The sequence below is a fragment of the Lacerta agilis genome, chromosome 14 (genome assembly GCF_009819535.1).
Source record: "Lacerta agilis isolate rLacAgi1 chromosome 14, rLacAgi1.pri, whole genome shotgun sequence".
In the NCBI taxonomy this organism is placed as follows: Eukaryota; Metazoa; Chordata; class Lepidosauria; order Squamata; family Lacertidae; genus Lacerta; species Lacerta agilis.
Window position 1 is genome coordinate 33,247,004 of NC_046325.1, and position 72,089 is coordinate 33,319,092.

General features: G+C 45.3%; 1 protein-coding gene across 1 annotated transcript; it reads left to right on the plus strand.

The window, feature by feature from the left end:
- Window positions 1-7,840: 7,840 nt before the first annotated feature.
- On the plus strand, window positions 7,841-39,078 carry DLX4 (distal-less homeobox 4). Its single transcript, XM_033170852.1, has 3 exons — window positions 7,841-8,467; window positions 28,415-28,608; window positions 38,066-39,078. The coding sequence occupies exons 1-3, from the start codon at window positions 8,086-8,088 to the stop codon at window positions 38,315-38,317; spliced, it is 828 nt and encodes a 275-aa protein (XP_033026743.1). The 5' UTR covers window positions 7,841-8,085; the 3' UTR covers window positions 38,318-39,078.
- The last annotated feature ends 33,011 nt before the right edge of the window (window positions 39,079-72,089 follow it).

Sequence of the window (72,089 nt, forward strand, 5' to 3'; positions counted from 1 at the left end):
TGGAGTCTGTGTGATGGACAGCACGGCTTTGCAGAGTGGCAGAGAAATGTATCTCCTGCTTTGGCTGCTTCTTATAGCAGGATGATGCTTCTTTTTGAAACAAAATTTCCTTTAAAAAAAATTATTGGTATTTCCACACAAAACAACAAATAAAAACCATACATAAAATACAAACACACTACAAAATACAAATAACAATCAAATAAAACTGATATATACCTAACACAGGAACACAGGAACACACCAATATAATTATTATGACCTTATTTCAAATCTTACTTCAGGGACTTCTCCCATTCTGTCTTCTGCGTTCAATTCAAAATTTACTTTAGTAACTTTGTAACTATTTTAATATTCATTCACCATTATTCTTAATTTTATTCAACTAACATCTTATCTTATCTCTATCAACTTATTCCTAACCATCATATTTATCATAAAAAACAAAATCTTAACTTCTTATATACTATTTTAACCTAACATTGTATAGCTAACACCTATTATATTCACCGATTTCACTTCAAATGTCCAATTTTTCACGTTGTTTCAAATATTCTTTGAATTTCTTCCACTCTTCTTGCACCTTCTCCTCCCTCTGGTCTCGGAGCTTCGCGGTCAGTTCTGCGAGTTCCATATAGTCCATTAACTTCATCTGCCAATCTTCTACTGTCGGGAGCTCTTCACCTTTCCAATTTTTAGCTATCAAAATTCTAGCAGCTGTTGTGGCATACATAAAAAACACTCTGTCTTTCCTGGGTATCACATGGTTGGTTATGCCCAACAGGAAGACCTCTGGTTTCTTAGCAAAAGTGATTTTCAGCACTTTTTTAAGTTTGTTATAAATTTTCTCCCAGAAGTCCTTAACCCTTGGGCACGTTCACCACATGTGATAGAAGGTACCTTCTACTTTTTTGCATTTCCAACATTCATTGCTCAAACCGTGATACATCTTAGCTAATTTCACTGGTGTTAAATACCATCTATATACCATTTTCATAATGTTCTCTCTTAATACATTACATGCAGTGAAACAAAATTTCCTACCCTCCAACATTTCTTTGATGAAAAAAGGGACTTCCCATTCCATAATGATAACTTTACTATTTATACCCCACACATCTTACTGGGTTGCCCCAGGCACTCTAGGCAGCTTCCAACATACAACGGTACCTTGGTTCCCAAACACCGAAAACCTGGAAGTGTTCCAGTTTTCAAACATTTTTTTCAGAAGCTGAGTGTTTGACGCGGCTGTCGGCTATTGTTTCCAGGGTGCCTGCACCAATCAGAAGCCATGCCTTGGATTTTTCCGAACATTTCGGAAGTGAAACCAAGGTACCACTTTATATAAAAACATAATAAAACAATTTTTTTAAAAAACTTCCTTATACAGGATTGCCTTCAGACGGCTCAGGGGTCAGAGAACTCCGTACCCTCCAACATTTCTCCAATGAAAATAGGGACATCCTAAGGGAAAGTGGGACATTCTGGGATCAAATCAGAAACCGGGACGGTTTTACTAAATCAGGGACGTCCCTTGAAAATAGGGACACTTGGAGGGTCTGGATTTTGGGGACCAAGTGAAGTGTTCGAAGGATCTGTGAACTGCCCTGAGATCTTATGATGAAGGGTGATATGTAAATCTAATAAATCATCACCATCATCATCCTGGGAGGTCATCCAGCCTACCCCCTGCTCAATGAAGTGTGAGATACACAACTACAACATCCCTAACAAGTGGCAGTTCACCTCTAGTTAGACACCTCCGGTGAAGGACAGGACACCACCTCCAGAGACAGTTTTTTTTCCACCATCAAACAGCTCTCATTGTTGGGACATTTCTCCATCTGCTTCCTTGCTATTTCCATCTATTCTTTCTAACCCAGGCTTCCTCAAACTTGGCCCCCCAGTTGTTTTGAGACTACAATTCCCATCATCCCTGACCACTGGTCCTGCTAGCTAGGGATCATGGGAGTTGTAGGCCAAAAACATCTGGAGGGCCAAGTCTGAGGAAGCCTGTTCCAAACCTTTACAGAGGGATCTTTGGCCCCCAGGTGTTGCTGAACTACAACTTCCATCATCCCTGATCCTTGGCCATGCTTACTGGGGCTGATGGGAGATGTAGTTCAGAAAGGGCCAAAGGTTCTTCCCACCCGATCTATTTGCTTCCTTGCCATTCCCGCCCATTGATTCTACTCCTTTCCTCTGGAGCAACAAATTCCTTCTTCCGTTGTTCAGATATTGAAGTGGGGAAGTACTTTGGATTTCCAAAGAGCACAGAATTCCATTCCACCCATTTCTCCTCCAGGGGCAAGAGCCAAGTCACTTCCATACTCTGTAATATTAAACCTGCCGCACAGCCTGAGCTGTTTGTCACTTTTTAAAGCAACGGGCTGGACCAAGGGGAGTGGGGGCGGACGGGCTTTGCCATGGGAACCTAATTCATGGGGGTGTCAAAAACATGATTCAAGTTTGTAACAGACATATATCCATTATTTACAGCAAATAAAATTAATTTGTTATTCTTAATTTATTACCCGTCCTTTACCCTAAGGTCCTGGGGTTTTAGCATTGAAACACAATATATTAAAAAAATATATTAAACAACTTTGTTGTTGTTTAGTCGTGTCCGACTCTTCGTGACCCCATGGATCAGAGCACGCCAGGCACTCCTGTCTTCCACTGCCTCCCGCAGTTTCATCAGACTCATGTTGGTAGCTTCGAGAACACTGTCCAACCATCTCATCCTCTGTTGTCCCCCTTCTCCTTGTGCCCTCCATCTTTCCCAACATCAGGGTCTTTTCCGGGGAGTCTTGATTTAGGGAAGGCAGCCACCCCCCTTAACCACACCCATGAATGAAATCCTTTTTTAAAAAGGTTGGCAATCCTAATTGTGATATGGAATATTTTTAACAGGGCCAAAACTTAGATACCTTGTAGCCAGGGCAAATAACACAAAGTGTGCTGCAAACACAACCTCATATTTTATGACATACAAAATTAGCAACGGTTGTTATATAAAACCATGAAAGAGTACATATCATTTGCACATTCATTTGCAGTAACATCACAATCGCAGTTAAATCGGGAGCATGAAAATAAATCGTCGTCGTTCTAATGATTTATTACATCAGTGACTTTGCATGTTGTTATTTTTGCTGCAACTGCAAACTTCATCCCCAGCAACCCTCCAAATACATTCAGAACCGCCCATCACCAGAAAGCTCACCTAACTTGTTCGAAGGGACTTAGTTCTGAGGGAAAACATGGTTAGGATTGCCCTTTAGGCTTCTATATGGCAGGCTGCTATTTGAGACCAAGGAGCAGGATTGGTAAAACGAACTGGGACCTGTGTTTTATATCCACAACGCAGAGTTCAGCTGGTTTAACAGTCCCTCTCAGAGGAACTGTAGTTCTGCAGAGGGTGTCCCTGCTGGAAACACGCTAAACTAACTACAATCCTAAAATGATTTAGTTTAGAGGAAACCAAAACTGGTATAAAATTTTAATCTGCCTAGGACACCCGGAGACAAACAGAACCAAAGCACTTTTATATTAATAATAATAATAATAATAATAATAATAATAATAATAATAATAATAATATTTAAAAATCCTTCCAGTAGCACCTTAGAGACTAACTAAGTTTGTTCTTGGTATGAGCTTTCGTGTGCATGCACACTTCTTCAGATACAGAAGCTCATACCAAGAACAAACTTAGTTGGTCTCTAAGGTGCTACTGGAAGGATTTTTTTTTTTACCTATGGCAGACCAACACGGCTACCTACCTGTAATAATAATATTTGTTATTATAATGAAACATGGATAATACACAAGACATAAACCGAATAATGTTCAGCCAGCCGAGGATTTTAGAATTAGTGTCGTCATTGGAAATTAAAAATAGAATAGGATAAAAGAGTATTTTCCCCCCAGAATCTTCTCAGTTTTGGAAGGGTCATTCTATACATGCTTTAAGGTACCCTTGTCCCTTAATTACTCTTGGTACAAATTATGATTTGACTGTCTTCCTCATTTCATCATATACTCTTCAGTATTTTGAGCGGTGGACTGGGTAACTGAATAAGCCTATGACTGTTTCCTCAGAAGTATGAGGCTGGGGGTGGGGTGGGGGGTGGGAATGCTGTTCAGCTACATTTAAAGATAAATGCATCAGATTCACACTTTCCAAATCAATACGAGAATCAAAATATAGCTTTCCTTCAAAATTCATGCTTATTTGAATTTTGCATTGCAGTTCTCTTAATATACCAGTCCATCTGTATATTAGGACACTGTGTGCATACATATCCTACAAAATACTCGAAAACAAATGTGTACATTGGAAAAATGATATAGATCTATTATTTTCCATATATTACCCCAAAAGTGGCAGGTGCCCCAGCCTCTTTTCACTAGGAGTCCTGCTTTAAAATTGGGGGGAGGGACCCTCTTGGTTTTTAGAGTTTTCCTGTGCTTAGGCTGCACTTAGATCCATCTCTAAGAAGAGGCTCCACCCCTCTAAAACTCCCCTGCAGTAATGTGAAGAACTGAATTTACGATTGGAAATATGAGAAATGGAGAGAATTGTAACTGACACGCTTGTGTTGAATTTTTCAGCTTTCAGATTCCGAAAATGAGGGGTCCCAAAAAGTTGTAATATTACTTGAGAAATCAAAATATTTTTTTTGTTAAGTTAATATAATTTAGTTTTGCTTGGTAAATGAAATTTGTGTGAAACTGCATAGAAACCATTAAAACTGACTGACAAGCACTTGGAGTTTGATTAGATTAGATTATAAATTTAACATTATCTGACATCTTCAGAAGGCAAAATTACATCCCTTTGGTTTTCCAAAAGCAGTGTATGTGCTTTTTCACCAAATGTAGACATACTAAGCTAAATGTGGTCCAGTCACAAAAATAACAGCAGATTGGAATTCCTCGCACCCAAAAACATATTTTTAAGACTAAAGAAATTAGCAAAAATTAAGTTTCGCCCCCTAAAAAGACAAGCCCTACAGCGACACAGCCTTCCATCCTTACTCAGAAGCATATCCCACTGTGTGCGGTGTAACTTACTTTCAAATAAATGTGCAAAGCATTTCAGTCCAACTATGAAACCATTAGTGCTGTGTCTCTACAGAGGTATTAATTAAGAGGTATTAAGGCTAATCATGCCTACTTGGATTAATTGCCTATTGCAAGGGGGCCACATGCGAGCAGTGGGCGGGGCCAAAAGTGGGCGGGGCAACAGCTGTAAATCTTACCTTCTTTGTACAGGAGGCTAGTTTCTATGTTCACTCACCTAGGCAATAAGAGAGTTGAAGGACACAGTCCCCCCCCCCCAAAAAAAACCACTCCTCTGCAAAGGAGAGCCAGTGAAAAGTGTAGCCAAGGGAGAATGCCAAGGGCCAAAAAGAAAGGTTTTTTTCTTTTTCTTTTGGAGTGGAACATTCACTCCCAGGTGTGTCCCCCCTCCCTACTTATTGCCTTATTGTTCAACCATAGGTCACAAATAGGGCTGGGCGATATATAGGTATATCATCCAAAACCGGTTTGAAGTCCGTGTTGTGATATCAGTTTCATAATGTTTGACCTGGCAATATATCCTGAATCATGAAGTGTCTTAGAACTGGGCAATATAACACCCAAAACCAATTTGAAGTCCATTTCGTGATATCAGTTTCATAAGTTTTGACCTTGCAATATATCGTGACTCAGGGTGGGTGGGTGCTAATGCAAAAATGACGGTGTGGGGGTAAACTGTGAAGCTAACCAATGCCTCCATCCTTATTTCAGAAACCATGAAATATTCTGGACAACAACCATAAGAGAAATAGGTAAGATAACCAAGCAAGTGCTAGAAATCGCCCCAGAATTGGTCTTACTAAACATCTTCCAAGACAATAATGCCCACTTACAACACAAAGAACTCATAATCCACCTACTCTCAGCAGCCAGAAACATCATAACCAGACACTGGAAAGACTTGTCAGGAGTAAGTGTGGACCAATGGTACCAAGTAGTATGGGAAACAGCCCTACTAGAAAAACTAACCAGTAAGCTGAAACTGACACGGGGACAAACAGAAGAAGACACCTTCACCCCGGTATGGTTCCCCTTCATCACACACCCAGCCCAACAAGACAATGACAAAAATCTACCGACAGCATACAGATCAATATGGCTAGCCTGACCAAAAACACTCACCCACCCCACTCACACAGGAAACCAAAGATCACCACAGCCAACCACAAATGAACTATCACATCCTACACCAACCCCGACCTCTCTCACCACCAAAGGAACACAAGCGAACAACAGAGAACCTGCACAAACTACGCTGACACCAAACCCTATATATTAAGTAAAATAGAAACATCGTCACCCCACCCCACCCATCTCCCCATCCCGCCCACCTCTTTCCCCCTTTTCTTCCTAACGTCTCAACAAACGAAATTGACTTGCAAAAATGTTGCATGGGAAAAATACGAGAGAGACATTGCACTACCTTTGTAAATCAAGGAAATCTTTAATAAGAAGAAGAAGAAGAAGTAGAAGAAGAAGAGGAAGAAGAAGAAGAAGAAGAGGAAGAAGAAGAAGAAGAAGAAGAAGAAACCATGAAATATCTGTAAATAAACAGTGATGTTTAGCTGGTGACATAGCACGCTGTTGAAAACCAGATACCACTTAGTCCAGCCTTCCTCAACCTCGGCCCTCCAGATGTTTTGAGACTACAATTCCCATCATCCCTGACCACTGGTCCTGCTAGCTAGGGATCATGGGAGTTGTAGGCCAAAAACATCTGGAGGGCCGAGCTTGAGGAAGCCTTGCTTAGTCCTAGTCACAAACAGAAAACAGTGAGATAGTATTTTTTTTAAAGAAAACCTTTCAAGCAGTTCCATACTTGACTCAACATAATTATGTTAAAAGGATAGAGAAACCATACCCACCCATAGGGCACCACATCTTTCAATTGTATTATGCTTTCTGCAGCTCTTTTAACTATTAAATCTTAAGGGAATTCTCCCCCCACCTTCCTAAGTGTGTTGACAAACTTTTCTATCTGGATCGCTCTTCATTTCCCCAGAGGGACTTGGAAGGGCGAAGGGGACTTGTCCAAACCTGTCCACACGACGTTTTTCGCCGTCTCAGCCCCGGCCCCCGCCGGACCTAATTATTTACTGTGTCGTTTTTCTCTGAAATTTCAGATACTCCCCAAGCCAGCTCCCTCCCTCCCTGCCAGCCAGCCACGCCCACTCCCAGGGTTGACAAACATTTCAGCCCTGGACTTCCCTTTCCTCTCTTTCCAAGATGGGTGAGGAAAATAAGGACAAGCCCGAACCTGTCCCTGCTGCATCCCTAACTTAGTCTCCCTGTGCGTGTGTGTGTCGCGGGTGCGGGGAGGGGGAGGGGAGGGGGAGAGAGAAGGCGGGAGGTAGGCGGGGCTTCATCCTCCCAACAACAGCAGCCTTTCAAGCCGGCGCTTAATGAGGGGTGTCCCGAGGGGGCTCCGTGACGTCACTGAGCCTCCCGAGCCAACCGGGAGAGGCGGTGGGCGGGGCTCGGCGGGGAGATGAAAGGCGGCGGAATGGAGGCGCGAGGGCGGAAAGGGAGCTACCCCGCCCCCTTAGGCAGCTCTTCGCCCTCGCCGTCTCTTTCGCGGGGAGCTCGCTGGGCGAAAGGGCGCTGGTGCGGGGGGCTTTATTGTTTTTGGAAGAGGCGAGGAGTGGAGCTCGCCGCTTGTACGTGGGCGATCGGGGAGCATCGGCGGCGGCGTGATCAATACCAGTAGCGATAATAGTCATAATAGTCATAATAATAATAATATTAGCAGTGGCGGTGGACTTGGCTTAATTCTTGCTTGATCTGGGCAAGGAGGAAGGAGTCGCTGCCCCAGGCATGAGGTTGTCCGGGCCCCACGCCGCCGCTGCCACCCCCAGAAGCCGCCGATCCTCTGTGGGAACCCGGTAGTCCCCTCCACCTCACCCCGCTCTAGCCCAGCTCTTGGGCCCCTCTCTGGATGCGGCAGCGCCTGGGCGCTGTCCGCTCCGTCCGGCTGCCGCGAGCCCCGCCGAGCTTTGGATGATGACGATGAACTCTCTGGCCGAGAGCTTGCTGGGCCCTCCGGACCCGTCCAAGGCGTCCTTCCTGGACTTCGGACTCGGCCCCCCACCTCCCTCTCCGCCTCTCCATCACCAGCAACAGCAGCAACAGCAACCCGGCTTGGCGCCCCCTTACTCTCTACAAGCGCTGCAGCCGCCGCCGCACGACGGTGGTGGGGGCGGCGCCTTCCCCCCCGGCGCAGCCTCGTACGGCAGACCCCTGGCTTACGCCCCCTACCCCGGGGCAGCCGGCAGCAGCCCCCACCACGCTTTCTACCACCACCACCACCACGGCGCTTCGTACTCGCCTTACCAGCAGACCTCCAGCGCCCTGGGACACGGGACGAGGCTGGAGGAGACGGGTAAGGCGAGGCTGGCTAACTTGGAGAGGGGAGGGGGAGTCTTTAAAGGGTGGGAAGGGGAGAGAAGCCTCCCTCTGGGGCAGCGAAAGCACCCCCGACGCGGAGTCTTTTTCTGGCTTGATCCGGAGTAGCAGGCTAGGCCGTTCACACGGTCGCCGCTCCGGTTTGTCTTGCTTGCCTAGTGTAAGGAGGCTTGGCATAAGCGCCGGTCACAGCCAGGGGTTACAAGGCCCTCGTTTTCCGTGGGCAAGCACAAAAAGTCTGAAAAAAGACACGTAGTAAAGGGGTCGCGAATGTGGATGCCTTGACGTGACTTCGAGGCGAGGGAGAGCGATGCGTTGGGGGAGCTGCGCTTTAGAGTGAGGAGGCAGAACTTGGGGAAAAGACACTGTGTCTCCGGTGGCTTCTGATGCCAAATTTGGCACTGTTGGTCAATTCGTTTCCCCTTTCCATCAAACCCCCATTTAACACGCATTTAATACATACACGCCTATAAATAAAATGTTGTCCCGGCATAGGAACCAACTGCTAGGGGCCGAGGTCCCTTCGTTCCCCCCAATAAAGTATTTGAACTATTTGAAGGTCCGCCCCCCCCTTAATGGGCATTTTCCCATTCAAATACTGTGCGTGCACTGTCTTGTGATCGATTATGTGGGGCGGGATTTACCTGCCCCCTCCCTATATTTTATTCAAGTTGGCACCCCCGTGCCCCGGTATCATCAGCGAGGATGGGGAGGGGTGCCTAGTGAGAACTTGAGGCGGACTTTAAATCGGATTTAGGATTCCTGCGGTGTCAACCCTGCACTGAGTCCAATGTGCCAATGGCTTAACGCCTGGTCTCTCTCACTCTTGATTTCTGGCCTGTATCAGTCAACATTCACAAATGTGGGGATCTCAAACAAGCATGGAGCGCTTGTGGAAAACACTCAGTGATGATTGGGGTTGTTGGAGAGGACTCTACCCTTTGTATACCCTCTAGGAAAACCACCTGGTTTCATCCAACGCCTGCTGTGCTCAGATTAGATCTGTTGGACATAGGTAACTGAGATCCACTAATTTCAATGGACGTGGTTAGTTGCAACCCACCGGCCTACAGTGGTAGAGAAGCAGTTAGGAGCTTCATAAATTCAGTTGTGTTCTTAGGTGCAGACTAAAATGCAAATCAGAAGCCGGCTGGGTGCAGGGACTGTATAAGGACTGTGGTGTGCAGCTCCTTGCACATCCTTTGCAGTTTGCAGGTCTCTTTCCCGTCCACCAAGACTGCATACAGACACTTTACTTGGAATAAACCTCTCTCCCTGGCCACCAGCTGCAGAGAGGCTCATGGGAGGGGCTACTAGAGCATTTGCCCCCGGGGCAACCCACCTGACAGGCACCAAAAACATCACCAGGAGTAGGTTGACATGACTAAATCTCTGTGGACAACGAGCGTTCCTCTTGGGACAACAAACTTTGCAGTTACAGTATCTGAGCATAACTGGGGTCTTGGAGTCACTGGAGATAAGTTCCTCTGCTCCCGACACCCTTTATAAATAGGATAGTATTTGGTTTCTTGGTTGTTGTTTTTTGGGTTTTTAAATCATTACGGTCGTCTTCAAATGTGTTTGAAGCTGCCTGATCGCAGGAGGTTTAACGAAACGACCCCCCTGGGTCCCTTCCAACACTACAATTCTATTATTCTTATACATTTAAGAGTATTTGGGCAGGAGCATCCATGTCTCAGGACTGTTGGAGGTGGGGAGGGAATTTTTTTGAGAGATTGATCCCCCCCCCAGTGTCCTTCCAGGCCCAAGATGCTGCTGCACCTCTCCTGTAACCCGTAGGTTGGTGTGGGGTAAGCCCTGGTCTTTCTGCCTCAGTCTCCCTGTCTGGGAAATGGTCAGAAGGGTCACAAGTGCCGCAGAAAAGGTACATAGGCAAATGTGGATAGGAGGGGTTTAGATGTGTGGTGCGCAGGCTTTTGGCAACCCCTTTAGTCCTCGCCCTCGACCAAAATGAAGCTGGAGCTCTCCTAAGTGCATTTGTTCACAATCACCCTTTGTTAACCCTCTTCTGTTCAGTCCTCTCCTGTTTCCTGCTCTGTTCAGATCGAAAGCGCCTGCAGGCAAGGCCTTGTTGCCTCTTGATTGTATTGCTCTGTAAAACTGCCATGTACCTGGATGGTGCTGTGTAAATCACTTGCCACAGGAGGATGAGGGAGGTTCAGCTACTCAGCAAGCCTAGTGTGGCAGCCCTTAGATTGTTCTGGGGCTGAGCCCTGGCTGTTTTCAGTTTGGTCCACCCTTTGCACATGGGCAGGGTGCCTTTTGATCCAAGACACTTCCTCAGCTCCAAGGCAGGATGCTACACAGACACACACTTTATGTCAGAAATGGGGTACATGATTCTTCTTCTTCACAACAGCCCAAGAAGATAAGTTAAGCTGAGAGGTGGTGATTGGTCCAGCTTTTTGGCTGGGCTTTGAAACCAAACCAGCCGCTGTGCCATGCTGACTCACATTTCTGCATCTCCTTCTAGGGATACCTTTACGCCTCTCCAGTCTAGGGCCCCACCTAGATCCCCAGTACTTTAGGAAAACTTTTCTGTTGTATTTTGGCTGCGGTGTGTGTGTGTGTATATCTCTTCCACTCACAGCTCCTTCTTGACACATTTGATGGGCAATTTTCTTTCTCATTCCTCCCCCCCCCCCTTCCTTCTGACTATCAAGGGATATCATTGGAATGAGTCCCTATCCGTTCTGGGTAGCATTTTAAATAATTTTGACAAAACCCAGATGCCGTCTCAGAGTCGACGAGGCAAACTCTGCAGAATCCTTTAATAGGAAACTGCTTGACTTGGTTTCTTCCAAAGAGTGCATGCAAATATATTAATATTTCTCTGACATGTTTTGCATTGCAAAGGGGCTTCTTTGTTGCATTCCGTCCCCAACCAGCTTGGCTTTAAATTGAGCTCCCAAACCTAATAAAAAAGAATGTTAGATGGATTCATTCCTGGGACACTGAACTGCGAAGGATGATTTGTAGATGTTTTGTTTGTTTTAGGGCCTGCTGCGTTTTGAAAAATTATTATTGGATTTAAAAGAAGCAATTGATCTCTTTCTTTCCTTTTTCTTTTTTCCTAAAAAAAACACATTTAAAAGCCATCCGGTGGTTCATAAATGGAAAACATATGAACGCTGTAACTGAAAACATTGTCTGTTGTTTAGATTTTTTGTTCTAAATCTGAAATGGAAATGCTAGCTTTTATACTTTTATTTATTTTATTTTTAAAAAAATGTGATTTAGAAAGAGGACATTCCAAACCAGCCCTCCTTCCCCATTTCCTATGTTAATGAATTGGGGTGGGGGTGGGTGCTTCAGGGTGCAGTGGTAAAATGATGTCTTGTGCATAAGATTTAAAAAGATGCATAAGAATATTCTTGAATCAGCTAGAGGACTAATTTATTTTTACTTTGAAAAAGGATGCTTTAGAAACAGGATATGCTGAACCATTTTCAGCTAGATAGTCTGGGCTGAAATTAACCCATAAAATCACCCCGTTCCATGGGAGTTTGTGTTCAACTTTTTTTGTGTGAAACTGGGTCCATAATGCTAAACTTGGGGAAAATCCAAGTTAGACTTAACTCATTTCTTGATTATTAAGTGTGTGTGTGTGAACTTGTAAGAATTGGTGCAATCGAAAAATCGCATCTCCAGTCGCCCTTAGCAGAATGTTTGTTATTTATTGCCATTTTCAATACAGCTCTAGGGCCTGAGTGGTAGATAACACGGCTGCGTTTTCCACTGCCCAAGCAAGGAATATGCATTGTTTATATTCAAGGAATATGTATGCTGTTAAATTTACAGACAAAGCAATGGTTCCCATCTTAATAGCTGGAGATGGGGAGGAGTTGGCCGCCTTGACCGCCCAAGCAATAACAGTGCGTCTGAGCATGCACAGAGTGCTTCTCCATCACCCCCGAAGAAACGTAGGCTGCCCTCTTGAAACGAGGAGTCCAGGCAGATCTCAACACCCACCCGTGTCGCTTGTTCAAAAGAAGCCCTGAATTATAGCCAATAATTCGTTTCCTCGCAGCGTGTCTTGTTTATATCTTAGAATCCCCAGCCCTCACCCCCCCCCCCCACACACTCTTTTTAATTGGCACCTGTCAAGATCAGCAAGGGAGATAGAAGATGTCTTTATGGTAATTTGAGGCAGAACTGCAACACCACGGAAATCCATTTGCAAGAGCTGCCCTCATTGCTTGGAAGAAGAACAATTTCGATTTATTAGGCCGGCGTAGATCGCACGCACCGACGGCTTAATTAATGAGCGTTGGAACGCGCCGCGGCGCTGCAGTTCGAGGAGGCGATGATTACTACTTGCCGCGGTGGCAACCCGCTGCCAAAGCGCTTAATCATGCAACCCAAGATCCCAGAATTAAGAGGGATCTTCCTGGCTGGCGCTGCTAGCGGAGAAAGACCGTTTCTATAGATTCCATCCCACCCCACGCGCAAACACACAAAACACGTGGCCTCGGTTTTCTTCTTGTTGCAGCCCCCCAGAGTTACCCAGAACTCTGCCTCAAGACAGAAAGGATCGCCTTATCTGTCGGCGATTCCCAGCTCTCTGCTGGGCCCGTTTACTCGGAAGTAAGCGCCTCTTGAGTCCAGTGGGACTTGGCCCCAAAGCCCTATGTTGGGTAGGTCGCACGCCTCCCCACTCCCCACGCCCATTGAGATCAGTAAGTCTTAGGCCGCCTGGCTGCGTCCTGATTGCACGCGATCCTAAAGTGCTTCCCAGGGAGAAAGCCCCGCTGAAATCCCAGGAACAGATTTATTGAAGAAGCGCGGTCAGCTAAGAGGTGTCAAACGGTCCTGGCTTCTGATGGCACCAGTTGCTATTGGTTGGAAGCAGGAGGCTGTGGCGGCTTTCGAATGATACAGAGCTCTTCGTTAGGCAAGAGGGAAATTAGTTCTCAAGTTGGAGGAGGAGAGGTTCCTTAGTCGTGGCGTTTACTCCTTGGTAAATGGGTTTAGGGTGGCCACGTCAGTCTAGCGAAACAACGTGATCGATTTATTAGAATTGTTTTTTACACCGAGTGTAATCACGTTTGCGGATTACAATGCGCGCGCACATATACAATCCGCTTTGCCCTGCAAATCTGATTGAATAGCAGGTCGAACCTTCCTGTTCTTCTCAGGAGAAAACCCCATGGACTTTAACAGGGTTACTCCTAGGTAAAGTGTGTTGCACAGCAGCTTTAAGGCTGTCAAATCAATTATGTTGGGATACTGAGAATTATTAATATCTCACATCCAATACAACTGATCTGTAGAAAGAACTTTATGATCTGAAAACGGAGACAATGGACGTACTTTTGTAACCCAAGGAAATCGTTAATAAAAACAATTTTAAAAAATGGTTTGGAAGCTTGTGCGTCGGAGCGCAATTTTCCACAAATCGCTTTCCCTTTAAACGGGTGCGCGCTTGTAGAAGAGGAACTTTGCAACCCTATGCGCGTCTACTCGGAAGTAAATCCATTGAGTTCAGCAGATTGCGCAGGAATAGGGCTGCAGACCAGTAGCGCAACGCTTGGGAGAATCCAAGTGACCTGTACATAGGATCGCGTTGTTTTAAAGCTGCAATCCTGTGTGTATTTAGTTGGATTGAATGCAGTGGGACTTGCTTCCGAGTAGCATGTAGTTTGAGCCGGGGAAGCCTGGCTTCAAAAAGCAATCCTAGAAAATAATTCCGTTGTCGTTGTTATTTTAATGATTCGCCTTTCAGCCCGAAGCTTCCCAAGGCGGCCTACAAAGAAATGTGTTAAAACGCCACTCACCAAGAGCCCTTAAAACAAATAAAAGTTGACGCCAATGTTTTCCCCCCCCAAGGGAGGCTGATTTTTTTTATTACAGGCTGCAAAATCCCTTTCAAAACAAATACAATAATAAATGTGGTATTAATACTTTCAATTATATAATAATAAAATTAATTGAAAGTAGTGTCATAAATTGCGGTGTGTCGGCAATGTAAAAAACAACACCACCAAAAACCCACACACAACGTTAGCGCGGAACCCTGGCGAGTCCTGGTTTTCTGGCTTTGAAGAAGAAAATAGGCAACATAGCGGCGCTTTTGATGTTTTTATATTTAAGCTTCAGCAGGTGAGGGCGTTTAAAATCAGCATTAAAACCGAATCCGTCAGTGCAATGAGTTTTGGGGCATGGAAAGGCAAGACAACCCGAATTGAATCGGGTTTTTAAAAATTAATAATAATAATAATAATAATAATAATAATAATAATAATATTAATTATTATTATTATTATTATAAAAGCATGATCCTACGCCTACTGCCGAAGAGCTTGGCAGAAAATAAACACACCGGTCCCTGGAATAAGTAAAAGGCGAGGCCAGGAGTCCGCTTGGCTTCACCCCAGCATCCCCAGAAACGTTCGCGGAGAATAGGGACACCGCATGGAATAATTTCGGCCTATGAGTCCCAGGTAATTTATTTAAACCATTTAATAACCTCTCCGTTTTATTTTTTTCTTCGGAAAGGAGACGTGAGTAGCAGATGGCTTAAAAACAAAACCCTCGTTGCGCGCGCACAGGGGTTTCCTTCCGAGGAAGCGCGCGCAGGAGATCGCCCTGTGGATCATTTTAGTGGAACAGCGGCGATTCCGAGCTAAAGAGCGCTTTTAAGAAAGAAGAAATCGCTCACCTGTCGTTTTTAAAGCCAGCGATCTGGCTTTGTGCGCGCGCGTTTTGGAGTGAATCCGAAACCCCCGCCGTCTCCACCCGCTGCGGATTCCCTCCCCCCGAAGGCTTGCAGTTTAGGCGGTGTTAAATATCAGCTTAATTTCGCTGCTTCGTTTCTGTTCGGTTTCTTGGGCTCGTCTTGCGGTTCCTCCCGGCTGGCAAAGCAAGCTCTTCCTTAAGGAGAAAAGTGTTCTTATGTGGTTAATTTCAAGGGTTCCATTTAATCCGCGCTCCAATTCCTGAGCGTCCTCAAACCTGGCTAATTAAAATCTCGATTCAAAACCTGACATGGTGAAATGAAGATGATTTCACGCAGTGAAATCGTTGCTGCAGGTTTGCGCTTTCGACGGATCGTTAGTTCTATGAATCATCCGAGCGACCTCTCTGGACGTGTTAGTTTCTTGAAGGGCGCTTTCGTTTCCAGACTTTCTCCTCGCCACCCCTCCACCCCCGCCTTTTTAAATTAGAAAATGAATGAATAAGGCCCTGAGATCTCTCTACCAAACGCATCGGAAGCCCCCTTCAATTTCAAGACGGCGTGACAGAATCCAAGTGTATGGCAATCTCTTAGAATAAATGCTTTATTATTATTATTATTATTATTATTATTATTATTATTATTATTATTATTATTATTATTCATCTCTACGCAGGACCGAGAGAATCTCCATGCTGAAATCACCCTGCCAGCCATTGTATTTAATACTGAGCTAGATGAGCCAATGGTCCCACTCAGTCATCTATCCTTAGAGTTGTTGTATAGTAATAATATACAATATACAATAATAACAATATATTAACACGACGGGCACCTGTGGTTGCTGGTATGTTAGTCCCACCTAGCAAAAACAAAACAAAGCCCCCAAACCTTACATGTCCTCTCAGGCAATAATTCATCGCCCTGGTTCTGCTAAACTTCAGATAGCCGGTTTTATTACGGTATTGGTTTTATTTTGTAAACCGCCTTGGTTTTTATGCAGTGAAAGGCGGTCTCTAAAGTCTTTAAAAATCAAGACTTCGGCACCTGTGTTTCAATACTGTGTTTCAATGTATTGCTTTAGAGAACCAAGAGTTTAAGAAGCGGCTAGTCGGGTGTGATTCCCCCCCCCCTATTTACAATCCCAGTGTTACAGACAGCGGGGAAACGGTCAACTTCGCCTGGGGTGGGAGGCACCTGCGTTGTAGGCTCCGGCGGGAAGTTCTCCTGCGCAAGAGCGCGAGGTTGATTTTTGCAGGAGAACCACCGGCGGATTTGTGCCCCGAGACGTCACCTAGACGGTCTCTTAAAATCAATTGTGTGCATGCAAGGTCGGTGTTTAGGTCGGTCGCTTGTGATTCCTCTACTCAAAGGAGTCCATAACTGGCTTTTACCATTCGCGATCAGAGACACTTTTGATCATAAACGTTGTAGGAAACAGTTACAGGTGGGTAGCCGTGTTGGTCTGCCATAGTCAAAACAAAATAACAAATTCCTTCCAGTAGCGCCTTAGAGACCAACTAAGTTTGTTCTTGGTATGAGCATGCACACGAAAGCTCATACAAGAACAAACTTAGTTGGTCTCTAAGGTGCTACTGGAAGGAATTTTTTATTTTGTTTTGGTTGTGGGAAACGTCAGGCTTTTAGGTAAAATTTCCATGATACAGCATAACAAGAACAACAACAATTTGTTGTTGTTTTTTAAAAATATAATAGTATATATATTATTTATTGGAAATTATATATATTATATATTCACGCACACATTCAAATCTCCCCCTTCCCCGGTTTAACTTTCTGAGGGCCTCGATCCTCGTGTATCTATCTACTCCTTACACACGCAGCCAATCCACGTCCTCCACCCAGCAGATCCTTCAGCATAACTGAACACAGCCGTCCAAGCAAAATCTGGCAAACTAAACTAAAATAATCGGTTGGATCCAGACCGATCTGGTCCCCTTGAAATACAGTCTTAATAATTTAAATCGCCCAAGTCATGCCTTAATTCCAATTGATTTCGATGGCAACTTCTCAAACCCCAGCCATTGTATACTCTGAAGCAAGCCTCATTTGACTCCATGGGACTTACTTACTCCCAGGTAAATGTGTGCTTAAATATAGCATTGCAACCTTGGTCTGAATCCAGATTTACGCGTGCTCTAATTGATGCAGAAATATTAAGGCTTTTCTTAGACTGAATGGAGGGGCGGTGTTCCATTTTCTTTTTTCTTCGTGTTTATATTTATTAAACTTTTTTTTTTTAACGTAGACACAGGGTCAGGCGCCTTGATTTTTCTTTTCAACTTAAATTATTCCTTAAGGGCTCGGTACTTTAATCTTTCTGACTAGCTGACATCTCGTACTTCGTGGATTGCGTGTAGGCGGTCATTATTTAGGTCTCTCCTCGTCTATCAAAGACAAGCGGCATCTCCAACCGGTTTATAAAACCACAAGAATTGTGTAATTTTTTTTTTTTAAGGAGGGGAAAGAGAGCTTACTTTTCACTTTGGCGGGGTTTGCGCAGGAGAACTCCGCCGCTGGTTTGCACTGCTCGATTTCAAGCAGATTAGAAGCGCGCTCCTACCCGTGTTTACGCGCAAATAACTCCCATTGAGTCCGACGGGAGTGAGAGCGCAGTTTGCGTACCAAGCGTGCCCTTACTCGGGAGTAAATCCTATAGAAAACAAACGGGTCTTCCTTCTCAGTAGAAAAGCCCTGCGATTTCGGAGTAGATCGCTTTGTCATTTCCTTTTGGTGACCGTTTCCGGTAGAAATGGAGCTGACAGGAGCAGTCTACTCAGAAGTAAGCCCTATTGAATTCAAGGGGATTTGCACGTAGACGGTTGCAGAATGAGCTGGTCAAAAAAGAGAGAAGCGAATTATATTTAATAAAGGCTCATGATGAGCCCAATATTCGCAAGTTAAACTGCAGCCTGCAGTTAAATTAGTGAAATTCGGAGTCCCCATCTCCGCATATTGTGTTGAGATTATTATTATTATTATTAATACATTTGAATCCAGGTATTTTGGTTTAACCATGCAAGGCCGATCGCGTTTATTTGATGACATTAACTGGTTGTGTTGGTATCAACAGAAAAGAAAAAACTGAACAGAGAATCTTCTTGGTGAAACTGTGTGCGTGTGTTTTAACTGAGATCAACAAAGCACAGCCCTAAAAAAAAATTCTTATAAATTTCCTTAGGGGAAGAAGAGGGGTGGGGAGGACCACATGGGCGGGCCCAGGTAACCAAACACCCTGCACTCCATACAATTATTGGCCCTGGAACAAATAACTTTCTTCACCTGCAAAGCTCCCGCTCCCGAAGTGACTGCGGCTTGTTTACTCTGAGATCTGTTGCGACTCCGGGATTGACAGCCAGAACCGACGCTTGTTTACCGGGAAAGAAGGTCTCCCGGGCTTGACAATCCCGAGAAGTCAATGCATCCTTTACTCAGGAGTAAATCTGACCGCCTACGACGGGATTTACTCGTGCGTAAGTGTGGATAGTTTTGTAAGCCTTTCGTCGCGATCCCATCCGGTTCAAGGAGTCCAGAGCAGCTTGCTCTCGAGGAAAACCTTCCTTGGAGGTTTTCAAGCAGAGCTTGGATGGCCGTCTGTTGTGGGTGCTTTAGTTGAGATTCCTGCATTGCAGGGGGTTGGACTAGATGACCCCTGGGTCCCTTCCAACTCTATGATTCTATGAAACAAGCTCTGGCCGAAACCCCCTTCTAATCTAGCTTCCTGGTCTCAGAGCTTGCCAACCATGTGCTTATGGGATGCTCACACAAATAGGACAACCTGCACCATTGCCCTCTCTCCTCCCCAGCATACTGCCTCTGATAGCAGACATAGAACATAGCCATAATGTCTACAAGCCATGGAAAGACTTACCTTCCATTAATTTGTCTCATCCTCTCCTTTTTAAAGCCATCTAAGCTGGTGAACATGGCTACACCATCTTACAGGAGCGGATTTTGCGCTTTAACCACGTGCTGTTAAATTTATTCCCCTTTGCTGGCTGGAAAAACTACCGGTAATCATTATTATCTACTTCCCCCATTCCATGCACAAAATGTGCCCCTTTACTCTAGGGTTCCCCCCAAAAAACTAAAAAAGAAAGCAAAAAACCTAGAATCACAGAATTGTATTAATAACAACAAGAATAATTTTCTTGTTTAAAGGTAAAGGTACCCCTGACAATTAAGTCCAGTTGCTGACGACTTTGGGGTTGCGGCACTCATCTCGCTCTACTGCCCGAGGGAGCCAGCGTACAGCTTCCAGGTCATGTGGCCAGCATGACTAAGCCGCTTCTGGTGAACCAGAGCAGCGCACGGAAACGCCGTTTACCTTCCCGCCGGAACGGTACCTACTTATCTACTTGCACTTTGACGTGCTTTTGAACTGCTAGGTTGGCAGGATCTGGGACCGAACAACGGGAGCTCACCCCATTGCAGGGATTCGAACCGCCGACCTTCTGATCGGCAAGCCCTAGGTTTTGTGGTTTAGACCACAGCGCCACCCGCGTCCCATTTTTATTGTTTATACCCTGCCCAATTCCAGCTGTAGAATTGGAAGGAACCCCTTGGTCATCTAATGCCTAGCTTTGCACTTCTGCTAGCAGTTTTGTTGCTGCTCCTCATAGTGGAGTTTTCTCTATTTTGGTTGTGTTTTTCTGAACCCTTTCCAGCTCTGCGATATCCTTCCTGAGATGAGGCATCCAGAACCGTTCGTGGCCTACCAAATGGGGTCTCACTTTAGATTTGTACAAGGGCATGATGATATTATTGGCAGTTTCATTTCCAGACCCTTTCTAAATAATTCCTACCTTGGGAATTCTGCTAGGATTGCTGCCTTTCCATTTTAAGCTTATTTCTTTGGAAGTCAATGGGCCTTACTCCCAAGTAATGGCAGTTGTGCAGTGTGGTTCTGCCTTAAGTCAGAAATTAGCCCAGACAAGCATGCATAGGATTTTGCAGCTTTCTAATGCAAGACTGTACACGACTACTCAGGAACAAGCTCCCCATTGAGTTCAGTGGAAGTTGCTGCTGAGTATATGCATTGTGCATAAATTTGCAGCCTTAGACTTGAAAGGCAGGTCTGCTTCTTCCTACTTTCTGTAAGTTGCCTGAGTGTCCTCCCCCAGTTGCCATTGTTGTTGTTTTTTCCAAGTCACTGTAGTGCTTGAGTCATTTATTTATTTAATGTTTTAATACTAATATGTTTTAATACCTGTACTAGTATTTTAAAAAGAAGCTCTAAGTGCTGTACAGCATTAAAAATCAACACTATTATTGTATTGTTGTTGTTTTTTAAAAAATAACCAATACAACATAAAAACCAGTCATATAAAAGCATATAAAACCAGAATTTGGGGGATTTCGAAAAATAAAAACAGGATTCAATTTTATGGCCCAGGAGAAACGGAAACCTGTGTTTTTAGAAGACGTCTGACGCAGCTGATAGTTGCTGCTTCACATTTCTGTAAATCCTTTTACTGAGGAATGTGGATCAGGTGAATTCATTCCAAGTTTGATTACTGCAAAAGCGACAGAGACCGCCCCTTTCATAAAGTCAGGTAAAGATGCATAGGATCAGATCCCACACTGTTTCGGGGGTAGGTGGGTGGGATACTTCCCCTTCCTCATTTTAGAAGATTCTCACACCTGTCTTGGCTCAAATATCCTGTCCAGTCCACCTGTTGGTCTGCCAAGATATGAAAATACAACACAACCAAAGGGACTTATTTATTTGCCCAATTCAACAGGTGAAGCTTCTCTGAGACGGAAACTGCGGTGATGGGCTGAAGCTGCATCATTTGAATTTCTGCCTTACCGGTGTTGCTCTGACAGAGAGCTCTTGCATTGTAAAAAATAAAGGAAAGTAACACACCCCGGAAGAATGTGGAGTCTAAGGTGACCAAGATGAGCTCATAAAGACAGAAATCCCAAAGGATTAAAATGTCCAAGCTCTTGTTATGAATTTATGTTCTAGGAAACCAAGATTATGAGAGAGGATGAGCTCTAGCTATGTTACTCTAGTGGAGTGGTTCTGTTAATTGGCAAAGATATGCTGTGAAATGTGATCCAGTAGAAGATTTCTTAAACGTTATTACTGGGTATTATTAAGCAGTGTTGGTATGATCCTCATCTGTATAGCTTGTCATACAGAAATTCAGATGGTAATCATGCTGCGAATAAAATCATAATGCATATACATAATATTGCTTAGTGTTAATAGTAATTACAGACCTAGTAATCCTTGCAGTGGCCCTACAGGGAAGGGCAATATTAGCAGAGCAAACAGGGGAGGTGGCAGGGAACAGTTGCCAGGCATCCTGCACCCACTTACCTGAGAGTAAGCTCCATTGAACTTGAGGGGACTTACTTCCAAGTAGATGTATGTAAGATTGTAGCCCTAGGCACATTTATTTGTATACGCTTGAGGGACGATGGTGGTGAAACAAGATAGGAACCAGAAATAATATGAATTTGGGTGTGGATTTGAGTTTTATTTTAGGAAACTAAATTCTCTGCCTGGTGGATTTTAATATTCTTTCCGCTGTCTCTACCTCTGTATCATTCATGCTAATGAAATGGATCATGCCCTCTTAAGATTAACTAACATGGATCTCTTACCAAGATAGGAAACGTTTCTTGGAAAACATTTGGCTGTGTTTTGCATAACATAAGACGCCAACAGTATTATTAATATGCTTTTACCGTCAACATTTATGTGTCTTGGTGGCTTTTAACCACAACAGGTGCCAAATCTTATGGTCTAACCAGCAACCACGGCAGTTTTCCAGCCCAATTCTATGTACATTTACTTAGGCATGAGTGTGCAGATTTCAGTAGGACTTAACTCCTGTCCGCGTTTCGGATTTAGGATCACAGACTTAGGCTATCGTTTTTGTACCCGCTAACTAGGGAGGAAGCCCCGTGGAACTCAATGAGACTTGTTTCTGAGCAGAGGTCTGTGTTGTCCCTGCAGTGCTATGCACTCTTAACGTGGAAGACAGCAGGGCCTAGCTTCTAACTGGGTGTCGGCACAAAGATGTTTTGAGAGAACGAAGCGGGGAGCGTTGTGAGGAGAAGTTAAATTTCCAACATTTGATTTTTAAAGGATTAAAAGTGTTTGGGGTGGAGAAGCTCTCCTGCCTAAACAGACAAAATAAAATTGGAAAGAGATGGGGGGAAGTTTGTGTGTGTATGGAGGTGGGGAGACACTATTATAATTTTAAAACAAACAAACAAACAAACAAACAAACAGGGGAATTATGTGCCCCAAATGGGATCCTATGGGATCCACACTGAAGTAGGCAGTTGGAGAGACAATAGCAATGGGTCCCAAGATCCCTTGCAATATTGCAGGTAGATGCTCTTCAGTGAACGATGGTAAACACGAATTCTCCAGAATTTTGTCCCATCCCACTTCTCTCTCCTAGACTACCCCTCTTGTTTCTGACAATGCACCCCAGGCTTGTGGTCAAAGCAGTACTGAGCCTCTGGCACAGCACAAACATCTTTGTGCCACGACAGCAAGCTACTTTCTTACAGGCTGTTACTTCGCCATTTTATTTGTTTGCCAGTTGAAAAACGCCATAAAAACATGTGGCTTTATTGTTGTTTCAAAAACCATCTGCACACCAAACGTTTAAAGCACGGCCACCAAAGAATTCTGGGAACTGTAGAATTCGTTAAGGGTGCTGGGAACTGTAGCTTGGTGAGGCCTGAACTACAATTCTCAGAATTCTTTGGGACAGGGCAATGTGCTTTAAAGCCCTGCAGGAACACACAGAAAGAATGTGTGTGTTTTTGTGCATATCCCTAAAAAAATTGTGAATCTAAGTTTGGCCAGTGTGGTGTAGTGGTTAAGAGTGGTAGACTCGTAATCTGGGGAACCGGGTTCCCCGCTCCTCCACATGCAGCTGCTGGGTGACCTTGGGCTAGTCACACTTCTCTGAAGTCTCTCAGCCCCACTCACCTCACAGAGTGTTTGTTGTGGGGGAGGAAGGGAAAGGAGAATGTTAGCCGCTTTGAGACTCCTTCGGGTAGTGATAAAGCGGGATATCAAATCCAAACTCTTCTTCTTCTTCTTCTTCTTCTCATTGAGGGGCAGTATATTTCAATTTGAGTAGGAAAATAAGAGTATCCCCTAAACTTTTTGTTTTTTAAAGAAAAAAAAAAGCACTGTTTGTGTGTATGTGTTTAAAGCCACTTTGGTAAAGATATAACAATTAACTGTGCATATGCACATCTTGATAGTTAAAGGCAGCGACCTTTTTCTTTTTGATTCCCCTTCTCTCAATCTTTCTCTGACTTGCCAAAACTTCTGTCTTCTGCGAGTGTTTGCCTTCTCTATTGTGGCTTCGACTGTAGCACATGGATGTGGTTTATTGAGGCGCCTAGGGAGTGTTCTTCGTTAAGCCTAACAGCTTGTCTTTTGCTTTGCACCTCAATTGAGCTTCTTAATTAAAATTCACCCCGGTGAGAATTAAAAGCTGCACTGTCCAGGGACCTCCCCCCCCTCGCCTCCTTCCCCTGACACAGTTTCAAGCCAGGATGAGGGAAAACAAGGCCTCCGATTGGACAGCGACTCTTTCCTGAAATTGTTTGCATTTTTCGGACTCTGCTTTCTTCTCCTCAATTACTCTCTCCTCCTAGGGGGGAAAGGAGCAGGTTTTTAAAAACAAGGAATATAATGAGGATTTTTTTTTTTGTTTGCATAATACAATCAAGTCTGGAATTTTTATGCAGAGTAATGTTGGGTTGGAAAGAACTGAGAATGCGTGCTAGATTTTCTGTTCCCATTTCGAAAAAAGAGAGAGAGAGACCAGATTTGTTAAAACAGATTAGACTTTCCAACTCCAAAGTACGGAGGAGGGCAAATGATGCTGATCAACCACACATTACAATCTTTAGGTTTTGTACTTGGTAAATGATTTATTTATTTTTTAATTGCCTGTTCTCCATGAGACTGCTATAAAAAAAGGAGAGAGATATGGAAAATGTGAATTTCTAAAGTTGGAAGTTTGGCATAAATGGAGGCTTTTTGTCTAAGTGTACAGGTGAAACTCGAAAAATTAGAATATCGTGGAAAAGTCCATTTATGTAAGCAATTGTTTTCATTAGCTACTGGAGTTTAATATATGAGATAGACTCATGACATGCAAAGCGAGATATGTCAAGCCTTTGTTTGTTATAATTGTGATGATTATGGTGTACAGGTGATGAAAACCCCAAAGTTGAATCTTGCTTTGCATGTCATGAGTCTATCTCATATATTTTATCTTTTAAGTTAAATTACTGAAAGAAATGAACCTTTCCACGATATTCTAATTTTTTGAGTTTCACCTGTAATTGCAGTGCAGGGTGGGTGATTTTCATGGGGCTGTGACTAGGGAGGGAAGGGTTAAATGACCCTTCCTTCCCTAGTCCTTTAATGCACCCTCTATGCATTAAAATAAACCCAATAAAAATTGCTTATCAAAAAAATTGTATTATCATTATTTTTAACGCTGATGACATTGAACACTTTGAATTTAATGTAACACGGCACTGAGCCCTTTAGTGTTATAATGATTTTATTTCCTTCAGAGGTGGTGTGTGTGTGTGTGTGTGTGTGTGTGTGTGTGTAATATTTGCGACACAGACTTGAATTTCACAGGGTTGCATCAAATGGACACATTTTGACGGTGGAGCTTTGTATATGCATGCAAAATGTCCTCCAAACTCCCCCACGCTCATCTCCTCTGCTGTTGTTCGCTGGGTGATTGGCAGCTGTTTCAACATATCATTCCTCCTTCTTGTTGCCTAAACTGGGGCTCCTTCTTCCTGGTCATCATGTGACTGAGATTTAGCCACCGAGAGGATGTCACAGCACTATCATGTAGCCAATCAGATCTGGCCACCGCAAAGCCAATTCATGGCAACGTTTCTTGCCCTCGCTCTGAGCGAAACCCTTTTACCACACCGAAATCGCCAGGCAAGGGAGAGGTGCCTACAGGTTGCCGAAGCTTCCCTGGAAAATTGCCTTTTGTGGTGACTCTGCTCAGTTTCAGCCAAAGAGCTGAAGGTGCTAGTGTGTTATGTGCAAATGGCTTTAGATAACTATTAGGTCCATAAATTACCATATAGCATATATTCAACACAAAAAACAGTGACAGTTTGTTGTTGACGAAAGACAGCTGGACATATAAAGGGCCCCGTTACCTTCACTAGCTTAGGGCTTCATCAAACCTAAATCCGGCCCTGATTTCAGGTCGGGGTTAGATTGCTCTGCTAGTTCATTCCTTCAACTCGTTTTTTTACCATGATTTCTCTTTCTATCTATTTAAGAGGTTTAATCTCCTGCTCAGTTCAGAAACACCTTGATGCAGTACTGCAAGGAGATTTATTTTGCTGTAAAATGTTAATGGAGGTGCCCTTCTGTCACCTCCTCTCTTCTCCCAGCGGCTCATTAGACTTTTGTTTTAAAGGTAAAGGTCCAGTCGCGGACGACTCTGGGGTTGTGGCGCTCATCTCGTGTTAATAGCCGAGGAAGCCAGCGTACAGCTTCCGGGTCATGTGGCCAGCATGACTAAGCTGCTTCTGGCGAACCAGAGCAGCGCACAGAAACGCCGTTTACCTTCCCACCGGAGTGGTACCTATTTATCTACTTGCACTTGACGTGCTTTTGAACTGCTAGGTTGGCAGGAGCTGGGACCGAACAATGGGAGCTCACCCTGTTGCGGGGATTTGAACCACTGACCTTCTGATTGGCAAGCCCTAGGCTCTGTGGTTTAGACCACAGCGCCACCCGCACCACTTTTGTTTTGGCAGGGCTTAAATCCTTGCACTTGCACAGTGTTTAAATGCTCCGAGTCCCTTCAGCAGATTTGGGCATCTTTTTAAGAAGCACATTAAGAAGTCCATATATCACTACATCGACACCACAGAGCAGGTTAATGGTTGAGGTTCTCTCAAGGGGTCTTGGGAGATGTAGTTCTGTGGGAGTGCAGAAAACTCACTCAACGCTGATGCCGTATTTCTCCGATGAAAATAGGGACGCCCTAAGGAAAAGCGGGACATTCCGGGATCCAGTCAGAAACCAGGACTGCTTCTGTAAATCTGGGACTGTCCCTGGAAAATAGGGACACTTGGAGGGTCTGTAAACGTTTGCATGGTGTAAATCCTGCTGTAGTGGAGGAGTGGGGGCCAAGTGCTAGGGTGTGGCTAAATTTGGCAGGTGGGCAGGGCCGTCTGCCTGTCAGTCACGTGACATCACAAGCGGGGATCTGGATTCATAATGATCTGCTGGGATCTGGGATCTGGGCTAGTGGTTGAGGCTCAGCTCTGAGCCAGGACTTACCCTACAGATTTGTGAATTAATACCTCAGCCCCTAGGAGTTAGTACTAGAGGATCCCTGAGTGTACACAGAGAGCCACATGCAGTCACCACAACCTGCCCACCCACCATAAAAACTGAGACTTTTGTGTCACCTCTCCATTTAGGAATTAGGAACTGAACAGTGACTAATTGGAACAGTGGGCATTTTCAGGTTTGTTTTTGCACCTGTGGGTTGACAAGTGAACACAGTGCTTTTGTACATGTGCAGAGTGCTTTCGTCACCTAACTGCAGTGGTGTAGCTAGGTAATTTTAGACTCCATACTCCATGCTATTATTAAGGGGTAGATACAGAGATTCCAAAGGACCTTAAGAAATGGTTTATGTATGCTACAACCGTAGCTAGAACGGTATTTGCCCAGAGGTGGAAAAAAGACATTATTCCAACCAAGGAAGAGTGGCCGATCAAATTAATGGACTACGCCGAAATGGCAAAATTAACAGGTGTAATAAGAAACCAAGAGGGGGAAATAATTATTAAAGAGTGGGGAAAATTTGTGGAATATTTGAAAAGTTCTGGTATCAGCAGGGTTAACCTAAAACCAGCAGTTTAATAAAAAATGATTATTAAGAGAAAGAAAAGAATAACCTAAAGAGGGTGTTATGCGGAAAATGCAGTATAAAAAACTAAAACTAAAGAAAAAACCACAACAGGAGGGGAGGGGAGGCAAATTTGTAACTGTTCTGGATTATTTGTGAGTTATGTGTCTGGTATTTGTATGTTTGTAATCTTTTGGAAAACCCCCACCAAAAAACCAAAACAAACAATGTTATACGTGGGGGGGGGGAGACCCTCTTTAGAAGTTAGTGGGTATGCTTTGTTCACTTCAAAACTGGTACTGTATAAGGTGGGGGGGCTCTCCTGCTGACTGGGGGGCCCCTGGGTGTCTGCCCCAAAATCCTGCTTGATGGCATCATCCAGGTCTTTGAAGGCATCAGGGGCTCTGAGGTAGATTAAGATTCCTACAACCACCCTCTTGGAAATCGATTCCAGCTCCTGTGATGATGCATTCACCACATTTCAAGCACACACACACACACACACACACACACACACATACATTACAAAACAGCTGATTTGAAAATTCAGTTTGTGTCAATAGTAGTGTTTTCAGCATCAAATGCTAATGAGCAAAACAACAACAACAGATGGATTAGCTACCACAAAACACCCGTTTCCAAATACACCCTTCATCATTGTATACACACGTCTTGCAATCTCATGATTGTACAATCCTCACTGGGGGGTGGGGAAGAAACTTTCCTGGTGCCATTTCAAGCAAGGGTTGAAGAAGATGATACAAACACAGATTTCTTTCTTTCTTTCTTTTTTTAAAAAATATTATTTATTGAAAAATTTAAAAAGTACAAAATTACAAGTGCACAGAGTAGGATAAGACACAAAAAAGAAGAAACAAGAAATAGTACCCATGTAGAAAACAAAGCAGGAAAAAGATGTGTTCATTAAAAAAAAAAAGAGGGTGGGGGATTGTTATTGTAGTTAACTGGACCTTAATCTAACACGGTATTTATGAACTGGAAAAATAAAAATGCAGTTCCCTTTAATTATTAGATGGAGAATAAGGATAAGCTTGCTAAAAATGAACAGGTTGTGCACAAATGTAGACTTGCCATGGACAAATATAACTATATTTGGAATTCGTTTTTATAGAGATGTAAGCACAGATTTAACTGGAGCCCACCTCACCCCCCCATCCCAGTGGTTGCATGCATTTATCCAAATCCTGGATAAATCCTTGTCTGGTTATATGTTAACAGTCACTGGAATTGGGTCCACTTACTTACTTACTTACTTTTCCCTTTCTGTTTGCTTTCGAAGACCTTGAGAAATCGACCATCATTGAGAATGGCGAAATCCGCATCAATGGCAAAGGCAAGAAGATCCGCAAGCCACGAACCATCTACTCGAGTCTCCAGCTTCAAGCCCTCAACCAGCGCTTCCAGCAAACCCAGTACCTGGCGTTACCCGAGCGAGCGGAGCTAGCAGCGCAGTTGGGCTTGACCCAAACCCAGGTGAGATGTTGCAAGCATCCTTTGGTTCATTTATCTGTAACATAACTTTCCCCACCCCCTGGTTCCTAGCAGTTTAGGGTGTGACCTAGATGTAGGGTGGCCTGGTGAGAAAGGGGACTTTTATACTTGTGTAAAAAAAAGAAAAGAAGTAAAGGTAAAGGACCCCAGGACGGTCAAGTCCAGTCAAAGGCGACTATGGGGTTGCGGCGCTCATCTTGCTTTCAGGACGAGGGAGCCGGCGTTTGTCCACAGACAGCTTTCCGGGTCATGGGGCCAGCATAACTAAACCGGAAGACCTTGATGGAAAACAGAGTGCATGGAAACGCCGTTTACCTTCCCGCCACAGTGGTACCTATTTATCTACTTGCACTGGTGTGCTTTCAAACTGCTAGGTTAGCAGGAGCTGGGACTGAGCAACGGGAGCTCACCCCGTGGCGGGGATTCGAACCGCTGACCTTCTGATCGGCAAGCCCAAGAGGCTCCGTGGTTTAGGCCACAGCGCCACCCGCATACTTGTGTATCCATAACTATTAAGGGTGCTCTCTTTTGCATCTGGCCAGGGTCTCCCTTTATTATATCCTCAAAGCAACTCAGGGAGTTAGGACAGGCAGAGGTCACGTTTAAAGTACATGACTTCCCCCAAAGAATCGTGGGAAGTGTCATTTTTTAATGGCACTAGCGGGCATAGGTGCCAACTCTATAGGGCTGAGGCACCTTCACCCCCACCATGTCTGTTGGAACAGGGCTGAGCCCCCCCCCCCATCTTGAGGGGGCAGAGGAGGCTGAGCCCTTCCTCGCCTGCCCACCCACCTGCCCTTCCCTCTGCCTCTTTCTCTCCTTTGGCCGCTGTCCTCCGCTGCCTTGGGAGATGCCGTGTGGCCTGACTAGAGGTTGCGCACCCCGCACGGTTTTGAGAGATGCCACGTGCACACCACCCAGAGATACAGCGCAGACACTCGGGAGGTCTGCGATGATGCAACACATGTGATGTCACACACATGATGCCCCCCCCCAATGTTGGGCACATGTTGGCACCTCCACAAGTAGGAAATGTGTAGCGCTTTGAGTGGTAAACTACAGTTCCCAGGATTGTTTGAGGGAAATCCATGTCTTTTTAATGAATGGTGTGGGTGTGATCAGAAGGGTAAGTGAGTTGGAGGGGATGCCAGGAAACTGGGAATTACGTTCACATGTGGTGGGGGTGTAAATATGTACATTTTTTTTTCTGGCAAAGGGTGCTTAAGGAGATAACAGAAATCACTGGGTTAAAGGTGGCCGAAAGTCCAGAGGTAGCATTATTATCAATTTACGATGGGGTGCAAAGTTCGCAGGTTAGGAAGGACTTGCTCACAAATTTATTGACAGCTGCACGAATTATGATAGCTAGGGAGTGGAAGGGGCAAGCAGAATATAAAACGGAAGAATGGTAGAAAGAGGTGTTGGATATAGCTATTAATGATAAATTGAAATGTGCCATTAAGGTAAGATGGGGAATATGCAGGAGAAATGATTTTGAGGAGATATGGAGGGTGTTTGTAGAATTTGTACTGTTAAAATGGAAAGGGGTCAAACCATCACAAGAGGTGTTGAAATTTTGGGAGGTTGGATAGTTACAATGGAATGGTCTCGGTGGTGGGGTGCACATTTTTGTTCTTATTTATGTATGATTATTACCTTGTCAAAATAATAATAATAATAATAATAATAATAATAATAATAATAATAATAATAATAATAAATTTAAAAAGAAGGATAAGTGATGTCCTCAAGGCCACCTGGAGAGCTTTGTGGCGGCACGTGATATTAAGTCACATTAGCGACTTAAAATGCAGCACGGTGTTTGTGTGTGAAGGTGATCTTACCTCTTTGCCTGTCTCCCTCTTCCAAATTTCCTTCCTTTTCCAAAGAAAAGGAAGAAAACAAAGAGGAGAGGAAAGGAGAGGAGAGGAATGCAAGGCCCTCTATCACAATTATATCTTAACCCTTATTCCATGCACAGAAGAGTGAAATCTCCCAGCTCTCTCTTGGGGGCTCTCCCTACCCCTCACCATAGCTGTCAACTTTCCCCCTTTTTAAAGGGAAATTCCCTTATTCCGAATAGGATTCCTTGCAAGAAAAGTGAAAAGTTGACAGCTATGCCCCCCGCTGCTTCCCCAAGCCTCCCACCCTGGAAAATCCTCTCTGCCCTGCCCCTCAAATAGGGCCTTCATCTTCCGTCCATCACCGTCCTGCATCTTCATTAATCCAAGATAAAAAGGTAAAGGGACCCCTGACCGTTAGGTCCAGTCACAGATGACTCTGGGGTTGCGGCGCTCATCTCGCTTTATTGGCCGAGGGAGCCGGTGTGCAGCTTCCGGGTCATGTGGCCAGCATGACTCAGCCGCTTCTGGCAAACCAGAGCAGCGCACGGAAATGCCGTTTACCTTCCCCCTGGAGCGGTACCTATTTATCTACTTGCACTTTGACATGCTTTTGAACTTCTAGGTGGGCAGGAGCTGGGACCGAGCAACGGGAGCTCACCTCGTCACGGGGATTTGAACCGCCGACCTTCTGATCGGCAAGCCCTAGGCTCAGTGGTTTAACCCACAGTGCCACCCGTGTCCCTTAATCCAAGATGGGGAACCACAAAAAGCAAAGCGTAGATATAAATAGAACCAGGGCATTTTTTTCAGCCAGAGTTCACCAGAACTCAGTTCCAGTACCCCTCAGGTGGATGTCTTTCATGGCGAGTTCAGGCAACCCTTTTTCTAGAAATGTACCACTGGATAGAATTAGCAAAAGAAAACAAGAATTAGAGATAATAGAAAGGGAAGATAACCCCGAAACCCCTGCTCTTAATTACTACACCCAGGGCCGGATTTAGGTTTGGTTAGGCCCTAAGCTACTGTAGGCAATGGGGTCCTTTATATGTCCAGCTGTCCTTTGTCAACAACAAATTGTCACTGTTTTTTGTGTTGAATATATGCTATATGGTAATTTATGGACCTAATAGGTATCTAAAACCATTTGCACATAACAAAATATGTATTTTATCCAAGTAATTGTTGATCTGAAATACAATTAAGAAGTATATTAATCGTGAAATACAATTAAGAAGCCCAAGTTTGAGAAACAATGTACCACTGTATATAGAAAGAAGCAAACCAGTGATATTTTAGGGAGCAGGCTAGCAGGCAGGGCCCGTGACTTACGTCATAGGAGCCTACACAACACAAAACACTGTTGCTGTATGTAGGTTTTGTTCTATTTGTTTTTTAATCTTATATTTTGGAAATGTACATCCAGGTTTTTTTTCCTTTAAATTTTTTTGGGGCTCCTAAGAGAGCGGGGCACTAAGCTATAGCTTATTTAGCTTTTACGTAAATCCGGCACTGACTACATCCCACTAGTTGTGATAGTCCAGTCTCTCTTTAGTATCTATGTAGTAACAGTAGTAGAAAATGCAATAATTTTTTCTGATGATTGAAATTGGATTGAAATGTTACCGTCGTTTCCGATTTCCCTCCATTTCTGAGCTTATGGCTGCGCGTGTCATTCCTTTCGTAGCCACAGCTGCGCAGCCTACAGACTGGAAAGAGGTGACAGTAGGCTTGAGAGGTTTGCGGAAGCACAAGAAATGCATTTAGAGGGGAGGGTGCATTGCATAGTGTGGGACCCAATAGCAGCCGAGCGCGCACTGAGCATGCTCAGTGGCTGTGGAATGCTGACGGACGGTTTCAGGGAGGTGGTGGAAAGCGAGGGAGAGAAGGAATGGAAGGGAGAGGCTGGAATCCTGAGCAGCAACACATTCGCACCGGTGGTGACATTTTATTGCGCAGGTGTGACTGTGGCAGGTGAGGTGTTCTCTGCCCGGAAGGTGTTGCGCTCTTCCTTAGGCAAGACACTAATGGAGAAAGCTCAGGAACAAACAGGAGGATTTTGGGAATGGGGTAGAGTGGCACTGGAAATGAAGTACGAGGTTTTCCCCTGTGGCTGGAAATGCTTCACCTGTTGAATTTCTGGCTGCGCCCCCAGTATTCAAGAAGCACGGGATCCCTGCCAGGATGACAACAACCATGTATATTCAGCTGGTAAAGCTTATGAAACCGGAGGAGAACTCCCCTTTGGTGTGCGAAATCCAAAGGCATGGTCCGGTGATGTTTGTTTCCATGTGACCCCGCACTGGAGTCTTGCCCCCTGGGTTTTGCCCACAGTTTGGGGGATTTTAGGGGAATTGGCACCGTTGAAAGTTTGTTCCACTCACCCAGAAGCCCTTCCTCACAGGTGGTTGAGCAGCTTAAGGAGATCGCTCGAGACAGACAGATGTCAGGGGTGAGCCCAGAGCCAGAGGCATTAAAAAGATTTATTTTTATTTAGGCAGAGAAGAGGAGAGTCAAGTAAGAACCTGCCAAATCTGCACGCTGAGAACTTGTGGGGTGGGTGAGGGCAGGGAATTGTGTTGTAGGGCTGTGAAGCGTTATAAAACAGGCTTCTTCCTCTGTACGATATCAGAATTAGCAGGTAAACCAAACGTGAATAGAATAAAAAAAGAGGCAGTGGCTTGTTTTGGTCTCTTTCTGAGGAGCTATGGGCTGGAGCACATGGAATATTCCAAACTGAATAGCTCCCCCAATTGGCTGCTTGGTAGACAGAGGTGCTATATGTGTATTTCACAGAATCATAAGAGCTGGAAGGGACCATAAGGGTCATTTAGTCCAACCCCCTGCAATGCAGGAATCCTTTCGCCCAACATGGGGCTCGAACCCATGATCCTGAGGTTAAGAGGACTCATGTTATGTCATAAAATTGACAAACCGCTCGCTTGTAGAAACCTCAAAGCAGTTTACGAAAAGATAAAGCAATAACACCAAGGGGAGGAAAAAAACCCCGACAACAGCGCTTTGAAACATACAAAAGTTAACATGCTAAAACAGATTAAAATTAGAATAGATTAGCCCATGGAATTTTTGGCTTTCGGGCAGGGGAGGAGTTGGTATTCTGCAACAAATTCTGGTTCCGCAGTGGAATGAAAGAGTAATAGCAAAAGTCAGGACTCTTGCCTCAGTGTGAGGCACTTGTGGAAACAAGGATCTTAGATAGTTCTGCTCCACTGGATGTGCAAAAAGTTCCTCTATGCTTTGGACACCACAAGCACCCTCAGCTTGCACACTTAGACACCGCGTAGCGTGAAGTTCAGCCAAAATAAGTAAATAGGATATTGTCTGTATCGGCCTGTATCTGAGTAGGCTTCAAAAACCCATTTTGTTCCGTTCAGTGTCTTGTTTTATAGTGGTACCTTGGGTTATGTACTTAATTGGTTCTGAGGTGCTGTTCGTAACCCGAAAGGCAATACTGCGCATGCGTGAAAGCACGATATTGCGCTTTGCACATGTGTAGACCGCACGTGCGGCAAAAAGCACTTCTGGGTTATGGGAGTACGTAACCCGAAAAAATGTAACCCGAAGTGGACGTAACCCGAGGTATGACTGTATTTTTGTGTTGTGTGTGCTGGTCATAAAGTGTGGTTCCCATCATCATCATCATCATCATCATCATCATCATTATTTATTAATGTATTTATTCACCTGTTTTACCCACTTAAAAAATGTTTTAAATGATCAGTTGGGTTTTGTTTTACATTCCTGTGAGCTTCTTTAGAAAGGGTCCCCCCCCTCTCAAAAACTTTGGGTTATAAACTTATTATACAAATAAATTGTCTTCCCAGGTGCACCAAATATGAGCCTATACTCTTCTCTGAAACTTCATCAGAACCAGAGAGATTTACTTTTAGGCCTTGAACAAGTCTGTGGGGTTCGGCAGCTGTGAAGCATTCATGCTACAGTTTTCATACACACCATGAATTTAAAGTACAGTGGTACCTCGCAAGACGAATGCCTTGCTAGACGAAAAACTCACTAGACGAAGGGCATTCGCTAACGAAAGGGAGACTTTCCTCCCCCATCAAACCGCACTTCCTCCGGCCGTGCTTCGCAAGATGAAATTTCCGCTGCACGACAGCACTCGCGGAACGAATTAATTTTGTCTTGCGAGACACCACTGTATGTGACTTTCTGTAAACTACGGTTTCCAATATTTTTCATAGCGATGGGGCAAATTTAGTCCTCCCCCCCTTTAAGAGAGAGAGAGAGGGAACTTAGTATGAATATAATGTTTTTTAAAATTGAGCCTTGTTGCCTAAATCCACTTGCTCAGGGGAAGGTCCATATATATATATATATATATATATATATATATATATATATATTACAAGAGAGCTTGAGGTGGTTTCAGGGAGTCTTCGCTTCTTGTGGGGCGCACATTTATTTTCTCCCAACCTCCCTTCCGGACAAACAGGTTTGGCAGGTTTTGGAGACAAAGCAACAACCTGCAGGACCTGTTTTTTTTCCGGGGATGAAAGTGGGATGAGTTCTTCACACCATGAGCAAGGATTCCTCTTCTGAGTCACCCTTTCTCAGGAGAAAATAATCTGTCCCAGGCTCTCTCTCTTTGTGTATGTTCAATAATAAAGACTGCTGGAGCATACAAAGCTTCCTTATGCCAGCATTGTCTACCCTTGTTGGCAGAAGCCCTCCAAAGTCTCAAGCAAAAAGGGGTTTTCACATCTCCTGCTACCTGAGATTCTTTGATCTGGAGATCCCTGAGATCTAGGCTGCATCCATACCATATCTTATACCACATTGGTTTCTCCCAAAGAATTATGGGAGGCCATAATTTCCAAAGGTTGCAGAGAGTAGTTAAGAGACTTGTCACAGGCATTGGCATAGCTAGCTGCTGGGGTGTGGTGCCAGGGGCGGTGTGCGTGCCCTGGAGCCGGGGGCGGAGTGAGCTGCCTATGGGGGTGGGGCAAGTCAAGGTGGGGCATGCTGTGTGGAGCCTCTCCGCAGTCTCCCCTTCAGCTGTAGGGCGACTGTGGCGGTGGACAGACACAAGCCCCGCGCCGCTCAAAAAAGCAGCGCGGAGCTTGCAGGCAGTCCGCCCGCCACCTCCCCCTCAGGAGAGACGCATGGCTCAGGCACGCTGCAGGCCCCCTCCTCACCTAGCTACGCCGCTGGATTAAGCAGATTCATGGAGGAGAGGGCTGTCGGAGGCTTTGTTGTTGTTCAGTCGTTCAGTCGTGTCCGACTCTTCGTGACCCCATGGACCAGAGCACGCCAGGCACGCCTATCCTTCACTGCCTCCAGCAGTTTGGCCAAACTCATGACAGTCGCTTCGAGAACACTGTCCAACCATCTCGTCCTCTGTCGTCCCCTTCTCCTTGTGCCCCCCATCTTTCCCAACACCAGGGTCTTTTCCAGGAAGTCTTCTCTTCTCATGAGGTGGCCAAAGTACTGGAGCCTCAACTTCAGGATCTTCCAGGGAGCACCCAGGGCTGATTTCTTTAAGAATGGATAGGTTTGATCTTCTTGCAGTCCATGGGACTCTCAAGAGTCTCCTCCAGCACCATAATTCAAAAGCATCAATTCTTCGGCGATCAGCCTCCTTTATGGTCCAGCTCTCACTTCCGTACATTACTACTGGGAAAACCATAGCTTTAACTATACGGACCTTTGTCGGCAAGGTGATGTCTTTGCTTTTTAAGATGCTGTCGGAGGCTACTAGCCATAAAACCTGTGCTCTGCCTGAAAAGTTAGAGGCAGCAATGCTTCTGGTTTCTGGAAATCACTCGAGGGGAGAGTGTTCCCGCGGTGGCGTAGAAAGCGGCATGCGGGAGATATTTTTTTCAAAAAGACATATTTTTGCCATTTTGTCAACCCCTCTGTGATGACACCCACCGCACCCCCCTTCCCACGCCACTGGTCACAGAGCTACAGTTCCCAGTACTCTTAAAAAACTACAGTTCCCAGGATTCTTTGAGGGAAGCAATGACTGCTAAAGTGGTATAAGAGTGCTTTAAATATAAGATGTGAGTGTGACCTGGGCTTCAGACCTCCTGCGTGCAACATACATGCTCAAGCATTAAACTATGACCCACTAGCTTCAACCTGGCCTTTAGCCCCAGCACCTATTCTAAAGGCTCACCAAATGGAAGGTGCACAATAAGTCTACATATTTTCTACCCCCTTGTGTCCCCAGCCGGGGCAAAAGGGAGGAGCACGTTGCCGGCAGGGTATTAGCACTTCATTTTAAATTGTTGTAAGCTGGCCTTGGAGCTTGGCACTGAGGGCAGGCAATAAAGTAAAAATATATATTATTAATAATAGTGGAACCACAGTCCCAATCCTTCTGGCTACTTTTCACTTACTCACAAGGAACCGGTTGCTAGGAAGATTAGCCTCCAGTGAATCTCCGTTTGCATGCAGAAAAATTCCCAGCAAAGTTACAGGTGCTTGACACTAGATTCTCTCACCCCCCCCCCCCATTGTTTCTCTCCTTCTGTATTTTAAACTATTACCCAGTAATCTATGACGCTCCATCTGCTCCCCCTGCTACACTACGCTCCTAAGTTTTCAACATGATGAGATGGGGATAATGTAGCACATAAGAAGGGAAGACTCTGGAGGGATAAATCACATATTTTTCTACTGCTTCTCCCTCCAGTAGTTTTCCACCTCCTCGAAATGCCCTGAAGACCAACGTTTACACTTTGCCCTCTCTGATCTTTCCACAAATGCCATTGTGCAACCAGCTTTTTGGGGGGGGGGAGTTGGGGGGGGAGGAGAAGGAAGGAAAGGTGGGGGAGGAGAACTTCTTGAAAAAGTTAGCTGGGGTCAGGCAGCAACAGAGTGCGTATTAAAAAGGCAAGTAGGGGCAAGTAGCTGCTGGAGGTTGCCAAAACATACAGCATGCTTCACAAGCCCTGATCTTTAATCCTTGCAATAGCCCTAGGAGATAGGGCACTATTATTCCCATTTTACAGACTAGGAAATTAAGGCAGATGGAAAGAGGATTGTGGCATTGGAAGGCACTAGGAGGCGAGACAACCCCAGCCCCTTGCCTCGAGGCAGCATTATGCATTCACTTCAGAGGCCATGCCACATGATCCACTAGGTGCTAGGCTGCAATGAATTCTAGGGTATCCTTCTCTAGACGCAGTTACTTTATTGGCACAGTCCCCGCCACACATTATTGTACTGCTGCTCTGAGTGACCATGCATACCCTCCAATTCTCCAATGAAAATTTTTGTTGTTGTTGTTGTTCAGTTGTTCAGTCGTGTCCGACTCTTCGTCCTATTCCATATTCACAGAGCCTAGGGCTTGCTGATCAGAAGGTCGGTGGTTCTAATCCTCGCGACGGGATGAGCTCCCGTTGCCCGGTCCCAGCTCCTGCCCACCTAGCAGTATATATATATATATTAGCAAGGGCGTTCAAGAAGGAAAAACTTGTTTGATGACTTTCTTTCTTTCTTTCTCCTAGCCTTGTTTCACTTCTCTCAACTGGTTATTGACCGAAATAAATTTAGGCTACCGGTACTTCTCTGCATGCTCTGTTTACACCTTTCCCTCTCTGTTTTTGCAGGTGAAGATCTGGTTCCAGAATAAGCGTTCCAAGTTCAAAAAGATTATGAAGCAGGGCTCCAGCATCCAAGATGATCACCTCCACAGTTCTTCATCTTTGTCCCCTTGCTCCCCCAACATCCCCCCACTCTGGGATATCCCCATGGCATGCAAAGGCCCTCCCCTGCCTCCCAGCAGTTACATCAACAGTTTTGGACCTTGGTACCACCAACCGCAGCACCAAGACGCCATGGGGAGGCCCCCGGTGATGTGACAAAGGGGGCGCTGGCAGCACCAGCCCATCCTCGATGTGTCTCTTCCTCCAAAGTGCTGATCAGGGTCCCAGGGGACAGGCGAATGGAGGGCGCGTGGAGTTCGGAGGGAGACGTTGGCTTCTTTGAAGGAATCACCAGCACTTTTCTCTTGGTGAGAACATAACCTGGCAGGAGATGGACTCCGGACGGACATGTCCAGGGATCGGATCTAACAACGATGGCAGGTTGCGTGAGGCAAAGTTAGGGAAAGAACCCCCCAGCTCCGAAACATGAACGGAAGGTCATTTTAATCGGCGTCTCTTCATCAGGGATTTTACAAGAGAGGTGCTTGTGTGTTTTTCGTCCCAAAGATAGGCTCTCGGGTGACATGGGCCTTACACCAGATCTAGTTGTGTTAGTAAGATGTGTGAGGTTTTGCCATACTTCCCCCTCTCATCCAGCAAAGCTTCTGTGCCTTAAGCAGTATTGATGGAAGACAGCAAATAAACAGGTGGTAGTGTTGCTGCTTGGAGGTTCAGTGACGGGGAGGGCTTTATCTGTTATATTTCTGCATTGTCCTGCAGAGGCTCATGGCACAGGAGCATTGCCCATCTTTACATTTCTTTCTTTCTTTCTTTCTTTCTTTCTTTCTTTCTTTCTTTCTTTCTTTCTTTCTTGGCAATCCTAGTTAGTGTAGCAAGGTTTTGAGCTGCACAGAGATCTACTCCAGGCAAGGAACTGAGAGAAGGAATGATTAACTGGTCAAACAGGGGAGAAAGCAGAGCTTATAATAATAATAATAATAATTTATTATTTGTACCCCGCCCATCTGGCTGGGTCTCCCCAGCTTGGAGAGTTATTTTTATTTAAGGAACTAATTCTAGTTCTATATGTCTAAAAAGGAAGTGATTTCAATTCGGGTTCTTTCCCTTTACAAAAACAAACTAGTTCAGTTCACAGTTCAATTCAAGTCCGTCCAAATCCTCAACAACAACAACAACAACAACAACAACAACAACAACACACCAAAATAAACCGATTCAGAATGTTACAAGCTGCTGTGCTGGAGTATTGAATATACTTAAGACTAAGAAAATGTCAATGCACATGCACACACAGAGAGTGGAAAGAGAATTGTTTCGTTTATTTCCCCCCAAATATTATGTTCTATAAACTTAAAGCCCAAAGAGTCTAAAAAAAAAAAAAGAGAACGAACTAGAAATCATTCAAAGCTGTACCCCAAAACAAACTTGATTTTAGTTAGTTCACCTCTCGGTTATAGGAATGGCTTTCAGGTTCAGAGGTTCTGGAACCAATTCAGTGAACATTATAAAATCAAAACAGTTCACTCCAAGCACTGTAGGAAAGAGAGCCTTAATATTGGCATAATTTCATAATGGGGAGGGGGGGCCAAGGATACGAGTTAGACTGGATATTCTCATGGGGTTAAAACTGGCAAGAACTTGCCCATCAAAATTGGTCAATTCACCTTCTACCTGCAAAAGGAATTGGTGATGGTTTTGGCTAGCCAAACCCCACAGAGCCGCAATTTGCTAAAACCAGGGGGGAAATATATATATTTTTAAAAAATATCCAACTGCTTTATTCAAAGCCAAATTTGCTTCCATGTCTGTCTGTACTAAAATATTTTTTCATTAAAAATTGTGCTTAAGCCAGGATTATGTTTACAGTCAATGGAACGTTTGTGGAATGTAATCTCCATATCCTCTCCCCACTCCCATTTTTATTTTTAAAGAAAAAAGGATCTTTCATATTTGTTTCAGCTACAACATGAAGTCTCTCTCCACCCCACCCCCCTCACCTCCAGCAAATAACTGGAGGCTATTTAACTAAACCATTAAAACAAAAAATGGAAAAAAAACTAATTTAACTTTTCTTTCTCCCCCCCCCCCCCAATCCCACACTTTGCCAAGCATAATGACATTTTTATTTATTGAAATACAGCTTTTGGTATATTGTATTGTTTTCAATTTATAAACAGAATGTAAAACTATAAATGAATTTTTTTTTTGTACAAACGAACGCTGTCAAGCTCCTCCTTTATAGTTCTTGTAAAGCAGGCGTGGCCAAACTTGGCCCTCCAGCTGTTTTGGGACTACAGTTCCCAGACCATCAACACTGGTCCTGTTAGCTAGGGATGATGGGAGTTGTAGTCCCAAAACAGCTGGAGGGCCGAGTTTGGCTACGCCTGTCGTGAAGTTTGAATCTAGAAAATAAATGGAGACGACCTTTATGAGTCTTCGCCACCGCTGTTCCTGCACACTCAGTTCTTGTATGGAACTGGACCCCCAGAGACACAATGCCATGCTCTGCCTTGGCAGCATTTGACAACTGCATAATGAGGAACCCCATACGGCAGGGAAAGCTAGTGTAGTGCCTTCGGTATGTTGATGGACTACAACTCCCATCAGCCCCTCCAGTATGGCCAATTATCAGGAATGGTGGGAGTCGTAGCTCAGCAACATCTGGAGGGCACGTTGACTACCCCTGCCATAGGGCTTCCCATTTATTCAGAGTTTGCGTGGTTAGAATCACCGAATCGTAGAGTTGGAAAGGGACCCCAAGAGTCATCTAGTCCAACCCCCTGCAATGCAGGTGTCTCAGCTAAAGCATCCATGACAGACGGCCATCCAACCTCTGCTTAGAAACCTCCGAGGGAGGAAAGTTACAACCTCCCGAGGGATACCGTTCCACCGTCAAACAGCTCTTGCTGTCACAGAAAGTTCTTTTCTTGTAACTTGAAGCCATTGGTTCGAGTCCTTCCCTTCGGAAAAAGCAAGTTTGTTCCCTCTGCCATGTGACAGCCCTTGAGATCTTTGAAGATGGCTGTCATATCTCCTCTCGGTCTCCTCTTTTCCACACTCGACACACAATTCTCCAGATTGGGACCTGTGAACGGAACATAACAGGGGTCCTAACTGCATCGATCTTAGTCAAATCCATGCCGTTTAAAATCTCTCTCAGCTGTCCTCAGCCTGGTGCCCACCAGATGTTTTGAACTAAACTCCCATCACCCCTGACCATTGGCCATGGTGGGTGGGTCTAATGGGAATCAAAGTCCAAAAGATCTGGATGGCACCAGGTTCTGGAAGGCCGATGAGTTTCGATGAGGCGTGGAGAACCGGGGATCTTCCAGATGTAGTTGGAGTCCAGGTCCCATAATCCTTGACTGCCAAGCACTGATGGGAATTGGGGTCCTACAGCAGTTAGAGGATCACAGGCTCCCAACCTTTACTTTAGAGTATGTGGTTGGGTATCTCTCCAACACCGCATTCCACAACACTGCTGACGTTTTAGATTTACCAGTGTTACTAATAGTTCTTTGTTGATTTAAGGTCTAGGAAGAAACCCATGGTTAGCTTTATAACACACACACACAATCACGTGGTGTAGCGTGAGCCATAAGGGCAGTTGCCCTGGGTTCAAAATTCTGTGGGGTGCAAAATTTCAAAAGGGGGGGGGGAGAGAAAGTCATAATCATAAGAGTTGAAGGGACCCTGAGAACCATCTAGTCCAACCCCCTGCAATGCAGGAATATGCAGCTGTCCCATATGGGGATCGAACCTGAAACCTTGGTGTTATCAGCTCCACACTTGAACCAACTGAGCTATCCAGCTTCCTCATGTGCCCTCCCCCTCACACAGAAAATCTCCCCATGTTTGCATGGGCGGACTGAGAAGTGGATTTGGGTGATGGCCTGTTGGTAGGACACCCTCTGCATAGGCTTTAGAAACAAACCCTCTCCCGACCAATCCCCCGTCCCACTCTCTGCCATGCTCCATGCTCCTGGGGCACCACAGCTGCCACTTGGGCATGTCGCCAATCTATTGCCCCTTCAGTCGAGCCTATTGCTGGGTGGTGCTGAGGATACTTGCCTTGCCCCGGACACTGGCTACCCACGCTATGTCACTGCGGAGTAGTACTTCCTACAAACTGGTAAGGGATCACCACAAGATGTGGTCCCTTTGGGGTGTTTGTCTCTTGAAGGTCTGGACTAAATAAGAATGAGACTTGGATTTTCCTTCAGTGCGATGACACCCCCTGTGTTTCTTTAGAGACAGGCAAGGTGTTTTTGCTCATACCCACCAAAATCAATTTTTGCCCAAGTAGGATCCCCAGCTCTTGAAATATTTTTTTTTGGGGGGGGGGCAGAGACAGAGCTTGGCAGGCTCAGAAAATGTTCTGCTGGCAAATGTAAACTGCCAGTGTATGAGTTTACAAATCTGTCACCGGGCATAGCATGACGGTACCACAGCAGGCCATGCAAGATCATAATCCGAACCAACTCTTGCCACATCCAGAAAATGGGATGGAATATACATGCAAAACAGAAGATGCAGGAAATAAGCTCCGAGCCACAAATGTCTGCAGTTCAAGTCACACACATGCAGCACTTATTTCCAAGGGAATTAAGCATCTAGAGAACGTTTATGCATTTTACAGATGGGAACCACTAGGGCAATTGGTGACTCAACTGAAGAGAACTCAAAACACATAATAAAGAAGACAAAATAATTTAAGAAAATGAGCCAAGCCACAGACTTCTACTGGTAAAGTCATGCATATGCAAAACATGGCAAATGAATTGAGCTCCTCCTCCACTGCTGGGGTGACTCTTCCTTGTCTGGTTGCCACACCGGATGTGGTGACCGTTTTAAATGTTGTAGTCCACACAATCTAGCCCCCACCAGGGTTCTGCATGCCACATACACAATATGGTGTGTGTGTGTGAAAAATGCATCAAAAATAAAAATTCTCTTGGGTAGAGATCTACACCTTCAACTTGGGCTGCATCTGCATTGAACATCTAAAACACTGTGATACCACATTCAACAGTTTTGGTTTCCACCCCCAAAAAAGAATTCTGGGAACTTGTTAAGGGTACAGAGAGTTGTTTGGCAACCCCTACTTTCCCCTCACAGAACGACAATTCCCAGTTGCCTGGAAAGAGGGATTGATTGTCAAAGCACTCTGGGAACAGTAGTTTCTTTCAGGAAAAAAAAGGTCTTGTGGCAAAACTCTCAGCACCCTTTAACAAACTACATTTCCCAGGATTCTTTGGGGGGGGAAGCATGACTGTTTGAAGTCTCATGACGCTACTGTGAAGTGGCCTGTCATCCCTACAGAACCTGCTCCTCTTCTTAGCCCCACCACAATCCCCGGGGAAGGTCCCCCTGAGGGAAAGAGCTGCCCTAACCATCAAGTGTTTCAAATCATATGCAGAGCATGTTTTCCTCATTATGGAGGGTGTTGTTCACACACTCATGGTGCCAAAGGTGTGTGTGTGTAAAGAATGAGTCACTTGTGTAGCCTCTTTCCACGCTCCTGGAATCTCTAGTCATACTGCAGGTATGACTTTTGGCTGATAGCCATGCTATCCATCCATCCATCCATCCATCCATCCATCCATCCATCCATCCATATCTCTCTCTCTCTCTCTCTCTCTCACTCACTCACACACACACACACACACACACACACACAGGCTGGCAATTGCTTCACACAGAAAGACACACAGGATATTTACAGTGCTCCCCCCCAAGGATCCCGAGAACTGTAGTTTGCTAAGGATGCTGGACATTGCAGCTCTTTGCGGAGCAAACTACAGCACCACAGATTCTTGGAGGGTTTGCGCATTCCCCTTCAAAGAAAGAGAGGCATTTGGGGTTTAGGGTTCGAGTCAGACTGACAGGCTGGCTTAACTTCATCAACAAGTTGATGAAGTTGCCCTTGCCGATGCCTCTGGATTGGCTCTTTCCATAATTCACAGGCCACACCAGACACCTCCAAATTATTTCTGCCGTGTAATTAACCCCCAACGAACTTCGCCGGGGTCACTGGACTCACCCCCGCACCCTCAACAGGCCTCCCGGAATAAGAAGGGACCTTTATGTTCCTCTCACACAGTCTCTCAGTTTCGTTTCTTTCACCTCCACTGCGGCCTCTGCAATTACCCGAATGGGGGCATATAACAAACGAAACTGAGGCTGCAGCTATTTGGGGTTTAAAGTGGTGGCGGGGGGTGGGGAGTGGAGGGGTGGAGGGAGAGAAGACAGGCAGGCTTTTGAATTTAGCTTTTTATGGGAGGTGGGCTGCCTCTTGCCTCCCTCATCCCTCCTGATACGCGGCCATTGAAAAGTTAATTACTTCAAGATTTGGCTTCGAAAGCCGAGGAGGACAATAACAGCCATAAGTGGGCACCACATAAAGAATCGATCTGCCGGCCCTCTCCACGCTTCAAAGCCAAGTCATATCTAGACAGTGGAAAGCAATGCAGCCATTGTAATCCGTATTTTGTGGAAACAGATGAACTGCTTTGGCGTAGGGGCACACATAGAGAGGAGAGGAGAGATGTCATTCACCCCCTACGGAGAGACACTATTATTATTATTATTATTATTATTATTATTATTATTATTATTATTTTCTTACATTTATATTCCACTTTTACTTTGGGGATTCAAACTCTGGTCTGCCAGACAGCAGTCCAACATTTTAAAGCATATAAAGGTAAAGGGACCGCTGACTATTATGTCCAATCGTGTCTGACTCTGGGGTTGCTGCGCTCATCTTGCGTTACTGGCCGAGGGAGCCGGCGCACAGCTTCCGGTTCATGAGCCAGCGTGACTAAGCCGCTTCTGGTGAACCAGAGCAGCGCACGGAAATGCCGTTTACCTTCCCACTGGAGTGGTACCTATTTATCTATTTGCACTTTGACGTGCTTTTGAACAGCTAGGTGGGCAGGAGCAGGGACCGAGCAATGGGAGCTCACCCCGTTGCGGGGATTTGAACCGCTGACGTTCTGATCGGCAAGCCCTAGGCTCTGTGGTTTAACCCACAGCGCCACCTGCATCCCCCTTTAAAGCATATAACTTCCCTCAAAGAACATTGGGAACATCAGATCCCAGTCTTGGCCTTGCCTTTGACAGAAAGCAATACAAATCCTAGAGTATTTCAAGTGTCCCGGAGGAAAAAAAACCATCCTGTTTTCTATTGCAAGAGAACAGCGGCCATTTGGGCTGCTGTGATCTCAAGCCATTTTGTGGCACGATCCTCCCTCCGCGAAGAGCTTTTCTCGGTAGGAGAAGTTGCAGGATTTCAGCAGGAAGTTATGGTACGGAGCAGCGCGGCTGCCCCAAAACTGTTGCCAGCACAAATGGCATTGTTGTGAGGCCAGGGAAGGCCCTGGAACTGGTCGGGCAAGCTTCTTTGAAGACAAAGACCGGCTTGAGTGCCCTGAGGAGCACTTCAAAGGGATGAGCTGGATTGCAATAGCTGCAACTAAGGGAGGAACAACAGAAAAGGGCAGCTGGGCTAGACAGTCGCTGGGTGTATGAGCTGGAAGCTGGAGGAGGAGGAGCTGAAGACAGAGACATGTCTTGCAGTGGGCTAGATCCAAAGCTGCGATTAATGGAGAAGCAAGATATGTTGGGGGCGTCAATGCTGTGAGCCCCTCCAGCCTAGGCTCAGGTTGTATATAAGCGTAAATAAAGTCACAGGTCCTAAATATGCCACGGTCCCCGATGACCTTCGTTCCCAGGAAACTGAACCCTGGGTAAGCGCTTGGAGCAGTGCCAGATTTACGTATAAGCTAAACAAGCTATAGCTTAGGGCCCTACTCTCTTGGGGGCCACACAAAAAATTAAAGGGAAAAAAACCCCAGGGTGTACATTTCCAAAAAATAAGATAAGAAGAAGAAGAAGAGTTTGGATTTGATATCCCGCTTTTCACTACCCGAAGGAGTCTCAAAGCGGCTAACATTCTCCTTTCCCTTCCTCCCCCACAACAAACACTCTGTGAGGTGAGTGGGGCTGAGAGACTTCAAAGAAGTATGACTAGCCCAAGGTCACCCAGCAGCTGCATGTGGATGAGCGGAGACACGAACCCGGTTCCCCAGATTATGAGTCTACCACTCTTAACCACTACACCACACTGGCTCTTTATTTTATTTATAAAAAACAAATTTATTTTATTTATAAAAATTTATTTTATTTATAAAAAACAAATAAAATAAAACCTACATACAGCAACAGTGTTTTGTGTTGTGTAGGCTCCTATTTGTTATATGCAAATGCCTTTAGATACCTATTAGACCCACAAGTTAACATAGAGCATATATTCAACACTTTGTTGTTGACAAAGGACAGCTGGACATATAAAGGGCCCCATTAACTTCAGTACCTTAGGGGCTCATCAAACCTAAATCCGGCCCTGGATTGGAGGTCAGGATGGCATGTAGGAGTATTGAAAGTGGGAACATATATAACTGGGTCAATACAATCAGGAACATAAATACAGTCAAACTTCAATTTCCCCAACGGCTCCGTTTTTGAACGTTCCGGCTCCCGAACGCCGAAAACCCGGAAGTAAACACTCCGGTTTTTGAACGTTTTTGGGAAGCTGAACGTCCGACGCGGCTTCTGCTTGAGTGCAAGAAGCTCCTGCAACCAATGGGAAGCCGCACCTCGGAATTCGAATGTTTTGGAAGCCAAACGGGCTTCCGGAATGGATTACGTCCGGCAACTGAGGTTTGATTGTAATCGTAAGTGTACACTCAAAAGGACGTCTTGATGTGCGGGGCGCACTTAAATTTGGCTGGAAGATGCCCACCGTAGCAAATGGCCATGAAACTGAAACACACTTGGAGAAGAAGAAGAGAAGAAGAAGAGTTTGGATTTGATATCCTGCTTTTCACTACCCGAAGGAGTCTCAAAGCGGCTAACATTCTCCTTTCCCTTCCTCCCCCACAACAAACACTCTGTGAGGTGAGTGGGGCTGAGAGACTTCAGAGAAGTGTGACTAGCCCAAGGTCACCCAGCAGCTGCATGTGGAGGAGCGGAGACGCGAAACCGGTTCCCCAGATTACGAGTCTACCGCTCTTAACCACTACACCACACTGGCTCTTCGAGCACAAGTTTTCTATAAAGCCAGACCCTCCAAGTGTCCCTAATTTCCAGGGACAGTCCCAGATTTACAGAAGCTGACCCTGTTTCTGATTTGATCTCTGAATGTCACGCTTTCCCTTTTGACGTCCCTGTTTTCATTGGGGAAATGTCGAAGGGTGTGTAAAGGCATTTTTATTTTATTTCAATAATCTCCTTTCTCCCATAAATAGTAAATAAATAATCTGGTAGAGCTAAGGGAAACACACACACAACTGTCAGGTTTCATTTGAGCCATCGCAGAGGAAAGGTGTGTGTTTAAAGTGTATTCCTTTCTCTCGGCTGTCAAAGCAATTTCAAGATAACATTTCTTTTTTCGCTGTGTGGTTTTCCCCCCCCCTTAGCAAGCAAAAGACATGCCGCAGGTAGATAAGATCTAACATAAATGTCTCCCTGGAGTGGAAATTAATTGGGACAAGTGTGGGGGGCATTAAAACAGAAGAGGCTATAAAATTTAATATATAATATTGCACTTTATGTTTCTATTTATTGAAATGTCATGACAAGGTTGGGTTCGCTTGTCATTTCTTAATCGTTTGATCAAGGTGGGACTTTTTTTGCATTTCCATTAAAAAAACGTTTTCAGACTTTGGTGGGAGCTTTCTACAGCTGCAGTAAATTTTTGAAACTATATATATATATATATATATATATATATATATATATATATATATATATATAATCTTACTTGTGAGTAGACATCAATGAATTTGTGACCTCCCCCCATCCTCCCTGTACTCTATGAAACCTGCATCCTAATTTTCTTCCCAAGTAATGTTAGAAACGCAACGACATATCTGCATCGGTACAATGAGATGCCTTCATCTGCCCCAGCTGCAACAAAACATGTCTCTCCCGCATCAGTCTCTACAGCCGCAGCAGGCGCTGTAACTGTCCGACAGTTTGATGTCACTCCCGAAAGCGGACTCCTCCATTGTCTCCCAAGATGGACAGATGCCAACTTATGGTAAGGAGCGTTACGACTCTATTTGTGAATAAAGAAATTTAGTATTCAGGATGCCTCAGGGTTTAAAACAAGAGAGGTTGAATTATTTTAATTGCTTTCTGCCAACCTGCGTTCCAGCTTGCTAGCTTTGAGGACTAGCAATTGTTTTCTTAAAAGGACGCGCGCACACATATACCACATTTCCCCGTGTATAAGACGCCCCCATGTATAAGATGCCCACTATTTGGGGGGGCTCCAAATTAAGAAAACACCCCAGCACTACCAGTGTATAAGACGAGCCCCAATTTTAAACCTATTTTTTGAGATATATATATATATACACACACACACGGCTTATACACAGAAAAATATGGTATATAATAGTGAAATCCCATACTTTACTCAGAAGGAAGCCCCATTGAGGCCCAGGCAAGTGTGTATAGCAGGGTTAGGGAACTTTTTTCCTTTGGGAGCCATATTTCCTGGGAGATCATCTACCAAGCACCACTTGCTGCTAGTGGGGTGGGCCCAACCCCAAAAGTGGGCCTACCCAGAGCCAAAATGAGTTTCCTTCCCTCTCCTCTTTTTCCTCTTTATACCACTCACATGAGATTCAACTGAATCTGCATGAGATCAGGGCGAGGGATGGAATGTGCTCCCCCTGCCACCACACAGGGCTCAGCTATGCAGCTGCAAATAAAACGTTTTAAGTGTGTTGCAAAGTGCAATGTACAAATGTGACACTGGATGGCGATGGTGAGCTATGGCAAATTCAATATATTTTTCAAAACGTTGTTGTTGTTGTTAAAAAAGCATTTCCACGGCGTTGTCTATGTGTGTAGATTCCACCTAGTCCAAGCAACCTCCATCTTTTATAGAACAAGTTGGATGCTCTCTGTTTAATTTAGTTTTTCTCTTCTCTTTGGCCCCATCCTCACCATAAAAAGAAGAAGAAGACGGTTTTGGATTTGATATCCCGCTTTATCACTACCCGAAGGAGTCTCAAAGCAGCTAACATTCTCCTTTCCCTTCCCCCCACAACAAACACTCTGTGAGGTGAGTGGGGCTGAGAGACTTCAGAGAAGTATGACTAGACCAAGGTCACCCAGCAGCTGCATGTGGAGGAGCGGAGACGCGAATCCGGTTCCCCAGATTACGAGTCTACCGCTCTTAACCACTACACCTCACTGGCTCATAACACACCGTTATGCCACTTTAACAGCCATGTTGTTGTTGTTCAGTTGTTCAGTCATGTCCGACTCTTCGTGACGCCATGGACCAGAGCACGCCAGGCACGCCTATCCTCCACTGCCTCTTGCAGTTTGGCCAAACTCATGTTAGTAGCTTCGAGAACACTGTCCAACCATCTCATCCTCTGTCGTCCCCTTCTCCTTGTGCCCTCCATCTTTCCCAACATCAGGGTCTTTTCCAGGGAGTCTTCTCTTCTCATGAGGTGGCCAAAGTACTGGAGCCTCAACTTCAGGATCTGTCCTTCTAGTGAGCACTCAGGGATGATTTCTTTGAGAATGGATAGGTTTGATCTTCTTGCAGTCCATGGGACTCTCAAGAGTCTCCTCCAGCACCATAATTCAAAAGCATCAATTCTTCTGCGATCAGCCTTCTTTATGGTCCAGCTCTCACTTCCATACATTACTACTGGGAAAACCATAGCTTTAACTATACAGACCTTTGTCGGCAAGGTGATGTCTTTGCTTTTTAAGATGCTGTCTAGGTTTGTCATTGCTTTTCTCCCAAGAAGCAGGCTTCTTCTAATTTCGTGACTGCTGTCACCATCTGCAGTGATCATGGAACCCAAGAAAGTGAAATCTCTCACTGCCTCCATTTCTTCCCCTTCTATTTGCCAGGAGGTGATGGGACCAGTGGCCATGATCTTAGTTTTTTTGATGTTGAGCTTAACAGCCATGGCTTCCCCTAAAGGGTCCTGGGAACCCATCACAGAACTAGTCTGATCTTCCTCTGGAATTTCCAGGCAGCTTGTAGCAATAAATAGTTCTTAGTGAAGCACTGGACTGTTTTCTGCTCCCACATACAAGCCACCTTAGTATCCCAATGTTTTGTTTTCTTAAAAAAGAAGAAGAGAGAGATAGCCTCATTAAGAGTGCTTCTAGATTATCTGTTTATTGAGCAGTGAATCTGATTTTTTTTGCAGGGAGGTTACATGATAGGTCAAAGTATTATCCCTGCCCACTTTTCTTATCACCAAAAGTCCAGTCTTTCAGGAAATAGGGTTTGTTACACAAGATCCCCCCCCATCAACTGCAATTGCACAAGCTGAATTTTCTGGTATGTGATTGCAAATGCCATGTGAAAATAGCAACAACCCAGAAACGCCTTAAGACAGTTATATCCTAGGCATCTTTTAAAGCAGAGATTGCGGACCTCCAACAGTTTTTGGGCTGCATTTCCCATCATCCTTGACTATCAACTATGGTGGCTGGAGCTGATGAGGGTTGGGTCACACAACTCTTAAACCTTATTCTGGGGCATTTTCAGGCACAACAATAAGTCACCTTGCCCATTGTTTTGTATATTTCTTCTGTGTATAATATTGCGCTGGAAAAATATCAAGATTCATGCAGAACCTCCTTCAGTCTAGAACAAAGAAACAAGGAATTAATTCTTTGCGTAACTTCGCCTGAACTTTCGGCTTGTAAAATGCTTTTCATTTTACAGCCCCACAAGTAGAGAAAACCATTGCGAGAAAGGCTGTAAATGAATGTGTGTAAAAAAAGTGGGGGGTAAAGGACCCCTGGACAGTTAAGACCAGTCAAAGGTGACTGTGGGGTTGTGGCACTCATCTTGCTTTCAGGCTGAGGGAGCCAGCGTTCGTCCACAGGCAGCTTTCCATGTCATGTGGCCAGCGTGACTAAACCGCTTCTGGCTCAACGGGACACCGTGACGGAAACCAGAGTGCATGGAAACACCGTTTACCTTCCTGCCACAATGGTACCCATTTATCTACTTGCACTGGTGTGCTTTCAAACTGCTGGGACAAAGCAACGGGAGCTCACTCCATCATTGTTTACCTTCCCACTGCAGCCGTACCTATTTATCTACTTCACTGGCATGTTTTCAAACTGCTAGGTAGGCAGGAGCTAGGAATGGGAGAGTGAGGTTTTGGGCAGGACAGGAAAGGGATACAATCAATGGAAGAGACTCTTTCTTATTGCCCCCCCATTCTTCTGAGGTACCTGAAGAAAACATGCAAGGAATTAAAAAGCTACCCCCACCCCACCCCCACCCCAGCCTAAGTGTTTGCCCCAAATCTGAAGGCCCATAGATTGTCCCTCACTGATTTCCTCCCTTCATGCAAACATGTAAACTGGTGCCCCCCAAAAAAACTTTGGACTACAGCTCCCATCAGCCCCAGGGTGTGCTGGCAGGGGCTGGTGGGAGTTTTGATCCAAAACATCACATTGGTGACAGACGAGGTAAACAAACCACCACCACCAGGGCGGCTTAGCAAGACACCTGGGTCTGAGCTCATACTTTGTTTTGCTCCGAGAAACCACAATCGCCATCCAGCCTTGTATAATAGGTTTGTTGCTGGCTTGGCAGCCATGGTTTGCTAGGGCCAAACAAACCACGGTCTCAGGTTTGGACATCATCCCTAGTCATGGTTTGCTTATGCACCTGCACAAAAGGAGAAGGACAACAGGGAGCATGCACTGGGCAGTTTAATAAAGCATGCTTCGTGTTGTAGCGTGTTACATACAAGCATGGCAAGTGTGTGCTTAATTCTGCTCTAAAACTAATGGGACCACAGTGTGCTTCAGTCTGGCTGGACCACATCCAACGTTCTGGAGGTGTGGGTTCATCTTAAACCAGACCAAATATAATACCAGTAACTCGCTTTTCCCTCCCCGTGCCGTTGTGGAGGTCACACGAGGCTAACTGAAACAGAAAGCACGCTGTCTTTGTGCGCAATGCAATTTAGCACAATTTAAGCAGCTCTCCTCCGTATGACTAAAGAAGAAGACGTCTTTGTTTAGCTCCTTTGTATGGTAGCGTATATATGCTTGCAACATTTGAACCGACTGCAATTTGGAATAGTATCAATTTGTCTTTTCTTGTTGTTAGAGGGAGCATTAGCCAGAGATAAAGATCAGTGTTTAGCTGTGTATCCTCGATGTATCCGATCTCTGACACAGGATTGTTAAGCAAAAAAATTATCTGATTGAGCAACTGAATATAGAACGGAATGCAAATTTTAATCAGTATCTAAGGAGGCAAACTGGTAAATAATTAGCCAGCAGTGGAATAAGTAGGGCTAAACAGAGCATTTGCATTGAATTATGGAAATGGCCTGTTCTGCAACCTAAAGCCTATGGGATACAGGTAGAAACGTGCTGTTTATTTTAAATTATTATTATTATTATTATTATTATTATTATTATTATTATTATTATTTCCACGGTGGAGATGGCAGTACCGAATCGGTGGCGCATGCCCTTCTGGCTTCCACTCTTTACAAAGATTTGAGGAGAGAAGTTATCACCCCTCTTTTATTGTCCATTCCCGGTCGCCCAACCATTGCCGCAGTGTCCTTTCTCTTGGCAGATCAAGATGAGCAGGTGACAGCAAAGGCTGCAAGGTTTTTAGCCGGGGCAAGTAGAATAAGATCCACTATTTGACTACTGACTCAAAACCCTAAAATGTATTTTATATAATTGACTTTTTATTTCTATCCTTTATATATCGTATTGTTGTTTTATTGCTATGGCCGATGGCTGACACACAAATAAAGATTCATTCATTCATTATTATTTGCCCGTTCCCCACCATGAGATTCCAGGGTGGGTCTGAGCAATCTAAAAGACAACATTAAAAACAGTTTGAAACAAATGACCATCACAACTAGCGTGGGTCCTAAAATCAGTGGCGGAGGAAGGCAGGTGCGGGGGGCACGCCCCACCCCGGGTGTCATACCTGAGGGGAGTGACATCGCCGCAGGAGGTGTCCCCTGGGACGCTTGCCACTCATCGTGCCGCCCCTGGGATACTCACCGCGGGTGGCAGTGCCCCCGTGGGCAGATTGCCCTGCCCCTGTGGGTGGATCACCCTCCCTGGGTGCACCACTCCGGGTGCCAGAGCAGCTAGCTCCGCCTCTGCCTAAAATACCCCTCTCTACACAATTTACACTAGCATTATAACTATTTATTTTTCAAGAGTATATATATATATGTGCATACCGTACATACACAGAGACACAGTTAATCAAAGTGCGCATTTCTTAAGGAATCACCATTTCATTTCAGTCCAGGTAGGGCTGCCATATCTTGAAGAGCAAAAACAGAGGACTGTCTGAGCCTGGGGGGCGGGGGGGGGGGGGGTAGGCGCATGGGCAAATAAGTGCTTGAAGTGGCTCACAACATATCCAATGAATAAAATGTATAACACTTCCAAAAACATATTGGAAACAATCAGGAATAAATTATATCCATGCAAAAAACACCCCCAAACAAAGACCAAAACCAAGCCATACAACATTGTATGGAATCAGTACAAATGCACTAGCCTAATTTAACAGCTTTAAACTCAACAGGAGAAAGAGAGAAATATCTAACACAGAAACTAAAAAGTAGTTTTTTTAAAACAACAACAACACCATCTTCCAGACAATGCACCTGTTGTTTGGACCCGAGATTCAAGCTTCACACATCCAGGCACCCACCCCATCTCTCACCTGGGGTGGTGCAGACATTCCCCCCTCCCAGTGGGACTGTAAAGGTAAAGGGACCCCTGATCATTAGGTCCAGTCGCAGACGACTCTGGGGTTGTGGCGCTCATCTCGCTTTACTGACCGAGGGAGCCGGCGTACAGCTTCTGGGTCATGTGGCCAGCATGACTAAGCCGCTTTTGGCGAACCAGAGCAGTGCACGGAAATGCCATTTACCTTCCCGCCGGAACGGTACCTATTTATCTACTTGAACTTTGTTGTGCTTTTGAACTGCTAGGTTGGCAGGAGCTGGGACAGAGCAATGGGAGCTCACCCTGTTGCGGGGATTCGAACCACCGACCTTCTGATCAGCAAGCCCTAGGCTCTGTGGTTTAGACCACAGCACCACCTGTGTCCCTCTAGTGGGACTGTAGGCTTCCATTATTAAGGGCTTTCGCCCTACGTGACAGTCAGCAACTGTTCTTCTAACCTGCCCCCCCCTCAGTCACTGATTAGCATATATTCATTCAGGCTGGAGGCTAGGAGCACAGTTCATTGAAAGTAAGGCTGGAGGAGTAATTTGATTCTGTTCGTATTTAAAAGCAATTGTCCACACTTTCTAAAGCAGTAGGCCTTCTGGCGGTTCCCTCATTGCGGGGAATGAAGTTACAGGGAACCAGGCAGAGGGCCTTCTCGGTGGTGACACCCTCCCACCAGATGTCAAGGAAATAAAGAACTACAGAACTTTTAGAAGACATCTCTAGGCAGCCCTGTATCAGGAAGTTCTTAATGTTTGACTTTAAAAAAAAAAATATATTTTGCTGGAAGCTGCCCAAAGTGGCTGGGGAAACCCAGCCAGATGGGCATGGTAATTATTATTATTATTATTATTATTATTGAAAAAACAGCCTTCCTTCAAAATTCACTCTTCTCTGAATTTTGCAATGCTGTTATCAAGTCAAGTAACGTGTATTAAAATACAAATACTGGGGTAAAGTGCCCATTAAAAATGTGTCTATTACTGAATATATCATACAAAATGCATTATTTTGGTAGTACGTGCTCCACAAAAAAAGTTTATAAAAATGTGAACATTAGGAGAATTTTGCAATAATATGCTGATGAATTTTCAAAAATGCCCTTTTCTTTTCTTTTCTTTTCTTTTCTTTTCTTTTCTTTTCTTTCTTTCCCCCTTTTCCTTTTCCTTTTCCTTTCCTTTTAAAAAGTGCAAATCACACACTGATATGGAAATGGGGAGAATGGGATTTAAGATGGGAAATACAAGAAAGAGAGAGAAACTGAAATTTACAGATTCACCTAGCACTATTTATAAGCCTGCTATGTCTGTTTGCTCCTGTGAGGCCCTATTTTGCACCAGGTGCTGGGCCTTTGGGGCTGTATTGCAAATGCACATATAAGTTAAAATAGCACGAATCAAACATGTGATATTCTAGGGGAATGTCGGGCAAAAAATGTGTATATTAGGCAAAATTGCATACAGAATTGCATGCATTAGGAGAAATTCTACATTGAAAGGCTGATTAATCCTCAGGGACTTTTTTTTAAAAGATACATGCTTGAAAATATGGAGAACTTTACTTATAATAAAAAAATGAGAAGAAGAGAAAACGGAAATTGACAGATTCGCCATTCCCTACTCCCAGGTAAGTGACGGCCGTCTAAGTCAGCTGTAATTTTGACACCTGCCAATTCAGTTTACTATTTGGGTTCTGTCGTGAGTAGGAACGATGACAAAAAAAAGAATGTGTTAATTTCCAAAGCTCCTCCGGGACTCTAGAGTCAGCCTCTTCCTTTACTGTGCCTATTAAATATTTGAGAGTTTGGGGGGAGGGGGAGCTCTTCCATGCTGACAAGCAACACACCCACAAAGCAAGGACAACTGGGAGGGGATGTCCCGGATTTTGCTAACCGCACCCTGGTTGTCTCACTGTCTCTCTCTCCCTCTCCCTCTCTGGGCTGTAGCCACCACCCACTCTGTCCCACCGGTTTGGTAACAAGTCACAGTTCGGCCTCGTCAGCGAAACAAGTTGGGCAACTTCTGTTTGGCACGTGGGTCTTCTAAGGGTGAGGTGAGCTTGGGCTGTCACCCCTGGGCAGAATGCCTCTCTTCCCTTGTCATAACAGCTTCCTGTCATGGCAGGACATTGGGGACACCAGTGGGAGGACGGCAAAGAGGATTAGGGACCAGACAGGCCCACCTTCGAGCCACTCAACCCCAAGGCTCTGGGGCCTTCTGTTTCGCGATGGCTTTGAATGATCTGCTTATGCAGCTGATATGATCTGTGTTCTTTGAGCTCTCAAAACATGTGGCAGTTTGTAATTCCTGCGCGAAAGATAGAAAGCTTGCCTTGTACCAAATCAGACCATTGCTACAGCTAGTTCAGCACTATCTATGCCAGGGATGAGGAACCAGAGTATTTGTATGTGGTGTTAGGGGAGAGGAAGTAACTCTGATTACACACTGTGCTCCTTCTGGGGTAGTTTGTCCACCTTTGGTCCCCACCCTGCTCTCAGCTCTCACCTGTGGCTCCTAGAAGCTGCTAATATGAAACAATGGCCACATCCCAGGAGATGGCTTTGACTGGCCAGCTAAATCAGGTTGAGGGTAGCCAATGGGTCCCTTCCTGAAGAAGACAGTTAGCTCTCAAGAAGCGGGAGAGTTAGGAGGCAGCCAGAGCATTGCTAGGCAATCAGCAGAAAAGCAGCAGACTGAGAATGTGTCGAGTAGAAGTGGGGAGGGAGAAGGCCAGCCTCTCAGTCCCCGTTCTCAGAGACTGGATAAGGTCAGAGGGCAATGGAAGGACAAAACGGGAAGGGGGGGGTATTTGGCATCCTTCCTGCTGTGAAAGGGGCGAAATACAGACTGACCAACTCCCATCAATGTGAGCAGGGGAGAAGCCATGCTCTGGAAGTGTTTTTGTAAATAAACGTAACATAAAACTGCTGGAGAGTCGTTAATTCTTTTTGGGGCTTGCATGCCTCCCTGAGATCATTACAGATACAGCCAATGAAAGGCAGGATAGCTGTGTTAGAAAATAAACAAATAAATAAACGCCAAGCAACCACATCAGCCTTCGCCAGCCTGGTGCCCTTCAGAGATTGCCAGACTCTGCTGGACGGTGTAGGATGGAATAATGGGAACTATCACCCAACAACATCTGGTCTACAAGTTGGGGAAGATGGTTCTAGAATTACTTGGCCTCACCTACCTCTGACTGGGCTGATGATGAGTTGTGTTCCGAAACATCTGGAGGGCACCAGTTTGGCAAAGACTGAACTAGTTGGAGGAAGGCCATTCCGAGTTTGTTCAGTTGTGTGTTGTTGTTGGTTTTTTTTAAAAAAGTGCAAATGAAACAAATGAAAGTGAGAAATGGAGGAAGCGTCTGACAAGGAAGGAGACAGGAATGGGTGGAGGAAAGCAGACGAGCAGGAGGAACGTGAGATCTACAGAGGAATAACTCAAACTGAATCCTGCAAAATATTGGGAGCCAGCCAAGAAATGCAAAGCAGAGAGGCAGGGTCATTTCGGGGGGTGGGGGTGGGGGTGCTGCTGAAGAGTTAGACGGCCTGCAACCTGTTTTCCGCACACCATGAAAGGTCAGGTGTGAAGTAATGATAATGGCATAGCTTCTGAGCGTGTACAGAATCTGTCCTCTCAATTGCTAAATAAAATAAAATAAAATAAAATAAAATAAAATAAAATAAAATAAAATAAAATAAAATAAAATAAAATAATAGATACAAGTCGCCACGACTACCGCCTCCCAAAAACCCATACAGAGAGATTCTGCTTATTTTTAAACTGGGCGATCGAGCATTCAGTTTGCTTGATCCTGAGTCAAGCAGTTGATCCATTGAGCTCAGTACTGTCTACACTGGCTGGCTGGCAGTAGCTCTGCGGGTGCTACAACACTGAGCCGCCACCAAAGCCGGCTCAAGACATTTTGCTGCCTGAGGCGAAGGACAAGATGGCGCCCTCCCCCAAGGCACTTACAGAAGCCAATTGGACAGGTGGTTCAATCTTACTCCAATACTGGCGAAAGGACAGCGTCTTCCACTGCAGTTGTGGGCAGCAGGCTAGCCCAGGGGGTACACAGCAGGCCACACGGCACTCACAGCTCTCTGCCCTCCCTGCACCTCTTCACTGGCCGCTTGAGGCAGCTTTCTCACTTTGCCTCATCGTAGGGCCGGCCCTGGCTGTGGCGCTTCTTCTTCAAAGCATCTTTAGCAACAACCAGAGGTGTGCAGTGTGTGTGTGCGCGCGTGTGTGCTTTTAAACGAACTCCCAGCATGGACTTAAACATGTCAGTCAACTCCCTGATTCTTGTTCGTTCTCTCTCTCTCTCTCTCTCTCATATATTCTTTAGTTGGCAGCTTCGTTGTAGTAAAATATGCTGCTGTCTCCACATTGTCTGCCCACCCGCCGGCACAAGGATCCTGTTTGCACGCAGCCCTGAGAGGAGAAAGCTGTGTGGAACCGTGTGTGTGTGTGTGTGTGTGTGTGTGTGTGTAGTTACTTCTTGGATTAACTCTTTAGTAGTTCAAGACATTTTATTCCAACAATTGTACATAAGAAGCATAGGCGCCAGGGGTGGCAGCGGGGGGGGGGGGCTGGGTGCTCCAGCCCCCACAACATTCTCCATGAAGGGGCAGGGCACCCACAATTTTTTTACACTGGGGCCACACACACCATGGGGGCGTGAGCACCCGACATCAGCATGCCCAGTGACAGAGCATACACTCCCGCCATCTGGCCAGAGCACATAGGATGTGCCGGGAGCCCGTTTGAGGAGAGGAGTGGCAATGCTGTCACTACTACCCTTCTTCTCTCCCCTTCCCAGGTCAGACCTGACCCAGGAGCGGAGCTGTGGCTAGGCAGGAAGGAGCTGGCTGCTCACTCGCACGGGCAGCCCAGAATGCAGGAGATTGCAAAAATCATACAGCAGCTAGCAAACTGCATTACAACTGCTTACGACTGACAGAAGAAGAAATGACGTGGTTTGCCAAGGCAATTTCAAATGGCCTCGGTCCAGTATTCCTCAAGGAGCGTCTCCACCCCCATTGTTCAGCCCGGACACGGAGGTCCATCTCCGAGGGCCTTCTGGCAGTTCCTTCGCTGCGAGAAGCCAAGTTACAGGGAGCAGAGGGCCTTCTCGGTAGTGGCACCCGCCCTGTGGAACGGCCTCCCACCAGATGTCAAGGAAATAAACAACTACCAGACTTTTAGAAGACATCTGAAGGCAGCCCTGTTTAGGGAAGCTTTTAATGTTTAATAGACTATTGTATTTTAATATTCTGCTGGGAGCCTCCCAGAGTGGCTGGGGAAACCCAGCCAGATGGGAGGGGTATAAAAAAATTATTATTATTATTATTATTATTATTATTATTATTATTATTATTTGGCTGGAGAGCTGCATTGCGAAATCCGGAGAGGCGTGAATTTTGAAGGTTGGCTGTCTTTCTGTTTGCTAATCGTTTCTGAAAGTGCGGATTAAGTAGGTTTGATTTTAAATGTGAACGGAGTTGGATTTCTTCCCATTCCCTAGCAGGCATGCACATCAACCCTGAGCATAACAAGAGCTTGCTGGGCCAAGCCAATGGTCCATGGAGTCCGGCATCCCGTTCTCACAGTAGCAACCCAGATGCCTATGGAAAGCTCACAAGCAGGATTCAAACGCAAGAGTGCTCTCTCTCCCTATGGTTTCCAGTAACGGGTATTTGACTGTGGAGGCAGAGCTTGGCCATTGTGGCTAGTAGCCGCCATCAATAACCCTTTCCTCCATGAATTTGTCTAATCCTCTCATTTTTAGACATAATTCTTGAATTGATTTTCACAGGTTTTACAAATTTACTTATATTTCTTTTTAAATAATCTTTATTGATTTTATTTACACATATTAAAAAAAATATTTACAGTCTCAACAATACAAAGAAAAAAGACAAAGAAAAAAGAAAAAAAGGTTAAAATTGGTTTACATAACCACACTTCTCACGTACAAGTCTTCCGATCTTTCTTAACGTACTTTCGTTACATCATTGTTTGTCTGCACAGTTTTGATCTTTATTTCTCGTTCCTTTATCTTCAATAGTATTCAATATTTATTTAATTACGAGTATCACTCTAGTTCTGCTAATATGGCCTTATTATTACAATATATTCTTATGTATTCTTTAAATATTTTCCATTCACCAAAGGTTTTCTGCGTCATTTCTCCTCTAACTCCTCCTGTCAATTTCGCCAGGAGGATTTACTTATATTTCAAATTTACTTATATTACAAATTTACTTATATTTCAATATGGTTCCCCCCCTTAAATGTTGACTTCCCACCCTCACTTCCATGATGTGTTTATTCCTTCTACAGTGGTACCTCAGGTTACAGATGCTTCAGGTTACAGACTCCGCTAACCCGGAAATAGTACCTCAGGATGAGAACAGAAATCACGCACTGGCAGCAGGAGGCCTCATTAGCTAAATTGGTACCTCAGGTTAAGAACAGTTTCAGGTTAAGAACAGACCTCCAGAACGAATTAAGTTCTTAACCCGAGGTACCACTGTACTGCTTTATATGACATACTTTAACCCAATACGATTATCCTTCATGTCACTTATCATTGTTTTCATTCCATTGCTCATCATTCAAACCCTGCCTGCGTTTTCATTTTACTATGACAGTTCTTCAAGTATGCTGAAAAGGGTCTCCACTCTTCCATGAACTGTTCATCTCTTTAGTCTCTTATTTTTTGCATAGACTGTTAACGTTTGAAGCCATTCCTCCTTAGCTGGCACTTCTAGGGGAGCGGGTGGCGCTGTGGTCTAAACCACCGAGCCTCTTGGGCTTGCTGATCAGGAGGTCGGCGGTTTGAATCCCCACGACGGGGTGAGCTCCCGTTGCTCTGTCCCAGCTCCTGCAAACCTAGCACTTCGAAAGCACACCAGTGCAAGTAGATAAACAGGTACCGCTGTGGCGGGAAGGTAAACAGCGTTTCCGTGTGCTCTGGTTTCCATCATGGTGCTCTGTTGTGCCAGAAGTCCTGCTGGCCACATGACCCGGAAAGCTGTCTGTGGACAAACGCCGGCTCCCTCGGCCTGAAAGTGAGATGAGCGCCGCAACCCCATAGTCACCTTTGACTGGACCTAACCGTCCAGGGGTCCTTTACCTTTTACCTTTTACTTCTCCTTCTTTCCATTTTTGTGCCTACAGCATTCTAGCTGCTGTTACATAGCTAAATAGTTTAATCATCTTTTTCGGGACCTCCCTACCTATTATCCCGAGGAGAAAAGCTTCAGGACTTTTTGAACGTTTTCTTCAATTCATTATGTATAATTTCCCCAAAGCCTTTAGCTTTTTTTATATGCCCACCAAGTATATATATATATATATTTTTAAAAAAGACACTTCAGTATGCTTACTCTTCCAACATTTACTTGACACATTTTGTCTAATCCTCTTTTAAAGTCATCAAGTTTGGGGGCCAACCCTGCCTCCTGTGGCAGGGAGTTCCATAGTTTAACTATGCGCTGTGCGAAGGGCTTTCTTCAATCTTTCCTGAACCTTCCAACGTTCGTTCAGTTTCACCCCTAAAAGCATACAGGTACCGTATGCCCTGCAATAGCAGGGAGAGGAAAATAGGCGCACCCAACATGTGTGCACCACTGCAGTTTTTGCAATTCAGTACACAGAGCGGGAGAATTGCAACACGGCAACACTGACAGGCAGCATCATGCCAGCTGGCTTGGTAAAACTGGTAAGTTAGCCAGAGCAGGAGGTGCAACTTTGGGCGACATTAGAAATGCATCTACGCAGGAGGGAGACGAGGGCTATGGTGAAAGAAGAAGAAGAAGAAGAAGAGTTTGGATTTGATATCCCGCTTTTCACTACCCGAAGGAGTCTCAAAGCGGCTAACATTCTCCTTTCCCTTCCTCCCCCACAACAAACACTCTGTGAGGTGAGTGGGGCTGAGAGACTTCAGAGAAGTGTGACTAGCCCAAGGTCACCCAGCAGCTGCATGTGGAGGAGTGGAGACGCGAACCCGGTTCCCCAGATAACGAGTCTACCGCTCTTAACCACTACACCACTTCCTTCGAGTTAGGGGTGAAAGGGGACCAGTATTATTTTGCAGGAATGGACACTTTTCCCTACATTGCTGGGTTCCATCAATACTCTTCCTAGGGTGGTCGCTTAAGGCATTGTCCCAGAGAGAGAATGCAACACACACAGATGGGAACAGCTTTGCAATGAATGCACACATGCTAATTTTTAAGCGTCCGTGCAAATTTAGAAATTAACCACTGACCTCGAAATGCGGAGCATCTCGGCACAGCGGGGAGAGCAGAGGGGAGCTGACCTGAACACTTGCTCAGTCTGCTCTCCAGTTGCCAACTGTAGATAGGCAGCTTCAAGGCCTCTGCCCTTCTTTTAACCCAGTGGTTCTCAAAGGGTGTGGCATGTCACACTGGTGTGGCAGGAAAAGGTGGCAAGTGGGGCAGGGAAGATTCAAGGGCAATCAAAGAAATGCGTGAACATTTTAGTGTAGCATATCATAGGTGCCAGCTCCTAGGGGCCCCCAGTAAAATATTTGAGGGGGCCTCCCCCTAAAGTTGATGGTCATTGCCATTAAAATTGTGTGCGCGCACTGCATCATGTGATCGATTATGCAGGGCGGGGCTTTTCTGGGGCCCCCAATTCAAGTTAGCACCCCGTATAACAACAACAACAACAACAACAACAAATTTATACCCTGCTCATCTGGCTGGGTTTCCCCAGCTGTTCTGGGTGGCTCCCAACAGAATATGATGATAATGATGATGATGATGAAGAAGAAGAAGAAGAAGAAGCAGCGATAAAGCATCAAACATTAAAAACCTCCCTAAATAGGGCTGCTTTCTGATGTCTTCTAAAAGTCATATAATTGTTTATTTCCTTGACATCTGATAGGAGGGCATTCCACAGGGCGGGTGCCACTGCCGAGAAGGCCTGGTTCAAAATATTTTTATTTATTTATTTGCAGAATATGGATAGATTTCTTTTGAAAATGGCAGCAAGGGCATCGATTGATACAGAAGACAATCCTGGTTGTGTTTTCCAATGTATTTCTTATCAGTTTTTAAAACAAATTTTGTAATTCCAAAGTGTGGCCTGGAGGGGCGGGGGAAGCTTGAGAACCACTGCTTTAAGCCAAACTTGACCCAGACAACACTTGAGATAGAGGAAGTCTCCAAACAGAGCAGGAGTGTGGGGACATTTTGTCTTCCAGATGCTGCCAAACTTCAACTCCCATCAGCCCCACCAAGCATGGCTAATGTCCAGGGATGATGGGAGTTGTAGCTCAGCAACATCTGGAAGGCCAAAAGCCTCCCACACTGAAAAAGAATGATGTGCTCTGAAATGTAGGACATATGATCAAGCTCTTGGTAATATTGATTTTGTCATTAAGCAGAGGATGGATGAGCAGGGATGCAATGCCAGTATAGCGGTACCTTGGTTCTCAAACGTCTTGGTACTCAAACAACTTGGAACCCAAACTCTGCAAACCCAGAAGTAAGTGTTCTGGTTTGCAAACTTTTTTCAGAAGCTGAACATGCTCCGTTTTGAGTGTTGTGCTTCTGATTTGAGTGCCACACTTCCGATTTGAGTGTTGCACTGAGGTCTGTCTGTGTATCCTAATATCTGTCTGAGGTCTGTCTGTGGCTGGGGAAACCCAGCCAAATGGGCGGGGTACAAATAAATAAATAAATAAATAAATAAATAATAATAATAATAATTACTACTACTACTACTACTACTACTACTACTACTATTTATTTTGCGTTTTTGTTTTTGTGGCTCTTTTTTGTTTCGTTTTTTGTGACTGTGTGGAACCCAGTCCAGCTACTGATTGATTGACTGTGTGACTGCAGTACGTGTGTATCTGAAGAAGTGTGCATGCACACGAAAGCTCATACCAAGAACAAACTTAGTTGGTCTCTAAGGTGCTACTGGAAGGAATTTTTTATTTTATTTTGCAGTACGTTGTTTATTGCTTTCATTTTATGGATCAGTGGTCTCGTTAGATAGTAAAATCCAGGTTAAATTGCTGTTTTAGGGGTTGCTTTTAAAAGTCTGGGACAGATTCATCCATTCTGCATTACTTTCTATGGCAGCCTTTGTCAACCTTGGGTCCCCAAGATGTTGTTGGACTACAACTCCCATCATCATCATTGACCACTGGTCCTGCTACCTAGGGATGATGGGAGTTGTAGTCCAACAACATCTGGGGACCCAAGGTTGAGAAAGGCTGTTCTATGGGAAAGCGCGCCTTGGTTTTGGAACGTTTTGGTTTTGGAACGGACATCCAGAACAGATTAAGTTTGAGAACCAAGGCACCACTGTAGATTTTCTGCATTGGACAAGAGGATCTTTGAGGTCACTTCCAATTCATTCATTCATTCATTCATTCATTCTTCTGGTGTATCTCTAGGGCCCAGAGTGGCCTTCAGCTGTTTTTCTCAAGTTGAATAGTTCTGTTCCCAGGAGGTTTACAGCTGTTCCAAGGCTTGGCACAGCTGGGCACCTGCTGAGGCCCACACCTCTGCAAGGGTGTCCTGCCCAGTCACCACTGTCCTGCCATTCCCCCATCCATTCCCATTCCCTTGTCCCTGCCCAAGCCAGCTCCAAAGTGCATAAACAGCCCTTGGGCTGCAGCAGAAGAGCTTTCGCAGCAGGTGACAGCCATGCTTCCATGGGGCAAGGACACAGAGTGCCTCTGCAGTGAGTCACCGCCCAAAGGCCTCCCCCGCAGGGGGAGGGTGCAGGAGGACAAACACGAGGCGCTCGCCGCCCCCAGATGTTTGGCTCTTTGTTTATGTGGTGTCAGCCTTCCTGATGTCAAAACACCCTTTCTTCTGGCAAGACCTCAAGGCCTTTCCCCCCTCCATAGACTCATCACCTCATCCTGCATCCAGAGCAACTGGGGACAGGACTGGGCTTGGGAGTGCATATTTCCTGGCCAGGGAGAGTATGGCTTCTTGTTGGTTTGAGCCCCAGGACACCCCTCTCTCTCTCTCTCTCTCTCTCTCTCTCTCTCTCTCTCTCTCTGTGTGTGTGTGTGTGTTTTGCCAATTATTTTCATTTTTTTTCCAAATTTCAACCCACTTACACAAACTATTCTTTCCAAATCGATACAATTTTTAAAATCCATTTTTTAATTGAAGATTTTCTTGTGTTAGAAAATAAACAAATAGATAAGGGAAAGTACACAGAGTGTCTCCACTTTCGATTCAAAGAGTCTTTTTCACAGTTTCCTAACGTTTGGTATGAGACACCAATGTCATGGACACCTTGTGGTTGGGGGAAGAGAAAGGGGAAAGAAAAGGGGGGAAGAGATGGAGATATTGTTCAGTCGTTCTGTCGCTTAGTGCTAGTGTGGGGATTTGTGTCAGCATCACTTGGGTAGGTCCTTTATTTATCTTTACTCGGCATGTTGTACTTTGAAAGAGAATTACATGAAAATGATGTACCAGTGGTATTTGAATTAAAGAACCTTTTAATGAAGTGCAAAATATGGTCTGAAGCTCAACATTAAAAAAAAAACTAAGATCATGGCCACTGGTCCCATCACCTTCTGGCAAATAGAAGGGGAAGAAATGGAGGCAGTGAGAGATTTTGCTTTCTTGGGTTCCATGATCACTGCAGATGGTGACAGCAGTCACAAAATTAGAAGACGCCTGCTTCTTGGGAGAAAAGCAATGACAAACCTAGACAGCATCTTAAAAAGCAGAGACATCACCTTGCCGACAAAGTTCCGTATAGTTAAAGCTATGGTTTTCCCAGTAGTAATGTATGGAAGTGAGAGCTGGACCATAAAGAAGGCCGATCGCTGAAGAATTGATGCTTTTGAATTATGGTGCTGGAGGAGACTCTTGAGAGTCCCATGGACTGCAAAAAGATCAAACCTATCCATTCTTAAGGAAATCAGGCCTGAGTGCTCACTAGAAGGACAGATCCTGAAGCTGAGGCTCCAGTACTTTGGCCACCTCATGAGAAGAGAAGACTCCCTAGAAAAGACCATGATGCTGGCAAAGATGGAGGCCACAAGGAGAAGGGGATGACAGAGGACAAGATGGTTGGATAGTGTTCTCGAAGCGACTGGCATGAGTTTGACCAAACTGCGGGAGGCAGTGGAGGATAGGGGTGCCTGGCATGCTCTGGTCCATGGGGTCACGAAGAGTCGGACACGACTAAACAACTAAACAACAACAACAAACAAACAAACAAACAAACAAACAAACAACAACAACAACAAGCTGGCAAAAAATGTATAGGACAAGTACAAATACCTGATGGAAATGTAAAGAAAAAGAAGGTACCTTTTATCATATGTGGTGGACCTGTAGGGTGGTTAAAGCGTTCTGGGAGATGATATATAATGAAATGAAAAAAAAGTTTAAAATAACATTTGTTTAAAAAAACCAGAAGCATTTTTATTAGGAATTACAGGTACTGACATCCCAAAGGATCAGAATTTTTAAAATAAGTTATTTAAGAGGCCGCTGTAAGCAGATGGGAACATTGGCAGGATTTTGATTTCACTTTGATTTCAACAATTACCATGGAAAATATGGATTGATATAATAGAATTTGGAAGAAGATGCAGTTATAAATGTTTAAAATGGGGCTCCAAGGAGATGGCTGGGGGAAGTCCTGAGATTTGGAGGAATCGCTGTATATGGATGTGTATTCAAATTGTTATAACCTTGTGTTGTAAAAATCAAATGAAAATGTTTTTTTAAAAAAAATATATTTACTGACACTGTGAGGGATTAGAAGATCCAGAATTTGGTTGAGTGCATTTAATTGGCTGCAGTCTGGCTTGTTTGTATGTGGGATGGGTGGTTTGTTGGGTCAAGTTAGCCATATTGGTTTGCATGCTGTTGGGGAGGGGATAGGTTCTTGTCTTCTTGTGCTGTGCGTATGCACCAGGACCCCTTGTTCTTCGTTTCTTTTAATCCCATCCTTTCGTCCAATTGGGGGAAGGGCTTGGGGTTAAAAAAAAAAAGTTTCAGTTTCTGGTGTCTCCAGGAATTTCCCCTGCCTGAATGCCTGGAGGGCTACCTCCAGTCAATGTCAACAATTCTAAGCTAGAGGGACCCAATGGCATGGTAGGAGGCCACTTCCTATATCTCTGTGTTCTTCCCCTGCCAGTCCTTTTATCCTTACAACAACCTGGGAGGTAGAACAAGAGCAAGTGATTGGCCCAAGATCGATGGGGAAGGGACGTAGCTCAGTGGTAGAACATTTGCCTTGCATGCAGAAGGTCCCAGGTTCAATTCCTGTGATCTCCAGCTCCCATTAGTGCCAGCTCGCATGGCCCAATGATCAGAGGACGGTAGGACAACAACAAAGAGGAGGGCACCAGTTGGGGGAGGCTGATGCAAAGGCACGGCAGCGTTGCCAGAGGAAAAGAGTTGGCCAACCTGCTCCACAGGAAGCTTCAAAGGCGAGGAGCAATTGGAAGCAGGGTTTATTACAGGCCAGCCCAATGCTCTCTAATCACTGCGCCACACTGCTGCTCTGCCTGGAGTACTTTTCTGAAACAACGCACGCATGCACACGTACACTGTTGTCAGCTTTCCGATCTGGATTTCCAGCTCTTCCTGAGGTGTCAGTTTTGGGGTGAACGGCAAAGAGTTCCAATCCGGTTCAGGGAGGTCCAAAGGAGCAAGCCACCGCTCTGCTACATTTACCACCCCAAACTAGGATCCAGCAAAGCTTCCCAGCGCTACTTAACTCAATAAAAAAAAAGTAGGCCAGGTGCAAGACTGCGAGGGAAGGCAAATGATGCTGAGGGAAAGCATGCAGTGAAATCGAATGACTTTCATTTCAGAGGCTGGAGAGTGGAAGGAAAAGTCTCCTGGTCTGGGGATTCAACTTTCTTATCACAGGGATGGGGAACCTCATGCCCAGAGACTAAATGCGGAAGGATGCCCAGATGGTTCAGTTTCAACCCGCCACAAATGCGCTACTACAGCATCAGTGAAGCGTGGCAGAATATACCCACCCAAAAACACACACACACATCCAATGTAGCAGCCAGGCTATTGACTAGCTTTTGTTGGTGGGGACAGGGGTGTACCTAGGGGTTGGCCAGGCTGGCCCCTGCCAAGAGCCCAGGCCCAGGCGAGTGCAAAAATTGTGACAGAGACCTGGCGATTGCCAAGGGTGCAAAGGATGGTGGGGGGAAGGGGACGCTGATAGTAGCCGGCCTGTAACCACATCTCTTACGAGTTGCAGCTGCCTCTAATTGTTCCCTGTGTCTCTCAGCTCTATGCTCTACAGCTGAGAAGGGAGGAGGGGAGGGGCCCTGCCTGTTTCTCTCCTCACAAGGGCCTGATTCTGGCTCGACTTCTTCCTCCTCCTGTTCTGGTCTTTCCCCCTCTCCATCTGACTCTTCCTCTTCCGAGGAGTGCCGCCACCAGTCTTCTCCAGGTATGAACTCCTCCATTTCCCCAGGTTCTTCCGTGGGTGCAGCCTCGCCAGGGGGGCTGGCCACCACTCCTCCTCATCTGGCTCAACCCTGACACCTATCAAGGGGAGGGAGGGGAGGACCTGAGTTTCCTTCTGCACAAACCTATCGACTGCACACTGGTCTTGTTCTCAGCGGCGCCATTGGGGCCAGACCATAGGGTACAAGTCTGGGACCTGCCCAGCTGAGGGCCGCTCCCGCAAACAGGGCTGCCAAGTGCAAATGGTGATGTGCACGCTAGGAACTGAACCCCTGGATTGGCAGCTAAGGTTCCAGCAGCCCCTCTCACCATTCTGGCTTTCTCATTGTCCCTGCAACACCAAAGGTGGCATCTGATTGGCTGAGCTCACCACCAGTTTCGGCCCTGGGTTTGGAAACAATTAAAATTAAAATGGTGGGCAGCTGGCAGCCCAGAGGAGTTGGCGGGTGCAGCGTTTTGCTTTGCAGTGTGGAGGTGTGCTTCCAACAAAAGCAACGTCTCTGCCACTTTGGAGCTGTCCAAGGTGCTGGAGAATGTGGAGAATCTCTGTTGCCCCAAACCTATGACCTGATTATTCAGATATCCTGCTGCCTATTAGCCTGGTACTCAACCCACCTATTTGTATGTCTGAACACTCCCCATAAATAAAACAAATATGTACACACAGAAGCAAACCATGCATGTAGGAAGTCAAATCAAGGATTGGCCTATACCATTCGCCTTGACATGGTAGCTCATTTAGCTCTGCAGTGTAAAGATCTTCAGAGTGATCTCTCACATCAGCTTCTTATTATTGCAAATCCATCAAGGGTCCTTGAGCGTTAGTGAGGTTTTTCCACTATTTCAACATAATATATTTTTAAAAAAACTCTTGCAAATGTCTCTTATTCTCTCACCAGACCTACCTGTTCTTCTGGATTTACCTGCTGTTGCATCTAGTAGCTCCTGGCGACCACTTTGGCGTCTGCTAAGCTAGCAGTCGAAGAGTCTCTGAAAACTCTTATCTACCTATCCCTTTTTCTAGGGATGGTTCTGGAGACGCCTTCTTTCAGACACCCCCAGTTCCTTTAAAGCAGCCCTTCAAACTGAAAATCTTGAATTCTTCCCATGGCCCTACATTGCACAAGGAAGCTTCAGGGTTATTAAGGGTTATCTCCACCAGAGCCAGCTCCAGGACTGAGGAGCGCAACAAAGAAACCCCATCCCCATACAACGATGTGCTGTGCAACTGGGGTTCCTGGGGATCTCTAGTAGGTGTACTCCACAGCATCATTCACTATCCATCCCTGCCCTGGACCTTTGTTAAAACATAACAGAAGACCTCTGACCTACTCCCAGTGGCTGCCGTTTTTCCTTTGCAACGTCCCACAAGTTGAGCCAACTTCTGGGGCCTTGTGGTGATGGAGGATGTCCATTGCTATGAGTTGTTTAATCTTTATTTTTGTTTAATGAGGGGCCTAGTCAAAGTGCTGGGACCATGCCAGCTGCCTGAGGATGCCTGGTGGTGATGCTAGGCCTGGCCTCAGATTTGACTAGCCTATGACTAGGGTGTCAAATACTCGGTTTGTGAGCTTCCAAAACAATTGGCTGGCCTCTGCTGGAGAAATTCAGGCAACTCCCCACTGATGCGGAGCAAAAATTGGCCCTAGAAGAGCTAAAAAAAATGGCACAAAAACAGCATCTAGCAATCCCATAAGCCTTTGCGAGTGCGATCCCAGGAGCCCTTGCACCAACCTTTGAGGCCTGTGGAGAGTTGGAGTTTGAGCAAGGAGGTTTGGAGGGAGCTATTGTGGTGGAGTTTGATGGATTTTTGGTTTTTTTAAAAAGGGTTTCCAAGGGTTTCAAGAGGTTTAGAGGGTGTTTGCAGGCTTTTTCAGTGGTGTTTTCAATATACAGTGGTACATTGGTTCTCAAACGCCTTGGTACTCAAACTACTTGGTACCCCAACACTGCAAACCCAGAAGTAAGTGTTCGGGTTTGCAAACTTTTTTTCGGAAGCCAAATGTGCTCCATTTTGAGTGCTACACTTCTGATTTGAGTGCCACACTTCCGTTTTGAGTGTTACGCTGACATCTGTCTGTTTTTTCTATTTATTTTGCGTGTTTGTTTTTGCGGCTCTCCCCCCACCCCCACCCCATTTTTGTTACTGTGTGGAACCCAGTCCAGCTACGGATTGGTTGATTGTGTGACTGCATCACATTGTTTATTGCTTTCATTTTATGGATCAATGGTCTCGTTAGATAGTAAAATACATGTTAAATTGCTGCTTTAGGGGTTGTTTTTAAAAGTCTGGAATGGATCGATCCATTTTGCATTACTTTCTATGGGAAAGTACGTGCCTTGGTTTTGGAATGCTTTGGTTTTGGAACGGACTTCCAGAACGGATTAAGTCTGAGCACCAAGGTACCACTGTATGCGATTTCACTTAAACGTGCAGTTCCTCCTGCCTAAATGCAAACTTGTCTGTAGTGATGGGATGGGGAACCTGTAGCCCTCCAGATGTTGGGACTCCCCACTCCCATTGGCCTTGCCAACTGGGGCTGATGAGAGCTGGAGTCCAGCCACATCTGAAGGGCTATTGGTTTCCTATCCCTAGAACAGACTCACCTTTGGTCTGATCCAGCAAGCTTAACTTTTCTGTCCTCTGATAAGTTTTAGTGGAAGGGCACCGGTGGCAGGAGGCCTCACTAGGGAAAGCACACCTCAGTTTAAGAACGGATTTGGTTTAAGAATGGACTTCAGCAACAGATTAAGTTCGTAAACCGAGGTGCCGCTGTATCGCTTTCTTCTGCTGCTCACGAAAAGCCCAATTTCTAAGCTCATTGTCTAGTATCTGACTCTCTCCTGGTTTGAGGACTCTTAGCTGCTGAGCTGCACAGGGTGAACAGAGGCCTCTCCTTGCCCCAAAGTCTCACACACCCATCCCATAAACCATCCCTGTTATGGGGTGAGGCTCTTTGCATGCAAAACTCCCTCCCACCTTGTTTGTTTGCAAATGACAGTATTGGCCTTGGCCTGCCGGAGGACGACAACCTTTGGTGCTGTGTCAGAAACCATACCAATTACATCTCTGTGGTATATTTGCCCCTTCGTGGGTCAGGGAGAGAATCCAAATGTGCTTGATAGTTCCTTTTTCCCCTTCTCCAGCTCAGGAAAAATAAAAACTTATTTCCTTGAAAACAAAGACCAGCTGAAGCTGAGCCATGTTGGTGAATGCAGAGATGGGGAATCCGTGGTCCCTCCAGACGCTGCCACACTCCTACTCCCATCAGCCCCCCCCCCCAGCCACCATGGCCAATGGTTAGGAATGCTGGGAGCAGTAGTCTCGCATGATCTGGAGAAACAAAATAATTCCTTCCAGTAGTACCTTAGAGACCAACTAAGTGTGCACACGAAAGCTCATACCAAGAACAAACTTAGTTGGTCTCTAAGGTGCTACTGGAAGGAATTTTTTTTTAATTTTGTTTCGACTACAGCAGACCAACACGGCTACCTACCTGTAACATGATCTGGAGAGCCGCACGTTCTCTGTCTCTGTGCAAATGTACAGTATGTCACGAGCAAGACTGAGGACCAATATATATATGTGAACCCTCTTGCAAATGGTAGGCTTCGCAACATGGGGTGAACTTTGAAATGCGAGTTAAGTTTTGTTTGTTTGTTGGCTGAATTAAACACCTGACCTTCTGCATGTAGCAT

Bases quoted from the DNA above. Each gene is read 5' to 3' on its own strand.
- DLX4 (XM_033170852.1), top strand. From the start codon at position 8,086: ATGATGACGATGAACTCTCTGGCCGAGAGCTTGCTGGGCCCTCCGGAC. The intron at 8,468-28,414 runs GTAAGGCGAGGC...TTGCTTTCGAAG, and splicing joins GACGAGGCTGGAGGAGACGG to ACCTTGAGAAATCGACCATC. The intron at 28,609-38,065 runs GTGAGATGTTGC...CTGTTTTTGCAG, and splicing joins TGGGCTTGACCCAAACCCAG to GTGAAGATCTGGTTCCAGAA.